This window comes from Capsicum annuum, chromosome 8, assembly GCF_002878395.1.
Source record: "Capsicum annuum cultivar UCD-10X-F1 chromosome 8, UCD10Xv1.1, whole genome shotgun sequence".
In the NCBI taxonomy this organism is placed as follows: Eukaryota; Viridiplantae; Streptophyta; class Magnoliopsida; order Solanales; family Solanaceae; genus Capsicum; species Capsicum annuum.
In genome coordinates this window covers 37,515,256-37,587,344 of record NC_061118.1, presented here as the reverse complement: position 1 = coordinate 37,587,344, position 72,089 = coordinate 37,515,256, and the positions used below count along the sequence as shown (strand labels likewise).

General features: G+C 35.7%; 3 protein-coding genes and 1 non-coding gene across 8 annotated transcripts; 2 read left to right on the top strand and 2 right to left on the bottom strand.

Annotated features, from left to right (window-relative positions):
• The first annotated feature begins 36,565 nt into the window (after positions 1-36,565).
• On the top strand, positions 36,566-40,401 carry LOC107860949 (putative ankyrin repeat protein RF_0381). Of its 3 annotated transcripts, none has more exons than XR_007043478.1 (4): positions 36,566-37,210; positions 38,129-38,418; positions 38,505-38,759; positions 39,723-40,401. XR_007043478.1 is itself a non-coding variant. In XM_047394392.1 (3 exons), exons 1-3 carry the CDS (start codon positions 36,946-36,948, stop codon positions 38,532-38,534), a joined length of 585 nt encoding a protein of 194 aa, XP_047250348.1. In that variant the 5' UTR covers positions 36,566-36,945; the 3' UTR covers positions 38,535-40,401. The 3 variants fall into 3 exon arrangements, 1 of the variants encoding a protein (XP_047250348.1); XR_007043477.1 differs by having other exon boundaries at positions 38,505-38,777; XM_047394392.1 differs by having other exon boundaries at positions 38,505-40,401.
• Positions 40,402-49,431: 9,030 nt separating this feature from the next.
• On the bottom strand, positions 49,432-54,860 carry LOC107845923. 3 transcript variants are annotated; one of them, XM_016690449.2, is made up of 3 exons: positions 54,259-54,860; positions 51,670-53,653; positions 49,432-50,251 (listed from the first exon to the last, which is right to left on the bottom strand). In XM_016690449.2, the coding sequence occupies exons 2-3, from the start codon at positions 52,577-52,579 to the stop codon at positions 50,247-50,249; spliced, it is 915 nt and encodes a 304-aa protein (XP_016545935.1). In that variant the 5' UTR covers positions 52,580-53,653; positions 54,259-54,860; the 3' UTR covers positions 49,432-50,246. The 3 variants fall into 3 exon arrangements, with proteins under 3 accessions (XP_016545935.1, XP_016545931.1, XP_016545925.1); XM_016690445.2 differs by having other exon boundaries at positions 51,681-53,653; XM_016690439.2 differs by having other exon boundaries at positions 49,432-53,653.
• Positions 54,861-58,163: 3,303 nt separating this feature from the next.
• LOC107860930 lies at positions 58,164-59,018 on the bottom strand. The gene has a single exon (XM_016706369.2). It carries the CDS (start codon positions 59,016-59,018, stop codon positions 58,164-58,166), a length of 855 nt encoding a protein of 284 aa, XP_016561855.2.
• An 845-nt stretch (positions 59,019-59,863) lies between these two features.
• On the top strand, positions 59,864-59,970 carry LOC124886807. The gene has a single exon (XR_007044215.1). It is a non-coding gene; the product is annotated as a small nucleolar RNA R71 (small nucleolar RNA).
• The last annotated feature ends 12,119 nt before the right edge of the window (positions 59,971-72,089 follow it).

Here is a 72,089-nt window from a genome sequence, read left to right as displayed (position 1 = left end):
CAATTAAGATGACAGCGCTCCCAACAGAGTTTTCTCCATACCCAGAGTCGAACCCTTGACCTCTGGTTAAGGGTGGAGTAGCCTCATCCATTGCATTATAACTCATGTTGATTTTTTTTATATGAAATTTAATTGAAAGAACAAGTGGACCAAAAACTCAATGCCTAAAACAAATCTTTTTATGCATAGACAAATCTTTGAATAAAATTCTAATATCTAAACTAAATTTTTAAATATAATTATAACTAAGCTAGCCAATAGTTCATTAAAAAACATCTAACTGAAGTTAACTTTAATTTAACTAATATTAATTAAACACTCAAAAGGGTAGAATGAATATTTTGGATATAATTATAGCTTGCATGAGCTGATATTAAAAAAAAGACGAAATTAAACAAATTAAATAATTTTCTTATATTTAAGAATAGTCATTTGATTATTTTTTCAAATAGTTATACATCATTATTTTTTAAAAATATTTAGCACTTTAATCTTTTAATAATTTTTTGTTTATAATTCCTCCACATCCTAATTAACTACAAAAACCAATTTTCAACTTTGTTAGGAATATTAAATTTCAATAACTTTCAGTTTACACTAGGAAAGTTTCAACTGATTGTCTTGTCCTTTTAGGTTTTTACTAGGTTTTATTTTTTTAATATATATATATATATATATATATATACAACTTTCTTACAAAATATTAACAAAATGACATTCATATTTTTTTGCAACATTTAACTTAGTAACTTAAGATTGATGAATAAAGAATTAACTATAGAAAATCAATGGAGGAAAAAAAAACAAAGAGTCAAAACACTCAGGTTTTTACAAATACAAAATTTTAAAGTTATATGCTCAATTGATTCTTTTTTTTTTTTACCATTTAAAAATAGAAAGAGATAGAAAGAATTATGATTGACATGAGTAAAACATCAATATCTTTATTCGAAACTTTCAAAGTTTAGAAATATTTATTTTTTTTCATTCTTTTTATACATGCAATTTTTTTGAACGTTGAATACACGTGCAACACACGTATACTAAACTAGTATTTTATCTAAAAAAGCAAAAATGACTTATATTCAACAGTTTCTTAAATTAGCAAAAGTTAGGGTGATCTTTTTATCAACAAATATTTTTGTTACGCGAGACTATTAGTAAAAGGGAGAAAAGCAAATAAAGTAAATTTATTTTGATTACTTTTTCAAGACTATAAGTTCATTTGTTCAAACAGTGAAAATAATTTTTGACTCCACTTATAACAAAATCTTAAAAATAATCTTTGACTTTATTTATAACGGAAGTTTAGTGCATTGAGTTGTGTTTTATTACTATTTTGACAAATTGCAAGAAGTGTTTAAATCGAGAAAACAATCGTTGTCTTTATTTATAACGGGAGGTTAGTGCATCGAGCTATTTTTTTTACTACTTTAAAAAATTATAAGAAGTGTTCAAATCGAAAAAAACAATCTTTGCCTTTGTTTATAATGAGAACTCAGTGAATTGGGTTGTCTTTTATTACTATTTTGAGAAATTGTAAAAAGTGTTCAAATAGGAAAAATAATTCTTGACTCTATTTATAACGGGAGCTCAGTACACTCAGTTGTCCTTTGTTACTATTTTGGAAAACTGTAAGAAGTGTTCAAATCGGAAAAATAATCTTTGACTTATAACGGAAGCTTAGTGCATCGAGCTTTCTTTTATTGCTATTTTGGAAAGTTGTAAGAAAGTGTTCAACCATGAAAATAATCTTTGATTCCGCTTATAGTGGAAGTTCATTGCATCAGGATGTCCTTTGTTACTATTTTGAGAAATCGTAAGAAGTGTTCAATTAGTAAAAACAATCTTTGACTCACCTTATAACGGGAGCTTCGTGCATCGTGCTGTCGTTTATTACTATTTTGAGAAATTGTAAGAAGTGTTCAACCAGTGAAAACAACCGTTGACTCCGCTTATAATGGAAACTCAGTGTATCGGACTGTCTTTTTTTTATTATTTTGAGAAATTGTAAAATGTGTTTAAATTGGGAAATAATCTTTGACTCAATTAATAATGGGAGTTTAGTGCGGACTGTCCTTTGTTTCTAATTTGAGAATTTCGATTTTGAAAATTGTAAAAAGTCTTAACTAGTGAAAATAATCTTTGACTTTGTTTATAACGAGAATTTAGTGCATTGGGTTGTCATTTATTACTGTTTTGAGATATTGTAAAAAGTCTTCAACTAGTGAAAGCAATCTTTGACTCCGCTTAAAACAGGGCTTAGTGCATCGAGCTGACTTTTGTTACTATTTTGAGAAATTCTAAGAAGTATTTAAATCGTGAAAACAATTTTTGACTTCGATTATAATGAGAGTTTTGTTCACTGGGTTGTCCTTTGTTACTATTATGAGAAATTGTAAGAAGTATTCAACTAGTGAAAATAATTTTTGACTCCACTTATAACGAAAGATTAGTGCATCGAGACCACGAGGTTACGGGGTTAAATCATAAAAATAATTTTTGACTTTATTTATGACGGAAGTTCAGTGCATCAGTCTTTTGTTGCTATTTTGAGAAATTATAAAAAGTGTTCAAATCAAAAAAATAAGTTTTGACTCCATTTATAACGGGAGTGTAACACCCCGTGATATCCTCGATTTAATACCTCACTCCGTAGCATGTTTAAGGGGTTAGTCATCTGAAAAAATTTCCTAAATATCAAAAGGACTTAGTCATATTTTAAGCTCCTACATTTGTTAAATTTGTAAATTGATTTTCCAACCTAAAGGTATGAATTTTTGAGTTGATTCATGTTTGGGGAAGTGAAGGGGATGTCTCGAAGAAGTTTTGGTATTTTCGGGCATCGTTAGAGGGGTGTTTGGATTTTGAAAGCAGTGGTCCGACGCGAAGTCGGCACGCCGCGTCGAGTATCGCGTCGGTGAAGTAGTGAACCAACGCGATGTCGACGCGCCACGTCGATGATAGCGTCGATGAAACAGTGGACCGATGCGTTCTCGACGCATCGCATCGAGTATCGATGCCCAGTTCACAAATTTTCTTTTACTAACCGGCCTTAGGGAGGATATTATGGTCTTTTTCCTTGTCCTATTTCTGCCATAACACGAAATTGAGGAGTGTTTAGGGCAAAACATCATCAAAAACTTCTTCTATCATCTCAAAAGAAAACCCTAGTCCCTCTCCCATAAATAAAAGACCTCCTTCTAAGTCAAGATCTTCAAAAGGAGAGCCAAGACTAAGATTTCACTTTTCGAATCGATTATTATAAGGTATGTGGAACTTCTCTATAAACCTTGGGCATAAGTTTAAATGTTTTATCAAGATTAAAGATCCCCAATTTTGATTTATAATGAAACATATGATATGATTTTTGAAGATTATGCATCATGGGGCTGTTTTGACGGAATTTTATGTTGATTTGAATTACGTTTAATGAAAATTGAATTATAACTATATATATGATTTTGTGTATGTTAGTAAGATTAATTGAGAGCATTAGTATGAATTCCCTATCTTGTTGTGAACTAAAGTTTACATTTTTCATTGTGAATGATTTGAAATGCATGTATTAAGATTGGAAAGTGATCTTTTCAATATCATGGTGTTTGGCATGATTTATATATGATGAGAGAGAGTTTCTTGCTATAACTACATTCTTGTTTTAAAGGAAAAGAATTGCATGCGATTGATTAAATTGGCATGACCACCACATGTTCTGAATCTTGCAAATAAATGATAAATGCTTAAATTTTCTTGAGATTTCAAAGTGATGACCCTATTGTGATGTTATGAAATCTTGGGTGGTCATGTGCATTGATGGATATATTTATTTATATATTTTTATATATTAAATATTAATTATTTTAAATAAATATAAATAAATATATCATATTATTGTATATTTTCTGACAAATTCTACATGAAGAAGAATACAAGAGAATAAATAAATTATTAAGGAAATACGAGAATTCCACGGGTGTAACCACAATTTCAGGCTCACACCCGTCAAGTGAAGGAAATAAGTGAAGGTTTTGATAAGAGTTACAATTGACCATCACAATGACCACTTCAAAAGCTTGCGCACACCCGTCAAGTAAAGGAAACAAGTGAAGGTTTTAAGAAGAAGTTACAATTGACCGTCATGACGACCACTTCAAAGAATGCATTCGTTGGTTCAACATTATAATTTTCTATAAATAGAGGTATTTCTTTGATTATTAAGCATCCAACAGCATAAGCAATATATAAGAATTAGTCTTGTTTACTTTTTCTTTCTTTCTTTTTCTTTTGTAGAGTAATATTATTTTTTTCTTTTCTTTAATTTCTCCATAATAGAGTAATTTCTTTGTGTTGGGAGCGTTGAAGAAACTTGGTATAATATTATAATATAAATCTTATTTTAGTTCTTTCAAGACTTGATTTTATTTAAAAGCTAAATACGTCGTGTTGAAATACTTGTACCAGAAATTAGCATTACTTGATATTTTATATTATAGTTATAGTTATATTAAGTTGTACTTCCCACAAGGAAGAAAACTAAATATACTATAAGCATTTCATAAAATATAAGTAAGAATTTTTTTTAGTCACTTGTTATTTCAAATCTTTGAAATCGCTTCTTTTGATCCTTATCCTCACGGAAGGATTACTTCAAACTATTTCTTAGATTTAAATAATCTCTATCTTATTTGTTTCAATTCGTATCCTCGCGGAGGGATTGACTCAAATAAGATTGTTGACTTGACGGGTATTTATCTTATTTCTTTCAATCTGTATCCTCACGGAGAGATTGTCTCAAGTAAGTTTATTGATTTAAAGATTACTCGCAAGGAGTCTTTATTCCTCATGAACACATAAATCAAGTCTAGAAAGTTATCCTACAATTTTGTAGAAATTACTAAAATAATGATTTTATTATAATAAACATACCAAGTGAATTCAACAACTCCCAACTTGCTCTCCAAGATAATCTTTTAAGCACAATTTCTTTACATACTTTATTTTCAAACTTTAGAAATTACTCTCCTTTCATCAATTTGATTCTCAAATCGTAATCAAGATAATACAAGTTTGTAGCATAGATTTTTCAATCTCTGTAGGACAATATCTTAAACTATACTAGAATTTCATAGAGCAAGAGCAACAAAAATTTTATACAATTTAGACTCGTCATGTATGTTTTAAATATGATGGGCTGTGAATTCGATATGATATGGACTTGCAAGTCAGGGTATGATGATACTCGGTGATAGTATGCCTTTAACAGAATAAATGATGACTGTTTTGAATGCATGATGAATGGTTTTAAAGAACTAAAATTACGCTTAAAGAGAGGTAGATGGTTACCCGAAGAAGGCGTTTGAGTGTAAGGGCTCATCCCCGGAATAATCGAATTTGCCGATTCGGGTGATATGATTGGCTAAAGCCAATGTACACTTATCCTTGAGACACTGGTATACTAGAATAGAATTTTCAAAATCTAATCCTTGCGGCATACTTGGATTGGGGGCTTGGTCGCCGAGTTAAGGGAGAATTCCATATAGCCCGCGGGATCGTAGAAATGTAGGGTGTACCATCTATCACAGGATTAATATAAATAGTGAGTTATGTTTTCAAAAAAGTGACTTGGAGTTCACTAAAGTATGCCCATGTATTTTTACTTACGTATGATGATTATTGACTTTTCGAAATGCTCTCATTTATTTTGTATACAAAACATGTTATTTTGAGTTGTTTCACATACCAGTACAATTGTATTGACCCCCTATATTTCAGGGTCTAAGGCTCAGTCTAGGGATCCTGCTAAGCCATAGATTTGTTTCAGACAGAAGTGAGGTGTGTAGTTGGTGCGCCTTCTTTATTCCAAAAGGCCTATTTCATTTCGGACGTATGTTATTTATTTTGATTTAGGTCCACTAGGTGCCTTGTCCCAGCTACAGACAACCTATCTATTTTCGTATGTAATAGAGATTTTGCAAACTGATATAGATGTTGTCTTGATATTGATGGAATTCTTTCAGTATTGTTAAGCTGAATTCAGAGTTTTACCATGGTTTCGTAATGTCTTTTATTTCCGCATTTTATCTTTGTATATGAATGGTGTATGATTGCAAGTTAGAAGGGCTCTTGGGCCTTCATGGTTCGGGATGCCCGTCATGGCCAGGGCCCGTTTCGGGTTATGACAAACTTGGTATCAGAGTTGCTCTTGTGTCAGCCCTCTCGATGTAGGCCAGAGTTCAAACTAAGTGTAGGCAAATCTCGATAAGGAGGGGCAAACCTCAGTCCTGAGTCTAGGCAAATCTCATTCTGTGGGAAAAACCTTAGCGAAGATGCTGAGTCCATAAGGGGGGTGTATGTAACACCTCAACTTAGAAAGGAGTCCCATATCGGTAAAATACATGAGGGATGCTGGGTATATAAGTAAGCAAGCCCTACTCCTTAGTGACACATTTTAAAGCCGTACGAGCCTGGGCCGAAAGAAGACAATATTACTAGTAGGTTGGGGAGTTACAAGGGTCCCTCTGGCCTTGATGGTTTAGGATGCCCGTCGCAGCTCGGGTCATAACAGAATGATGTAACACCCCAACTTAGAAAGAAGTCCCACATCGGCAAATCACAGGAGGGATGCTGAGTGTACAAGTAAGCAAGCCTAACTCCCTAGTAACGTGTTTTAAAGCGAATAATATCACTAGTAGGTTAGGGAGTTACAGGGGTCCTTCGAGCCTTGATAGTTCGGGATGCCCGTTGCGGCTCGGGTCATGACAAAATGGTATCAGAGTATGGTTCATAGTCCCATGGTGTCTGCAAAATTGCATTAAGTAGAGTCTAATATATGGGTGTGCAGCGCGCCACACTTACAAGCAAGAGGCTACTAGGCATTTAGGAATGTCCCCCCTTTTTTGTGATTTAGTTTGTGCTGTGGAGTCTAAAATGTCCCCTAATCAATGGTCTCTTGTATTTCAGAAAAACTATCATGCCTCCACGTCGCTTCAATAATTAAAACACCCAAACTAAAGATGTTCGTCCCACCCATGGGATGAGGATACATAATAGGGCTCACACTCCTGAATTTGTTGCTGCTTCGGGAGTCCCTCCTGTCCAGACCAGCCCACCCAGGGCACCTAGGGCTCCCCGGTCTGGGACTAACCACACCCAACCTCTCTCTCGAGAGATATCAAATGTTGAGTTCAGACAACCGATGTACATGATTGCACAGTTGATGGCTTCCTAGACCCAATGATCGAAAGATGTTGGTTCTGTGTCTGGTGTATCCAAGACGACACGAGTGGGTCAATTTATAAGGTTAAACCCGCCTAAGTTTACGGGTACAAAAGTGGAGGAGGATCTACAAGAGTTTGTGGACGAGATAGAGAAGATTTTTAGGGTGATGCATGTAGATGAAGTGAAAGGGGTTGAACTAGCGGCTTATTAACTTAAGGAGGTAGCAAATCAGTGGTATAATGAGTGGGAAGATTTGAGAAGTGAAAATGCTGAGCCTTTCGTGTGGGGCGAATTTGTGGAAGCCTTCCTGGACTAATTCTTTCCTTAGGAGTTGAGGGAGTCCAAGGCTGAAGAGTTCATAAATTTGAAACAAGAGAGATGAGCGTTAAGGAGTATACCCTGAAATATAATCAACTATCCCGTTATGCTTTGGAGTTGGCAGGAAACATGAGGGCACGTATGAGAAAGTTTGCATCTGATCTTTTAGATGACTTGGTGTTGGAGTGCAAGGGGGCCATGTTGAATAGAGATATGGACTTCTCCAAATTGTCTCTTCACATATAACAGGTGGAGGAGCAGAAAAAGAAGGTTGCGGAAGCAAGGGAAAAGGACAGACAGGCCAAGAGGGCTAGCCGGTAGATCAGAGCTTCAGTTAGCACGGAGATAGTAATTGGGGTAACAGATGGCCAAAAAAAAAGTTTTGGAGTGATGCTCAGCCTGCAACCAACGCGCCAACACCCAGACCTCTAACTGATCGGCGGTTTCAAAATTTGCAGCCTAGCCATGAATCGAGAATGCAGGACACTCAGTCACAAGAGAGTATGGCTTAGTCTTATAGGTTGTATCCTCTTTGCGGAAACTACGGGAGGAACCATCCAAAAAAGTGTATCTATGGTGAGCACGTATGTTATAATTGTGGTAAATCAGGTAATTTCAAGAAGGAATACCCCACTGCTAGAGAAAATATGGGAGGTATTAGATCCCAAGCAAATTCCTCCACGCTACCACCACCTCTTAAAGGCGCTACTTCAGCTACCGGGGGCGGTCACAACCGGTTATATGCCTTGTCCTATCGCTAGGTGGCAGAGGCCTCACCAAATATAGTCACGGTACATTACAAATCTTCTCCTGTGATGTATATGTATTACTTAATCCCGGATCTACCTTGTCTTATGTGATCCCATATGTGGCAGTCAGTTTTGGGTTTGAACCTGAAGTTATTACATAACATTTCTTTATTTCCATTCATGTAGGTGATTCTGTTGTGGCTAGGAGGGTATACAAAAATTATGTTGTGACTATTTATAGTCGGGATACCGTGGCAGACCTCATAGAGCTTGATATTGTTGATTTTGATTCTATTTTAGGAATGAGCTAGCTCCATTCGTGTTATGCCACGCTAGATTGTAGAACCCGAAGGGTTACCTTCTCTTTTCCAAATGAACCAATAATAGAATAGGAGGGGCATTCTTTAGCACCTAGATGGAAATTCATATCTTATCTCAGAGCCCGTAAGCTTATTCTCAAAGGTTGTTTGTATCATCTTATTCGGGTTAAAAATTCTGATGCCGAAAGTCCTCCTTTTCATTCTTTCCCTGTGGTTAATGAATTTCCAAAAGTTTTTCCTGATAATCTCCTAGGAATACCACCTGATAGGGATATAGATTTTGGTATTGATTTATTGCCAGATACCCATCCCATTTTTATTTTGCCCTACAAAATGGCTCCTGCAGAATTAAAGGAGTTGAAAGAATAGCTGATAGATCTTCTTGACAAAGGCTTTATCCGTCCTAGTGTTTCTCCCTGGGGTGCACTTGTATCTTTGTGCGTAAGAAAGATGGTTCCCTTCGTATATGTATAGATTACCATTAGTAAATTAGGTCACTGTAAAAAATAAGTACCCTCTTCCTAGAATTGATGATCTCTTTGACCAACTTCAGGGTGCTAGGTGTTTTTCAAAGATAGACCTTCGTTCGAGGTATCATCAATTAAAGGTTAGGGAGGCTGATATTCCCGAAACAACTTTCCGAACCCGATATGGCCATTATGAATTTTTAGTCATGTCCTTCGAATTGACTAACGCCCCTGCAGCTTTCATGGACCTATTGAATAGGGTGTTCCGTCAGTGTCTAGATCTATTTGTCATTGTTTTCATTGATGACATTTTGATTTATTCAAAAAGTGAGGAAGATCATGCCAATCACCTCCAAATTATTCTTTAGACCCTCAAAGATTATAGATTATATGCAAAATTTTCCAAGTGTGAATTCTTTCTTGATGCTATTGCTTTCTTAGGGCATATTGTGTCTAGTGAGGGAATTAAGGTTGATCCCCAAAAGATTGAGGCAGTGAGGAAATGGCCCAGACCCACGACTTCAACTGACATTTGGAGCTTCTTCTGTTTGGCGGGGTATTACAAAAGGTTCGTAGAGAGTTTTTCTCTCATAGCTGCTCCACTTACCAGGTTGACACAGAAAAAGGTGAAATTTATGTGGACTGACTCTTGTGAGAATAGTTTCGAGAAGTTGAAAGATAAGTTGACTACTGCACCTTTTTTGACTCTTCCCGAGGGTACAGAGGGGTTTGTGGTGTACTATAATACATCCCGAGTGAGACTTGGGTGTGTACTTATGCAGCATGGTAAGGTGGTAGCTTATGCATCTAGGCAGTTAAAGGTGCACGAGCGAAACTACCCCACCCATGACTTGGATTTAGCGGCTGTGGTGTTTGCACTTAAAATCTGGCGACATTATCTGTACAGGGTACATATTGATATATTCATTGACCATAAAATTTTACAGTATGTCTTTTCACAGAAAGAGTTGAATCTTAGGCAAAGGCATTGGTTAGAACTATTGAAGGATTATGACATGAGCCTGTATTATCATCCGGGCAAGGCGAATGTGGTGGCCGACGCCCTAGTAGATTATCTATTGGCAGTTTTTCTCATGTTGAGGAAGGAAAAGGGAGATGGTGAAGGATATTCACCGGCTAGCCAATCTAGTGGTGCCACTCTTAGATTACGAAGATGGAGGAGTAGTTGTGCATGAAATAGCAAAGTCATACTTATGTGCTGAAGTGAAGAAAAAGAAGGCCAAAGACCCCATCTTGATACAGGTCAAGAAAGATATGAGACAACAGAAAGTGATGGTTTTTGAAATTGGAGGAGATGGGATTTTGAGATACTAGGGCAGATTATATGTGCCAAATAAGGATGGATTGTCGGAAAGAATTCTTGACGAGGCCTATACTTTGAGGTATGTTGTTCACCTAGGATCTACTAAGATCTACCATGATCTTAAAGATATATATTGGTGGAATAATATGAAACGAGATGTGGATGATTTTGTTTCCAAGTGTATGAATTGCCAACAAGTTAAAGTGGTACATTTGAGATCAGATGGTACTTCCCAAGAGATAGCTTTGCCTATGTGGAAGTGGGAGATGATTAATACAGATTTTATTCTGAGTATTTCGAGGTCCTGAAATCAATATGATTCCATTTGGATAATCATAGACCAGCTGACCAAATCATCTCACTTTCTACCTGTGAGTGTGAGGACTAACTATTCAGCTGATGATTACGCCAAGCTATATATTGAGGAAATAGTTTAATTGCATAGGGCACCTGTATCTATTATATTCGATTGAGGTACACAATTTTCTTCGCAGTTACTGCATTCCACCCTCAGACCGACGGACAAGCTGAACGCACCATTCAAACCCCTGAGGACATATTGAGGGCTTGTGTAATTGACTTTAAAGGTATTTGGGTAGATCATTTGCCATTGATAGAGTCCGTCTACAATAATAGTTACCATGCTAGCATTAAGATAGCCCCTTTTGAGGCACTTTATTAGAGAAGATGTAGATCACCAATTGGGTGGCATGAAGTGGGTGAAACACAGTTGTTTGGGTTTAATCTTGTTCATCAAGCAATGGACAAGGTTAAAATCATTAGAGAATGACTTAAAATAGGCCAGAGTTGACATAAGTCCTACACCGATGTTAGAAGAAGGGAGTTGAAATTTGAGGTTGGTGATTGGGTGTTTCTAAAAGTCTCCCCTATGAAGGGAGTCATACAATTTGGGAAGAAGGGTAAACTAAGTACTTGCTATATAAGACCATATCAAATTTAGAGAAAAATAGGTGGGGTCGCCTATGAGTTAGAATTACCTGCAAGTCTGGGTTCCATTCATCCAGTATTCCATGTGTCCATGTTGAAAAAGTACATTAAAGATCATTCCTTAGTGTTGTCTATAGAGGAAATCAATGTGAAAGACTCGTTGTCATATGAAGAAGAACCCGTTGCTATTTTGGACTGTCAAGTCTAGAATATTAGAAGTAAGAAAATAGTTTCGGTTAAGGTGCTTTGGAGAAATCAAAAAATAGAGGAAGCCACTTGGGAATCAGAAGATGATATGTGGATTAGATACCCAACTCTTTTTGAGACTATTGATAACGACTTAAATGGTACGAGTTATATCCTATTTTCTTTATCTTTTCCTTAGTATGCTTAAAGTCGTGCTTGTTCTGTTCTGAGCCATCATTTAGGGACGAATGATCCCAAGGGAGGGATAATGTAACACCCCGTGATATCCTCGATTTAATACCTCACTTTGTAGCATGTTTAAGGGGTTAGTCATCTGAAAAAATTTCCTAAGTATCAAAAGGACTTAGTCATAGTGTAAGCTCCTAAACGCGTTAGATTTTTAAATTGATTTTTCCAACCTAGATGTATGAATTTTTGAGTTGATTCATGTTCGGGAAAGTGAAAGGGATGTTGCGAAGAAGTTTTGGAATTTTCGGCATCGTTAGAGGAGTGTTTGGATTTTGAAAACAGTGGCACGATGTGAAGTCGGCGCACCGCATCGAGTATCGCGTCGGTGAAGTAGTGAACCAATGTGATATCGATGTGCTGCATCAATGATAGCGTTGATAAAATAGTAGACCGGCGCATTCTCGATGCATCGCATCGAGTATCGATGCCCAGTTCGCAAATTTTCTTTTAATAACAGGCCTTGGGGAGGGTATTATGATCTTTTTCCTTGTCCTATTTGTGCCATAACACAAAATTGAGGAGTGTTTAAGGAAAAATATCATCAAATGAGAGCCAAGACTAAGATTTCACTTTTTGAATTTATTATTATAAGGTATGTGGGACTTCTTTAAAAACCTTGGGCATAAGTTTAAATGTTTTGTCAAGATTAAAGATCCCCAATTTTGATTTATAATGAAGTATATGATATGATTTTTTAAGATTATGCATCATGGGACTGTTTTGACAGAATTTTATGTTGATTTGAATTACGTTTCATGAAAATTGAATTATAACTATATATATGATTTTGTGTATGTTAGTAAGATTAATTGAGAGCATGAGTATGAATCCCCTCTCTTGTTGTGAACTAAACTTTACATTTTTGATTGTGAATGAGTTGAAATGCATGTATTAAGATTGGAAAGTGATCTTCCCAATATCATGATGTTTGACATGGTTTATATATGATGAGAGGGAGTTTCTTAGGGGTTTGGGCCACAGGTGAGAAAAGAGTTTTAAAATGAGGTGTAGGTGACACAAGTCTTAGTTATTAGTTGGAGGTGACAATTACTTTATTATGGATTAAGAAAGTTGGGGAAGTTTGAAAATAATCCACAAGTTTTTAAATTTATACTTTGATCCCAATGTATACCTAAATTAACGGGAAACGGAGGGAAAAAAGGCACCTTTCTCTCTCTTCTCATCCATTGTTGTTTTCTCTCTCTTAGCGATTTTTGTTGTTAATTGTTTCTGTTTCTGCTACTTTATTCATCATCTTCTGCTTCATTATCATCATCTTCTACTTCATTATCATCATCTTCTACTTCATTATCATCTTCATCTTCTTCTTGTCGACCATTTGTTGTTGTTGTTGTTGTTGGTACAGCGCTACTGCTGTGATCTGACCAATTTCTTAGGTCAAATTTTGTAACCTACATCACTTCCCACTTTGACATTACTTCATAGGTGACTTTGGTAAGTAAAATTATGATTTTTATTCATATTTGTCATCTTGGTACACTTCTGTTTTTCCAACAATGGATAGAACCCCGATTATGAATCCATCATAAGTGCCCATAATTTAAACAGATCAATCATCTGGTGCATCAGATGAGTAATCTGTTGCATCAGAAGATTTATCTGTTGCATCAAACTGTTTATCTATTGCTTTATCATATTATCTGTTGCATCAAACGTATTATCTGTTGTATCAGGATGTTTATCTGTTGCAATAGACTAATTTTCTGTTGCATCAAAATGTTTATCTGTTGCACTAGACTAATTATCTGTTGCAACGAATGATTAATCTATTTGAAACAACACAAATCAACCCCTGCCACAAACCCAACAGATAACCAATATGTTTTTAACACTTGCTATTGCTACTGGATTCAAAATTATTCCTTACGTCCAATTACCTATCCCAAATTTCCTAATTCGATTTCTCATTTTAGTTGTCTTTTTCATTAATCAAGAAAAGATTAAAAAAAATCCACGTTTTACCCTTTGCATTAATAACTTTTTCTTCAAATTAAAATGGAAACATCATTTAATAGGGGGACTATACGCCGACCAACGTTAAAAGCTTTCTTCTCTTATGAAATTTCAATTGAATAGCAAACAATGATTATTTCAAACACGTCTAATGTCCCACCAATTGATCAGTGGGCTATGGTAAACTAGACATGTCATTAATTATTTTTCCTAATCAATGTGACATCTCAATTTGGGATGGGTAATTTGAGACGGAGGGAGTACGAATTAAAACGTCAGAGCCAAGCAAAATAACAAACTAGTCATCTGTTGGAACAGACTATTTATCTGTTGCATCAACTTCTTATCTGTTGCAACATGAGTAATCTATTTTGAACAACACATCAACCCCTGCCACAAACCTATCAGATAAATCTTGCTATTGCTACTGTATTCTAACTTATTCCTTTTTACATCGAATTGTCGACATGTTTGTTGAGAAGATAATAGACAGAATGAAAATTAAATATGGATTAAAATGTCAAAGATCAAACATAATTTATTTATAAAACAAAAATCAATAAAAATACATATAATAGACTAAAAGAAAAATAATAGTCTAATTATTATTATTATTATTAGCATCATCATTGCCAGACGGCCAATCTTCAATCGAAAGTAGCAAGGCCCTCCTCAGCCTGCATATCTCGTGGAACATTCTTGATCTAACTCCTCCCAGTTCCATTGCAGATCACAAACTTGATTCCGAAGATCATTCACGGCGTCTTGCAGAAAAGCAACGTCCCACACTGGGTCAGCCATAATCTTATCTTCTAGAGTGTATTATGAAAGAGAGATGCAATAAATAAATAGAGTGTATTTGAATGAACGATTGAGTAAGGAGTGACCTATTTATAGAGGATTGGATTTGAATGAGAGGCAAAAAGGCGTGACTATTCACCTCCATACATTAATTACATTTTTGATTAAATTAAGAAAATAAATATTGTGATATAAGTCATGACTTTTCAGATTATTATTATTAATTAGTTCTTTGGAAGAACTGATTTTATTGAGTTGTGGACACAGATTCTATATCTGTTGCATCAGATAACACATCTGTGACAACAGATATATTATCTGTTGCAACAAATATAAAATATATTGCATCAGATAACATATCTGTTGCAACATCTAATCTAACTGTTCACCTCCATTTATTAATTATATTTTTTTATTAATGTGAAAAGTAATGAATTAATTAAATTAAGAAATATTGTGATAAATCATACCTTTTTAGATTATTATTATTAATTAGTTCTTTCCAAGAACCGCTTTTATTGAGTTGTGACTCGATATATGTTGCATCAGATAAATCATCTATGACAACAGATATATCATCTGTTGCAACCATAGTGAACCTGTTGCATCAGATAATTTAATTATTACAACATATAATCTACTTTTTTTTTTAAAATAACTATTATCATATCATTAATCCAAATTTGCTTACTTTTTTATTTTATAAATAAAAACAAATACCTTTTCAAATTCCTTAATAAAATAATAACAATTTTATTATATAATAAATAATTTTAAAAAACAAATTCAAAAATAAAAATGGTGAAAAGTCACTATCAATTATTAAAATTTTGGTTATAAATTATGTTTCTCGTTTATTTCCTTATTATTTATTTACGAAATATTTTTCATATTGAATAATCGGAACGGAAAGTCATGTCTTTTTCTTTTCACCCTCTCAATAATAATAACCCTTTTTATTAATAACCGCCAGATGCAACATATGATCGATCTGTCGTAGCAGATTAACCTCTAACTGTTGATACAAATTGCTGCTCAATCCCTACCATCAACCGTCGACATATTGAGAAAAAGGACTAAACAGAATGATTATTATTAAATACTAAATAAGAATTAAAAATTCAAAGTCGACAAGAAAATGAAATGAATGTTCATAGATTTTTGAATCCCTTGGGTTGATTTGATATACAAAAGGAGGAAAATAATCGCTAAAATAAAAAACATTATCTAATTATTATTACTACTATTATTATTATTGTCAATCAGACATTTTTCATCCGGCAGCCTTGCTCTGAAGTCAGCCAAATCTCTCTGGAGTTCATCAAACTGGCTTTGAAGTTCACACAAAGACTCGATATGAATATTCTTGTATGAATTTGAATCATCCATATTTGTAAGGAGGGACCTATTTATAAATTATTGTATCTCGAAAAGAAAAAAAATTGCTTTAAAATAAATCTAACAGATGGGTAATCTGTTGCAAAATATATTCTTTCTGTTAGATAACTTACAACATACTGACAATCTTTTGCAACATATGTATATATCTGTTTGATTTCTGCAACAGGTTGATCATCAGTCGTAACAAATGTCTCTAATTATTTGACAATATAGACAAATGTGTCATCTGTTGCAACAAGCTAGTCATCTGTTTATTCAATTTAAGCCATAAATGGGCTTGGAAGAATAAGGTGCGTGCAGATGGATCCACTATCATATGTGTGGGAGTTAAGTATGTATTACTGATAAGGTTACCAGAACAACACATACAAAGTACAATATTTTTGTGAATGCTGGTTTTAACTGGTTAGGCATTGATCAATCAAACAAGATCCTGCATTGTACCGTTAAGTTTGATGGGTTTGAAATTGATAAGGCTGAGGACCTCATAAAGATGGTGCAGATACCTTGTTACGAATTACTGACAGTTGGTGCTCGTGTTTATGCGTGTCAAGTTTTGAGAAGGGATCAATATTTGTCGCCACTGCAGATAACCAATAGCGATTGGACTTAACTTTAAGTGTGCATTGGACCCTTAGAGGCCCCTCAAAGCCTCGCACTGCATCAAACAAGAATGGAAAACCAATATAGTTATTGCCCTGGCTAAAATTTATTTGGTTGGGTTGCTCACTCAGGGTGATGATTATATGCCAGAAGGTGCGGTAGGAGAATGCTTTCGAGGGAAAATGGGTGGTTGATGGAAGATTATATCATCTGAGAGCTAATTGAAGAAGAGACATAGGGTAGAAAGTAACTTCTAATGAATCTGGCCGATGGAATTATCTTAACAGATGCGAAATCTGAATCAAGTGCAAATATGAAAGTGTATCCGATAATGTAATTTCATCTGTTGTGTCTCTTAAAGAAAAACAATGCATCTGAACACTTTTCTAGGGAACTGTGTGGTCGGGATTATCACCTAAGTAAAAAATAGGAGAAGACCAACAAAGCAGCCTCATGGGCATCGAGGGTAGAAATAATGTTCAGCAAGTCTAGAAAACTTACGCCAACAACAACTGTAGTTAAAATAAGGAACTAAGCGAAGGAAAAAATTTCTGAATTTTAAATTTCATCTTATGCCTTCTTGTTTGTGTTTCCGATCATGTCCACTGCTGTTGACCTGATCGGAACCACAAACGAGATTGAAAGGAAAATAGAGTATAATTACTTCCTTAGCAATATGGATTACTTGATTGTGTTTTCTTGCCTTAGCATGCTTTCAACATTCCTTGGAGAAGATCAGATTCTTGTTGTAGTATGTGAATCTCGATAATTTTCAAGCTTGCCTTCAGCTTGTTGAATCTGTATTCAAGCTGGTCGTTGCCGTTTTCAAAGTTGGTAAGGAGTTCCTCATCTCTTGTGAGCTCGATCAGGAACACTACCTTCAAAGTTGTAGCATTCTAGAAGCCCTTCAGAACACTTTCTTCAGAAGCCTTAAAGGATACATGGAGGGTCGCTGTGTTTGTTTTAGGTCAAAATGTATTGATGGACGTTGAAAATGTAGTCCCAATAGTTGAACAACACATTTTTATCGAGCGTTGCTCCATGCATCTTGCTCAACCAATTTGATAAATTATTAAGCATGGAGTTACGTAGCATGTGATTTAAACCAGCTCTATTAAGCCTATCAAATGTTACATAACTCTGAGCTCATTACCCTATCAAAATAATATGCTCGAGTTAGTGCACAAATAAAAAAAGCCCAATCTGTCAGCCTTTCTGTTGATCACTCTTCTCTAATATATATGATAAGATATCTGCTATGTAAAAGTCTACACCATTGCCAGACATGCTTTCCTGGGTGCAATTCTTCAGAAGACATCAACAGATATCTTCAGAAGAATTGCTCCCAGGCAAACATGTCAGGCGGCAGTGTAGACTTTTGCATAGCAGATATCTTATCATCCATATTGGAGAGGAGAGATCAGCAGAAAGGTTGAGAGATTGAGCTCATTTGATTTGTGCACTAACTCGGTCATATTTTTTTGATAGAGTAATGAGCTTAGAGTTACGCAATGTTTGATAGGATTAGTAGAGCCAGTTTAGATCACACGATACGTAACTCCATGCTTACTAATTTATCAAATTGGTTAAGTAAGATGCATGGAGCAACGCTCGATAAAAATGTGTTGTTCAACTATTGGAACCACATCTTCAACGTGCATCAACACATTTTGACCTAAAACAAACACAGAGACCCTCCATGTATCCTTTAAGGCTTCTGAAGAAAGTGTTCTGAAGGGCTTCTAGAATACCACAACTTTGAAGGTAGTGTTCCTGATTGAGCTCACAAGAGACGAGGAACTTCTTACCAACTTTGAAGACGGCAACGACCAGCTTGAATACAGAATCAACAAGCTGGAGGCAAGCTTAAAAAATATCAGGATTCACATACTATAGCAAGCATCTGATCTTCTCCAAGGAATGTTGAAAGCATGTCAAGGCAAGAAAATACAATCAATTATAACCATATTGCTAAGGAAGCAATGATACTCTATTTACCTTTCAATCTCGTTTGTGGTTCCGATTAGGTCAACGACAGTGGACCTGATCGAAAACATAAACAAGAAAGCATGGAATGAATTTAAAATTCAAAAATTTGCCGCCTTTGCTTAGATTCCTTATTTTAACTGCAGTTGCTGTTGACATAAGTTTTCTAGACTTGTTGTACATCATTTCAACCCTCGATGCCCGTGAGGCTTCTTTGTTGGTCTTCTCCTATTTTCTATCTAGGTGATAATCCCGACCACGTAGCTCCCTAGCAAAGTGTTCAGATGCATTGTTTTTCTTTAAGAGACACAACAGATGAAATTACATTACCGGATACACTTTTATATTTGCACTTGATTCAGATCTCGCATCTATTAAGATAATTAAACCGGCCAGATTCATTAGAAGTTGTATCTACCCTATGTCTCTTCTTTAATTAGCTCTTAGATGATATATTCTTCCATCAACCACCCATTTTTCTTTGAAAACATTCTCCTACTGCACATTCTGGCATATAATCATCACCCCGAGCGAGCAACCCAGCCATATAAATTTTGGCCAGGGCAATAACTATACTGGTTTTCCGTTCTTGTTAGATGCAGTGCTAAGATTCGAAGGCCCTTTAAGGGTCCAATGCACCCTAAAAGTTAGTCCAATCGCTATTGAATCTCTTTACAATGACACAAAAACTAGATCCCTTTACAATGCTTAACAAATAAACATGAGCAACAACCGACATTAAATCTTAACAGGCTATCAGAACCATATTTATGGTCCCTCAGCCTTATCAGTTGGGACCTACCAAACTTAACTATAAAATTGCAGACATCTTGTTTGAACGATCTATGACTAATCAGTAAAAAACATCATTCACAAAATCAGTGCACTCTGTGTATGTTTCCACGATAACATTATCAGTAATACATATGTCCCACTTATGAGAGGAAAGATATGGATGGGTTTAGATTCAAAAAGATCTTTATGAGAAGAGAAGAGAAAAGAGATAAAAAAGGTTGTGACCCTAAAGAGGAGAGAGAAATAGATGAGAGTTGAATAAAATAAACTGCAGTTGAAGCAAGAGATGAGATAATTTTTATAGATGTATTGTGTACGTAGACGTGGTGGTTTTCAATATTCATTAATTAATATTCATTAATTTCATTAATAATTTGAGGGGCACGAGGAAGACTAAGACTACTGACATTGAAAAGACAAGACAAGACTGCTCAATGAACTCACTTTTGAGATATCCGAGAAATATTTTTTACCGCCTTTTGTAGTAAGTACTACTACTTAATATTATCTACTCGAAACAGAAGCTTCTTGCTTTAAAATTAAAAGAGAAAAAAAGATTTTCAAACAGATATGTCATCTATTGCAACATATATAAATATTTATTTAGAAATTTGAACAACTCAGTCATCTGTTATAACAGATATAAATATCTATTTAAAAATCCCAACAGCTCAGTCATCTGTGATAACAGATGAAAGTGTTTATTTGCTAATTAATAAAATCAGATATGTCATTTGTTACAACAGATATAAATATCTGTTTGAAAATTTCTAACAGCTTAGTCATATGTCACAATAGATGCAAATATCTATTTGATAATTAAATTAGATACATCATCTGTTGCAACATATATGTACCTGTTTGAAAATTTTTAAAAGCTTAGTCATTTGTTGCAACAGGTTTCATTGCAATTGATTTAGGTAGAACTAGGAATGGTAGGGTCAACTACAAATTCAATTGAGTCTTTGCAATTACATGGCATTGGTGTTGCGTTCATCCCGACCCGAGTTGTCGATTGATCACTCTGAGTTGAAATGAGTTCTCATCAACTTAATGTTAGGATAGTGATAGTACCTAAGTTGATTTAGGTGGAACTAGGGATGAACCAATGAGCTCGCAGGGCCAACTACAAATCCAATCAAGTCTTTACAATTACATGGCATTGGTATTGCGTTCATTCCGACTCGAGTCATCGATCGATCACTCTGAGTTGAAATGAGTTCTCATCATTGAAATGAGTTCTCATCAACTCAATATTAGGATAATGATAGTACCTAAGTTGATTTAGGTGGAACTATGGATGAGTGAATGAGCTCGCAGGGTTAACTACAAATCCAATCGAGTCTTTGCAATTGCATGGCGCTGGTATTGCATTCATCCCGACCCGAGTCGTCGATCAATCACTCTGAGTTAACATGAGTTCTCATCAACTCAATGTTAAGATAGTGATAGTACCTAAGTTGATTTAGGTGGAACTAGGGATGAATGAATGAGCTCGCAGGGTCAACTACAAAACCAATCAAGTCTTTGCAATGGCATGGCGTTGGTATTGCGTTCATCCCGACCCGAGTCATCGATTGATCACTCTGAGTTGAAATGAGTTCTCATCAACTCAATGTTTTAAAAACTATATCTTTTAAAATTTTTAAAATTAATTAAGATCAATTCGAACTAAATTAGCAATTTCAAAACTTGTCATTTTTTTCCAAAATTACAAATCAACCCATACAAATCATTTATTTGGCGAAAACTTTTCATTTCAAATCTTAAGTTCTCGCTTTTATCTCTCTCTCTCTCTCTCTCTCTCTCTCGGGGTGTCCTCTTCCTCTCAACAATACAAACAACAACTAAACATATTGCTCAACCCTTCAAAACATATCGACTTTCTTCCTATTTACGACTACATATAGTTTTTTTTTACTTCATTTCCGCTTGTATCCGTTGTTTTCTCTATCTTTACATGTAACAGAGTTCGAGAAGAGTTCTACATTTGTTCTTTATTCTAAAAAATAGAGCTTTTTAGTTAATGATAAAAAAGAAGACTTTTAGTTGTATTATCTTCGAGAATGGGTTACCAATTTTGAGTTTTGATGCTAAAAAAGTAGGACGCACCCGAAAAAACCCTAGTTTTTCTCTCAGTGTTTTGTTGACAATCGTGGTATTGTTGGATGGTGTTTGTGGTATTGATGGTGGCTGTTGTTGGTATTTATGTTTTTTGGCGGTGGTGTCGGTGGTCTTGGTGTTGGTATTGGTATTGGTATTAGTGGCATTGGTGGTGGTCTTGGTGGCATTGGTTGTGGTGGTGGCGGTCCATCTGTTGCAACGGGTAGAAGATCTGTTGGGAGATATTAAATAGATCTTCAAACAGATTCCCAATCTGTTCCAACTGATGGGTTATCCGTTGGAGTATTTTCTTGTAATGTGGCATAGAATAATTTATTAAAATTTCTCCACCTGTTGCAACAGTTGAAATATCTATGGGGAGATATTAAATAGGTCTTCAAACAGATTCAGGTTCCCCATCCATTCCAACTGATGGGTTGTCCGTTGGAGTATTTTTTTTTTGGTTATGTGGTAATAATTTATTGAAATTTGTCTCACCTTTTTAAAAAAAATTATGCAGACATCAAATGCAATGTATTTTTTATTTTTCTTTTGCTTGTAGTTAAAAGATGTCTCCCAAAAGAAAAGAAACTGAAAGTGGAGAAAGTGGATCAACTTCCGATCACCAAACAAAAATGGCTAGAGTACAAATAGATTCGGAGGAACTTCCAGAATAATCTCAGTCAGGGCAAAATGAAGCCGAGGAAAGTGATAACTCCTCCTCACTAATGGGGCGTGAAATAATATCGAAATTCCGGCATGATTCTATCAAAACCATTTGTATTGACAAGTTTTGAGTTGCGATGCCGATGAATAACCCTAATGCAGTATTTGGTGATCTTATACTTAAATTTCAGTTGGGGAAACCTTTTGACTAACTTAGGAGTATTATGAAGAAGGAAAACATAGATGGATTTTTTAAGAAGAGCTACTTTGCACACTTTCTTGAGCTGTCTGGGCCCTGCCCTCTCCGTTTTCCAATGATCATGGTATATGGCCTTCTCAAGTGCAGGATCATGTATGCGAGGGATGATGAAGGTCCAAACGAGGGCGAAAATAAGATGAATGAAGTCTGGATCAACTACTGAGGCATGCCGGTTTGTTTTGGATTGAAAGAGTTTGCCATTGTGATGGGCTTGAGATGCGATTGTTCAGAAGAACTTGCCATCAAGAAAACACCCCACAAAGGGTCCAACAAATACAAGGTAAAAAAAGATGGGTTGTTGGGAATTGTTGGACCTAGCTACAAAGTGAAGGATTTGATAGTGGATCTCATGAATAAAGACATACCAAAGAACTATAGGGAGAAATTGTGCTTAGTTTGGTTTGTCCATTTCGTTTTATTGGCAAGAGACGTCAAGAAAGTCATAGAACATGATATTTTGGCGTTTGCTGATGATTTTGAAAAATTCAACGATTATCCCTGGGGCTACGACAGCTACTACTTGACTGTCAAATATTTACTGAAAGAGATAAAGTCAAAGACGACCACATTATACGGCTTTTCTTGGGCTTTCATGGTAAAATTGATCACTATTTTTACTCATTCATTAATTTATATTGAATATATTTATGACTTTTTTTTTTGCTTGCTTCCTGTTTATAATTTTTAGGCTTGGGCATGTGAAGCCATTCCTCTCCTTCGAAAGCATTTCACGGATTACCCGGATAAGGTTTCTCATCCAAGGATCCTTAGGTGGTTGGATGCGGTAGAGAGCAGCAAAAAAAATATTAACAAGGCTGATCTCTTTAACCCTCTAGATGATGCAGTACGTCTTCTTTCAACTAAAATAATTTGCCTCAAAGAAAGATATTGAAATAGATATTCCATCTGTTTGCAATAGATTACCCGTCAACTGCAACTGGTGCAACAGATGGGTAATCTATTGCAACAGATTATCCATATTTCACAACAGATTATCCATGTGTTGCTCTTTTCTCTGAACCCTACTCAACAGATTACCCATCTATTGTAAATTATGCAACAGATGGGTATTCTGATGCAACATATTATCAATCTGTTTCAACATACAGATCAGCTGTTGTGGTAGCTAGATCGTCTATTGCATAAGTTGGCGGTGTTAACATAACCCAAGCCCCATGTAACCCAACTGACTGCAAATTATTATTATATAATTTAAATTCCTCCTGTCGTTTTTTTATAGGTTGTGCATCCTTGGATCGTGCCTACCATTGATAAGCCAGGGATGACTTCTTTTCTAATTTTGGGTCTTGTTGATACAAAAGAAGACCCAACGGTAGAGTTAATAAAGAAGGAATTGGATGGAGCAACATCCATAAGAAGGGCAGTTAGGCAAGGTCAGTCTAATGTTGAAGCTCTTTACGACCAAACTCAAACTGCAACAGATCCGGGTGTTTTCTCTGGGGGTGTTACTGGTAGAGTTGTTTGTGATGGTGGCAGCCATCCTGCTACTGCCTCTGCTGCTAGTCGTGCTTATGAGCATGTTGGTGCTCAGCAAAAAATAAATATGTTTGAAAACACCCCTTGTACAGGTCCTCTCTCTCACCCCTACACCAATCCCTCCCACCCTTATAATGGTCCCTCTCATCCCTCCTCACCCTCATGTTCTCATTGCAAATGCAAAGTGTACAAGGACAGAGAGGATAAACTCATTGACAAGCTAAAGGCTATTGCTGAAGATGTCGAGGAGTTGAAATCTAGGAGGGGTGTCATACCATCCAATGAAGTGAGAGAGCCATGCACTCCTACAGTGGAGGTTAGGAGGAAGGAAAAAAAATTAGACAAATTCTCTCTGTTCTGAAATTAGCAAAAATTGCAACTCTTCCCGTTACAATAGTTGTTGAAGTTCAGGGGCCTCCGAAGAAGCTAGACATATTCGCGGTGCTTGGCAAGGAGAAGAAGAAGGAACTGGAAGAATTCATCAAGATAAAGGTTCAAAAAGAATACACCATGTATTCATTTGCCACGAAAGACTTCTCGAATATGACAAATATGTGCATATGGTACGAGGACAAGGTAAGTTTACTTTTGCTAACCTACCCTTCCAATATACTCCATGAAGAAGAATCTACGCAACAGATGTGTAATCTGTTGTGAAAACTTGGTATTCTATTGCAACATAATATACATTTGTTGTATAAGTTGCGTTGGCTGGGTAATCTGTGAACTGATTCAGAGAACCCTCTACATAGGATTCTTTCGAATGTGTTTTTACTCTTTACAATTACTAAACTATTTAAAAATTGTCTTCTTATACCACAGTATGTTGATGAAATTCTCTGCGTCATGAGGGACAGACAATTAGCGTACCCGGATGCTTATGATGCTGCCGATAGGATAATGGATCTCAACTTCTATAATAATTTCAAGGATAAGTACGTTAAACTCTGTAAGATAGCTGATTTTGGTGGCCTGGGATTTGATCAGTTAGTTTTTACATTCTAATGGGATGAAGAAGCGATTAAATATGTTAGAGGGAAGAGGCCATATCCACATGGCAAGAGCTGGACCAAGGCAAAGAGAATCCTTGCAATCATAAACGTGGATGTCACCTATTTTCTCACTACTGAGATACTACTATACGAGGGAAAGATTAAGGTTTTTAACTGCAACTTACCTGTGTTCAGCGAGAAGATGTTTTTAACCCACATGCAGCCACTCTTGAAAATGTTGCCCATGTTGTTGACGCAGAGTAAGCTGATGGATCATTTGTCAGCTGAAGTCTTGGCGAAGGAATCATGGATTTTTGAAGGTCGAAATAAGAACATCCATCTCCCAAAAAATATAACCAGTGCAGCGTGCGGGCCGTACTCACTTTCATACATCGAGTGTTTACTGACCGACACACAAATGACCAGTGTGTGCGACACCGTTGTGGGAAAGATGCAATGGGTCTGGGCATATAGGGTACTAACTAAATGGTTGAAGCCCTTGTATAAAAAAGAACATGTAAAAAGACAGATACAAATACGATAACAAATTTTCATTTCAAGCCAATTCACTATACATATAGGGGCAATAATTTTTATGTCTGGCAAAGTTGAATTTTTATAATGCAGCAGATTTTATATCTGTCGTAATAGATATAGTAACTGTTGTGATAGATTGATTATCTGTTGGAATAGGTTGGTCATCTGTTGTGTTATGCAGATGTTCTCCGTCTGTCTGTCGTAACAGATTTACGATCTGTTGCTACATATAACTTATCTGTTATAACTGATCGGTAATATGTTGGAGCAAATAAAAAAAGTAGAAAGACCTGTTACATAATTTTCCGCAGATGACCTACGTGTTTCTTCTCATGTTGCAACATATGTCTAAATCTGTCTAATCAAATATGTCGTCTGTTGCAGCAGATGTATTATCTGTTGTGATATTTGAATCTAGTACTCCAGTTTAATTAACATGTTCAAAACTCAGAATTAATTATATTCATAGATCGAATAAAATAAATCGAAGCCTTCGGAAATTACATGAAATAACTCAACAAATAAATGAAATGTAAAAAAATCATTATGGGTACAAACGATCTACTCTACAAATAAATCAACATGTTAAACCAAGGAGGATAGACTATTACATTGACGGACTCAAGCTATAAAGATCTAATCAATATGGACAAGTTGTTCTTCATCCAATGCTATGGAATTCGGCTTTGGTCGTCATGGATCTTTAACGTCGGTTGCGTACGGCTTCTGAGCTTTGGCTTATTCATATTTTCATAAAAGAGCAGCATATCTTTTGCGGAGTAATCCGGCATCAAGTCCATCATTTGGTACTTGTAATCCATCGCTCAAATACTCGGCATAGGAGACAACAAAAGGACCGTAATCCTTGTGTTATAAAAATAGATAATTCATATCTTACAGTTCATGCAAGCGTTGTGAAAATTGTGAAATGAAACTAAATCATGACACTTGAACTTACAGGCTACCAATGATTTGTTGAGCAATTCCATTAACATATTGTACATCAAATGGATTAGCCATTTTATCCCAGTATGCTTCAATCGTCGACCAATCAGTACAAACCTTTTGATCCAAAAAGCCACTCATATCAAGGTAAGCAGGTAATATTTTAGCCAGTTTTTGTATCTCAGACGACGGCCCAAAATGTCTCTTTCGTGACATCGAGTCATAAAATTTGATGCGCCTCTCTTTTAGAATCACGACAGCCAACACCTAATGGAATTCATCACCATAATTGATTGGGATGTACACTTCGTTAACCAGATGCCAAGGTAAGCCAGCCGAAATGTTAAAACCTTTGATGATGTTGATTAAGCATTTCTCATTTTGAAAAACTTTCGGCTGCTGTTGACAATACCTATCATAAGTATTATTGATGTAAACTTTGTACAAATAATTGCCTGTTATGTATCTGTATTGTTCTTGTGTTTGCAACTTGACTTTCTTTCAGAGGTAGTAAAAAATGACATCGATGTAATTAATATGCAGATGTGACAAAAAAATCAATACGCATATGTAATTAAATAAAGTATTAATTAATAGTAATATGTATATATTTAAACCTCATCATTCCAGCAAGTTTGGGGCTATGACATCAGATAGAACCAATTCTTCATTTCGGGATGTGCAACAACAAAGTCGAATATATCAAAACCAAGACTCAATTCATTCACTTTGTAGCGCTCATCAATTTGTTTTTCTACATGATGATTTATATGTGTTAATGTCAGGTTCTTACAACAAGAATTGTATAAACCAATATTCATAAAATTGATTTATGTACCTGCCGGCATGATGCTTTAACAGCCCATCGGTAATCCATTCTGAATAGTCGTTGATCAACTGTGTTAGTTTTTTTGGAGCCTTGTCCGAGATGTTGAACCTTTATTCTTCCATTCTCCCAAACTGACAGGCTCCACTTTTTCTTTATCTTTGGAAGCAGTTGATGGATTATCAACTGTTATATTATGCTCTTCGGCAGTAGCTGTGACATCCACCTGAAAAGCCAGAATTGTCAATGCTAAGTAGAGATATATAACAGATTTTTCATCTGTTGCAATAGATGAGTCTTATGTTGCATCAGATGGATTATCTATTGGGACAAATTCGAACAGGTAAATCATAGCAGTACGATAATTTCGAACAGATGACCCATCTATTGCAACATATAACTCATCTGTTGAAATAGATAACGAATCTGATGCAATAGGTTAGACAATAGTTGTAATAGATGTATATATCTGTTTGATAATTTTCAGCAGATGTATCATCTGTTGAAACAGATATATGCCTGTTTGTTTTTTGGAACAGATAATGTATATTCACCTTCTTCAGCTCATGTTGCTCTTCTGTAGCCCTTGCACACTGAAAATCGGTGCAAGACCAAGACAGAGGCATTGTAATCTTGCTTTTTTTGATGATTGATGATGCCTTGGAAGTGTCTTTCCTTCTCCTCTTAGCCGCCTTGATCTCTAGTGGAGTGTCTGAATATGAAATCCTCTTTGATGGAATGACACCCCTCTTAGATGTCATTTTCTTTACAGAATTAGTTAGTGTATTAATAGCATTAATCACTCCATTGTGTTTCGCCTTGCAGTCTTGACATTTGCATAAAGAATATTCGCTAGATGCGACAAAATCTAGAGAAAAATCTGTACAACCATTATGATCATAATCATCATGGCTTGTTGTTTCAAAAACTGTAAGAGGAGCATCATTAGACCCACCCTCCAAAATTATTTTTCTTATGATGGTTGTTGCTCCAAACAATTCTATTTTTATTCCATCAACGACCTTAGGATCCGATAAAGTTTGCACGCACCGTAAAGTAAGAAAAAATGGCATCTTCAACTCTCGGTTGGTCGAACAAGCCATGGATGGATAATCTAAAATAAATTGGTACATATATTAAGAATGATGATGAAATCATTTAATCATTAATTAAAATAAAAACTTAATTAGAATTGAACTTACTGCTTCCTTGGGGGGATTGAAAAGATCAAGAAATTTTGCATTTTTATTGGTTTTGGCCGACAACCATCTCAGAATTCTTGGACAAGAAACTTCTTCCTGGTAGTTCACTTGTTGTCTCAAATAAGGAATGGCTTCAAATTCCCAAGCCTATAACATAACGCCAATAAATCAAAAGCATTATTGAATAAAAAAATGATGAATCGTATCATGATAAAGGAAATATTTACCATGAAGGCCCATGGAAAACCATATAAGTTGACTGTTTTTGGCGTTAACGGAGTCAACAAATATTCGACAGTTATTTTGAAGCTTTCATAACCCCAAGGATAGCTGTTAAATGCCTCAAGATCCTCAGAGAGATTTATTAAACCGAGGCTTATGTTGTTGTTAACGTCTCTCTCCCAAAGAACATTATGTACAAAACCAAACCAAGCACAATGATTACTTGTGCTTCTTTGAAAGTCTTTTACCTTTCAACGCTTCAATCAGATTTTTATTTTTGAAGCTTGGACCAACAATGGACACCAGATCTTCACAATCACTCAACTTGATTTTTCCCTTTTTGGGTATGCGGGGTGTTTTTTTTTGGGTCAGAGTAGGTATAACTTGAGAAGGAGAAGGGGATAACATTTTAGTCTGGTAACTATGGCAAACTCCTCCCAACTAAAACAAATAGGCATGCCACAGTAATTTATCCACACCTCATCCATCTTATCTTTGTTTTCATACATAAACCTGTGCGTGAGAAGATCATATACCATTTTCATCTGGAAACGAGCATTGTTGTCCTACGATAAATCAAGATATTGCCCAAAGCAGCTTTCCCTGAAATATGAATCCAATTTTTGTTCTTGAAGTATTTTTCTGAAGGCATCAAAAAATTTTCCCATGACTGACTTAACCACGAGATCACCCATTAAATCTGTGGCACCATCGCACTACATTCTCACAGGATAACGATCAATACTGAAGGTTTTGACCAACTCTTCGATGGAAAGGGCTATTAGCATTTGGATCATCTCTTTTGAAAGATTGCCCCTCCCCGTGTTCATTATCTTCTGCTTCTGATTGAGATAACGCTTGTAAAGCAAGCTCATAGAGTGGTGGATATAGCTGAGCTGCTGCACTTGTTTCTTTACTTGGACTTAATTCAATTTCTTTTATTTTGGGAGCCATGTTATCTTAAATTAATAGGAACATAACATAGATTATAATTGATTAATGCATAACAGTAATATAACAGTTCCAACAGACAACTAATCTATTGCACCAGATATGTTATCTGTTGCAACATATAACCGACCTGTTGTAACGGATGAGTAATCCGTGGGAACCATAAAAACAACACTATTTGTTGTACTTGGTATTTTATCTGATGCAACACATAACTGACCCGTTGCAACGGATGAGTAATCCATTCGAAACCATAAAAACAGATCACTAATCTATTGCATCAGGTATTTTATCTATTGCAACATATAACCGACCTGTTGCAATGGATGAGTAAACCGTTGGAAAGAATTAAAATAGATCACTAATATGTTGCACCAGGTATGTTATCTGTTGCAATAGATAACCGACCTGTTGCAACGGATGAGTAAACCATTGAAAAGAATAAAAATAGTCCTAATCTGTTGCAAAATGAAGAGTAAACCGTTGGAAAGAATAAAAATAGATCACTAATCAGTTATCTATTGGATCAATATTGTTTAGATTTCTTCCAAACAGAAGAGTCGTCTGTCCCAATAGATGAATGATCTGTTAGATTGTTCACCTGTTGCATCAAATAGTTGCATCAGATTTTTCATCTGTTGCATCAGATTTTCATTTGTTGTATCATATGTTTCATCTATTACATCAGATGTTTCAACTGTTGCAATACCATTTATACCAAGACAAACAACAAATCAACCTATCAACACCAACACACACACACACACACTAAGAACATCAACTATGACAAAAAATCACCAACAAATTGAATCAACAGTACGACAACAAAAAGAAGAAATGCAGAAATACCAGAAATTAGGATTTTATTCAGTTCACATTTCAATACCAGAAGAGTAGTTGGCTCAAATTTCTCTATTTTTTCATAATTTTTTACCTCTGAAAAAGGAAATGAAAGGATGAAAAACTTGAAGTTGTTGTCGCCGGAGAAGTATTTACGTCGATTGATGGTTGAAAGTTGAAAAAAAACTCACCCGACTATTTGTTGTCGGAGGTTGCAGGGAGAAATTTTGTAGAACTGTTGGTTGGGAGAAAGTTGAGAGAAGTTGGAGAGAGAGAAGAGAGTGGTTGATTTGGATTGAAGAGGGGTGTGGGTTGGGTTGATTTGTATTTTTGAAAAGATTAGAAAATTTTAAAAATATTAATCAAGTCCACAATTAACTTAATCAAGTATTCTAATGATGTTTAACCTTATCTATTGGTCAATGTCATCAATCCTTCATTCAAGACTTAAAAGACACCTTTCCTTCAATTTTCTCGAGTTTCTTGCTATAACTACATTCTTGTTTTAAAGAAAAAGAATTGCACGTGATTGATTAAATTGGCATGACCACCACATGTTCTGAATCTTGCAAATAAATGATAAATGCTTAAGTTTTCTTGAGATTTCAAAGTGATGACCCTATTGTGATGTTATGAAATTTTGGGTGGTAATATGCATGTTTTGAATATGATAGGATGTGAATTCGATATGATATGGACTTTCAAGTCAGGGTATGACGATACTCGGTAATAGTATGCCCTTAACATAATAAATGTTATGTACAATTGTATTGATCCCCTATATTTCAGGGTCTAAGGCTCAGTATAGGGGTCCTGCTAAGCCGTAGATTTGTTTTAGATAGAAGTGAAGTGTGCAGTTGGTGCGCCTTCTTTATTCCGGAAGGCCTATTTCATTTCGGACATATTTTATTTATTTTGATTTAGGTCCACTGGAGGTCTTGTCCCAGTTTCAGACAACTTATCTATTTTTGTATGTAATAGAAATTTCGTAGACTGATATAGATATTGTCTAGATATTGATGAAATTCCTTCAGTATTGTTACGTTGAATTTAGAGTTTTACCATGGTTCCGTAATGTTGTTTATTTCTGCATTTTATCTTTGTATATGAATGGTGTATGATTGCAAGTTATAAGGGCTCTCGGGCCTTCATGGTTCGGGATGCCCATCACGACTAGGGCCCATTTTGGGTCGTGACAGGGAGTTTAATACACCAGACTGTTCTTGAACACTAGTGAAAATAATCTATGACTTCATTTATAACAAGAATTTAGTGCATCGGGCTGTCATTTATTACTGTTGTGAGAAATTGTAAAAAGTCTTCAACTAGTGAAAGCAATCTTTGACTACGCTTATAACAGGAGCTTAGTGCATCGACCTGACTTTTGTTACTATTTTAAGAAATTGTAAATAATGTTCAAATCATGAAAACAATCTTTCACCTCGATTATAATGAGAGTTTAGTGCACAGATTGTCCTTTGTTACTGTTATGAGATATTGTAAGAAGTGTTCAACTAGTGACGATAATCTTTGACTTTGCTTTTTACGAAAGCTTAGTACACCGAGTTATCTTTTATTACTATTTTGAGAAATTATAAGAAATGTTCCAATCAAAAAATAATCTTTGACTCTACTAGTAAGGGGAGTTCAGTGCATCGAATTGTCCTTTGTTACTATTTTGAGAAATTATAAGAAGTGTTTAAATTGAAATTATTTGATTCCGTTTATAACGGGAGTTCAGTGCATCGAATTGTCTTTTGTTATTATTTTGAGACATTGAAAGAAGTGTCAAATCGTGAAACTAATCTTTGACTCTTCTTATAACGGAAGTTTAGTGCACCGGATTGTCCTTTGTTACCATTTTGAGAAATTGTAAAAAGTGTTCGAATTATCAAAATAATCTTTGACTCTACTTATTACAAAAACTTAGTGCACCATACTATTTTTTTTACTATTTCAAAAAATGATAATAAATGTGTAGATATAACTAAATTTAAACTAAATAAAAGAGTTAACACAAGCTAGATTGAACTTGTCTTAATCACTATTTGACCGCAGATTTTAGATGACATAATAAAAATTTATCTTTATTTGGTCATAAAATTTAGTCAGACTTTTAAATATTTAGAAGTTTTCATTATTTTGTTCAGATCATTTTTTTGAATTTTGAAACTCGCTCACATAATGTCAAATTTTCTCAGTAAAATATATGTCCAAACACAATAATAGTAACATGCTTAGTATATTCATACAAAGTCAGATTCGTAAAAGTAGAGTGTACGCAGTTCGTACCACTATCACACTAATGTCTTCGTCTGCAGCAAGATTAATTCAAAGATTCTAGCTTGGAGAATCCAAAGAGTGGCTTAGTTGTCAATGAAGTTGGTCGAACACTATAAGTCTCAGGTTCAATTTTCACCGAAAACTAAACACTAGGGTGATTTCTGTTAGAGTGGGTAAAAAATTCCACATTGGTTGGGGAATAGACTGGTAGTTTGTTTATATGGACTTGGGTAATTCTTACCTCTTGAGCTAGCTTTTGAGGTTAAGTTAGACCTAAATTCCATCCTTGACATGGTATCAGAGCTACGTCCATCTCCGTTTTGGGTTTTCGGTCTACGCGCCAGTGCCAGTTGGGCCTGGGCATGAGGGGTGTGTTAGAGTGGGTAAAAAGTTTCACATTGGTTGGGGAATAGACTGGTAGTTTGCTTATATGGACTTGAGTAATCCTCACCTCTTGAGTTAGGTTAGACCCAAGGTCCATTCTTGACATGGTATTAGAGCCAAGTCTATCCCCATTTTGGGCTCCCAGTCCACGCGCCAGTGCCAGTTGGGTTTGGGCGTGAGGGGGGTGTTAGAGTGGGTAAAAAGTTTCATATTGATTGGGGAATGGACTGGTAGTTTGCTTGTATGGACTTGGGTAATCCTCATCTCTTAAGCTAACTTTTGATGTTGAGTTAGGCCCAAGGTCCTTTCTTGACAATTTCTTCCCATCTATTCTAGCCTTGATGGACAGAGTTACTTGGTACATCTTGCGAGTTGGAGGTGATAATGTGGAATTAATTCTACATTTATTCATTTAGTATAATGCAAAGATGAATAACTTCTACGTTGTTACAAAGGAGATGAATACATTATCTATTCTAAACATCCGTTCTAATAGAATTATGTAACATGTAAATTAATGGTTCTTTAATATCATTAAATATCACTCTTGCAACTCCACTTTCAAATACTATATAAAGGGTGTCTTTGGAGAAGATAAAAACACACCACAAAAGAAAGAAACCCTCTTCCTCTTTTCCTCCTCCTCTTTTATTGTTTTGGGCAACCTCCAAACTTCCAGCCACGAGTGCACGTGTTTGTAAGTAGCAGTGGAACCTTGGGGAGCGACTGGCTAGAAGGATTTGCATCGGAGTCGAGCCGAAATCGCTTTCAAGTCAATGGCTTGCCACGACACAGTGTTTATGACAACTCTTTTACTATTACTAATTTCAGTTCCATAACAATATTGTGGTACTTTTCCCAACAGATAATGCTCCTGCAAGAATTATCTATGAGGTTATAGGTGGCAATGAGACTCCGAGAACGGATGTCGTTACTTAGGATTAACTTTATTCCATGTTTGGTGTGAGATATTACTTAATTCCGGGACTATTTTATCCTAATATTTGTACTAAAATGATGGAATTCTGATCCCATGTGGAGGGTGGGATAAAATAATCCCATCGGATGGATATCCCTACTTATCCCGTCTGGTGGACCAACCGTATGGTGGACCAAATGACCCCTAACAGACAAAGCCTTCATCAAGAATTAAATTCATTGGATATTATGTAAAGATATTCTAATATAAAGACTCAACAAACAATTCATTAAGAAATATACTTCTACAAGTTCATGAATCAGTATGAAATGCATGTTAAGAGATTTTTAATACAAATTCTTATTGAAGACTTCATTAAGATATACACACACAAACTTAGAAGTTCTAATTTTGGATAGTTTCCTAAAGAATGATAGAAGAATTCGCTGTGAGCGGTTCACATATGCGTTCTTCTCGTGCAATCTGTCTGCGATAGGAGGGATAATGGTGGTGGGTTGGAGAAGAAAGAATAGTCGAAAATATTATGAAGGCAGCTCAAATACTCTTCACAATGTAAGTTCAGGCCAAAATGCATTTAGAACAAATCTAGCAAAGACTGGGGGCGAGGAAGAAACCACGAGTGAGTGAGAGATATGAGTGTTACTGCTAAGTATTCTTGCTATCTAAATTCAATGAAGCAGCAGCAACAATAGAGCAGAGGCCCTTCCACCCGAGTCTGGAGGTGAAATGGTGTTATCACCATGGATACACTAATTTCACCCTCGATATTGAATCCATGGCGATTGCAAATATGATTGTTAGACAAGTCTCGAGCAACCTGAAACTGAAACAGATTTATCGACAATATGCTGAAAATCAAGAATGAGTCAAACTTTTTGATGTGAAGCACTGCTGCAAAGAGTGCAACCAAGTAGCCGATAGCTTGGCAAAACTAGCCTATTCTACTAACCATAATCAAGTCATACAACCTCCTATAATATAGTAAATTGAATTAATAAGGCATACTTGAATCATATTGGGTTTTTTTTTTTTTTATTGAAGAATCATATTAAGTTAGGGAAAAGTGAAAAAGTTTGGCTTCATTCATGCTATTGCTATCAACAGTGTTTTTTCAAAAACAGTTTTGCCACGTGTCATCTTACTGGAGGTCCACATCATTAATTAAAACAAAGAGAAAAACCTCAAATATGCCATCGAACTATCAAAAATGACTCATTTATGTCATTCGTTAAGAAATTAGGTCGTTTATGCCATCGCTGTTACAAAACATGTTCATACATGCCAGTACTTGTTAATCGCGTTTTTTCAAAAAACTACTTTACCATGTGTCATCTTACTAGAGGTCCACATTATTAATTAAAATAAATCAATACGAATTGATTTATTTTCTCTTGCGTTTTGTTCATAATATTTAGTGCCTTGAATCTTTGAGAAGATCACCCGTCATAGCATTGAATGAAAAATCCCTGAGGTATAAACATTAATCTACCAAAATGTATGCCAGAATGATTTACTAGCCGTTTTGAGGTTTGTAAGGCTTGACAAAAGAATATTTAGGCCTCACTTGTTGTTACAGCTATTGGAGCTTGGCCTAAGAATATCTCAGAATATATTCAGCTGTTTAGTCAACTTAGTTGGGACAATCACATAATTTTAATTAGTGACGTGAACGTATAGTAAGACGACGCGTGACAAAGTTGTTTTTTAAAAAACCACAGTTAACAAGTAATGGAATAGATGAACCTGTTTTGAAACGACAATGGCATAAACGAGATAAACTTTTAACGGATGACATAAATGAGATATTTTTGATAGTTCGATGGCATATTTAAACTTTTTTTCGTTATTTTAATTAATGATGTGGGTCTTTAGTAAGATGACATGTGGCAAAGCTGTTTTTGAAAAACCACCGTTAACTTATTTTGTAACGACGATAGCATAAATGAACCAAATTTTTGACGCATGATATAAATAAGTAATTTCTAATAGTTGGATGACATATGTATGCTTTACCCTTAATTAAATTGTTATAGCATGTTAGTGAAGTATATATTCAAAGTTACCAATCAATGCTTTTTGCTTTTGCTTTTCTTCTTTTCCTTTTTAAGCTTTCTTTTGGGAAAAGGAATAATGAACTCAGCGAAGACTTCATTAGGATATTTATATATTGACAAAGACTTTTGGGCCTATATATGATATTTTAAGATTAATTCAATATTGGAGATTTTAAAAATTTAGATGTTCACGAACTATATTAAAAATACTGTAAGCTGGAATCTTTTTTATATTAATACATGCAACAATAATAAGATATCGGATGTAATCCCACAAGTAAGATATGGGGAGCGTAGAATGTACGCAGATCTTATCCTTACCACGCAGAGATAGAGAGACTGTTTCGATAGAGCCTCGGCATAAACAAACATTGGTCAAAATCCATGCAATTTGAAGGTTGAGAAGCGAATATAACAAGTAAAAGTGAACGGAGGGAATATGTTATTCTAAAACAAAGATTCAGCAAAGACTTAAGACAAGTCTTAATTTCTATATATATAATAAATTCACTCTGAGCTAGAAAGCAAAAACTCACAGGATCATAATCTCCTAAATCAAAAAAAGTAATGGATCCAATCCTGTACAATGCCTGAGATGGAAGGCAATACAGGAGATGGCGATCTTTTACTTGCTGATTATCTAAATAGGGATGAAGAAAATGGGTACCAGGTCACTCCAAAGGGTAACACAGTCCTCCACGTCGCAGCTCTCAATGGCCAATCAGGTTTTGTGCGACAAGTTATCGACATTACTCCTGCATTGTTGTGCTGTAAGAACAAGAAAAATGAAACTGCACTTCACTTAGCAGCTAATAAAGGGCACAAAAACGTGTGGTGAAGGTGTACTACTGCGTGGCGTAGACGTAGCTGGACAAGCTGTAGGGATCAATAAGGAGACACTCATGAGGATGAAAGATGACGGTGGTGATACAGCCCTGCACAAGGCCGTGAGGACTGGATGTGTAGACACTGTCAGACTCTTGGTGAAACAAGATCCTGATTTCGAGTTTCCAGCAAACAACGCTGGGGAGACACCACTCTATCTGGCCGCGGAGTCTGGTCTTGTTAACTGTTTGTCAGTAATCTTAAAATACTGCAACAGACCAACATACAGCTGTCCATGTGGTCGAACGAATTTGCATGCGGCAATAATCCAGAAAAACATGGGTAATAATTTTTGGTTTTAAAGTTGAGTTTAAGTATCTAGATTTCTTATACAATCAGGTTTAGTTGAATAATAACATCTGATCACGATTAAATTGATTAAGTAGTATAAATTTGGAACTGACAGTGCATATAGCTTGAATCCTCTACTTGTGAATCAAATTATATCATGTCACCAATCACTGCTTATTATATAGAACCGAGTTTATACCGACACTGTCAAGAATTTTCACTATAAGGGCACTTTTACCTATCGTAGCAGATAAACTTGTCTTGTTTCAAGACTACAAATTCAATTTGTAAAAGTGTTACCTACAGATATCTTTGAGTGACTTGGTGGTGTAGATACATTTTGGGTATTATATAAGTTAGATTCTATAGAACTACCAACAATTACCTTTTAATTGACTTGATTATTTTGTAAATGTTTTTTTCATTGTTACTTAATTTCTATATATAATTTGATTGAATTTCTTCGGTAAGAGTATGCAAACATTTAAATTACTTCAGCAAGAATGAGAGTCTATACCTTGATTGAATTTATGTGAGAGGGCTCCGACTTGGAGCTTGTTTAGATGGACTTATAGCTTTTGTCTTATAAGCCGAAAGCCATAAGTCTGGGATTCTAACTTAGGGCTTTTGGCATAATTTTATTTTTTTAGCTGAAATACAAGTGCTTAAGGGCACTTTTTTATTCTTCCCAAACACTATAAAAGTAGTTAAAAGCTAAGCCAATCCAAGCAGGCTCTTATTGCTTTCAAATGCATGAATTCGAAGTGATCAATAGATCGCGAATTTGAGCTATGGAATCAGCCACTGATGTTTGTGTTGTGATAGGCTTCCAACATTACACCTGCAGGATGTTTCACATACTGGACTGCTTTCTTTTTTAGTTTTTTTATATTTGACATATGTATCCAGGTTCTGCGTCATCACTGTGGGAATGGAATAAAGCATTATGCGAGGAAACTGACATATCGGATTGGAATCTACTGCATTATGCTGTTAAACTAGGATTGAGAGTAGTAGTTCGTAAAATGCTGGGGTGGAAGACATCGTTAGCATACACTCCCGCAGGCAATGGAAATGAATGGGAAACATCAATTCATATTGCAGCCAGTGAAGGTTATGTAAACATGATACGTGAGCTATCATTTCACTGTCCTGATAGCTTGGAAATGCTTAACAGCCGTGGCCAAAATGCTCTTCATGTATGTTGCCATATTGAATTATAAAATAAGAGTAGTCAAATTTTTATTGAACTCCAAAGAATCTCATAACCTTATTGACGAGCCAGATAACGATGGCAGCACTCCTCTCCATTTGATTGCTGCCTCTGACGGCCGGATAATTGTGCCTGTTCAATTAAGAAGACATGCCAGTGCAAAGATGATGTTACTTTGCTAGTGTTTGGCCGGAGATTTTGAAAATTCATCTTCAAATATCTTTGTTTGGACATGATATTTGCCATGTTCAAAGATCACAACTTCAAAAACTCGAATTTTCAAGTTTCAACTTCAAAATCTATGGTCAATTCAGCTACAATCTATTGGTAATTCAGCAATTACATGTAATTATTCTCACCCATATGCAAATAAATACATTAAGATTGGTATATATTATGTTGGTTATGAATCTTCAAATTTATTTAATAGTACCTATTACGTAGAGGATGTATAGCTACTGAAGTTACATGTTCTTTTACTATATACAAACTCACCACATGATGAAAATAGGCGAAACTGATACGGCTGTACCAAGTTGTCCAACAAGTTCACGACCATTCACACGTAGCCAAGCTCGGGAGTTACTAAAACTCCAAGCTATGTTCATGCAAATGGCCGCGTGTGAGTTGGTACTTGAGCCATCCAATGGTTTAAATGTTTTTAAGTCTGAAGAGAGCCTTGACGTATAACAAACTTACACTCCAAGGCCGTCCCTTGGCAAGGGTAGGATGGTCATTGTTCTCTCATTTTGTGGTGTAATATAAATAGATAGTATTAGGGTTATTTGGAGTAGTTCATTCATGATATTTTGAGACAACAAATACTTGTAATATTTTTTGAACTTCTCTCTTCCATTGGAGAAGCTCAAATCCGAATCTCACAAGTAGAGTGATACTTGTGTTGTATCTTGGATAGAAACTAGGATCTTGAGGTTATAGAGTTCCTCTTGGTCCAAGTAAGAACTTGGTGTTAACATCCTTTAATCTTTGGGTCCTTTTCATGTTATTAGGGTTCTTAGATTCTTGGATGTTGTATGTCAAGTTATTTATCTTCTTTTGTAATCTTGAGACATTGTTGTTTGTATCTTGAAGTAGTGAAGCCGGGTGGGGCCAATTTCGATTCACTATACTTGTTGCAATCTTGTACTCTTAAAAATCTGGTTTTTGTTCAAATCTTGAAGTCTAGTGAAGCTGTGTGTGGCCTATTTCGATTCACTAGCATTGTTGTTAACATCTCTTGTTGTTCTTGTTGTGGTTTGCTTCTTGTGTTTGAACTTGATCTTGTATCAGAAACGGATGTTCAAGTGGAGTCTTCACCATTGTCGATTAGGACGGCGTGATTTTGAGATAAAATGGAAGAAAATGCAGAAGCCAGAAGATGATACAGAGTCGAGGGAGAACATAGCAAAGAGAGATAAGAAAGGCAAGCTGAAAGATATTATGGAGGCAACTCAAATACATCTAGTAGTTGCCACACTACTAGTTACTGTTACCTTCGCAGCAGGTTTCACCTTACCGGGAGATTTTGAAAGCGATCTCAATAGCTCTAATAAAGGGATGGCGATTCTAATAAGGGTAAACAGCGTTCCGTGCATTTGTTGTCTCAGATACCATTGCCTTTACATGCTCTGCTTGTGCTGTATTCAGCTACTTCTACATTGCGATAAGTGCAGTAACTACAAAAAGATTAAGACTTATAGCTATCCGCTTTACTACAGCAGTCCTTTTGCAGCGTTGCGCAATGTCAGCAGTTGTAATTGCATTTATAACTGGTATGTATGCTACTTTAGCACATTCAGTTGGTCTCGCTGTTAGTGTCTGTGTCATCGGTTGCATCACTTTCCCTGTGTTCTGTCTTCTGTGAAATGTTAGGCGTCTGGTTATGACGTACTAGATTCAATCTCATGTATGATTATTCAATATATTTTTGTGAACGTTATTTGATGTAAATATATGGCATTTGATATTCTTTTTTCACTGTTATTATCGACTAGTGAATCAGCTCAAGGCTGCGCCAGTGACGACCTATTATATGATAAGTGTTACTTCGAAGAGGCGGACAAAGCCTATTTTAGAACAGACTACCAGAAATATTTCTGTTTGGAGTTGGTATAGCACGAACTACCACGTTGCACTTCACTGTTCACTTTTTAAAATAATATACAAATATTTTTTGATTAAAATTTACATATACTCGATATTTATATCAAATCTTAATACTTTACAATTTTGTAGACCATGTTTATATTTGGTGCTAGTTTAATCCATAACTAGGGTACTTGGCCGCGCTTCGCGTAGCTAATAATATTATTCTGCAACATACAATTTTTTTAATTAAAATATAGTGGTTTACAATTCTCTTGAAATTAATTTTGATTATATCATAGAAAAGATATTTATCATATCATTAGTTTATAATATATAATACTTGAGAAATTAATTTATGATTGACTACTTAAAATTCCACCATATCAATGAGGATTTGTTTCTCCATATCTTTTTCCTTTGCTTTCGTTTTTTTCTTTTTCTTTTGTTACGACATGACATATGATTACTTCATATACTATGACTATATAATTAATTGCCAAAAAAATATTTTTCTTTTAACTAGTCTCCTCCTAAATTAATGTAAAATCCCCAAAATTCAAAATTTTTCTTTTTAAAAAAAGAAAACTCTAATACTATTCTCCTAATAATTGAAAGTGCTTTTAATGAAAAATGAAATAGATGAAAGGAGTTTAAAAGGTTGCAACATAACCATCATATTTAATTCTATGTGATATAAGAAAATTAAGTGAGTGATTTTTGATTTTTTACAAAAAAGTAAATGAGAAAAGTTTTCCTGAAAAAAAACAGTGATTTTTTTTAAAGGACAAACATGCCACATCATCATGTTTATAACTCTATTTTTTTTTTATATATATATATATATATATATGTATATATGTATATATATATATATGTATATATATATATGTATGTATATATGATTATAATACGTAAAAATATAAAAGAATGAAGAAAATAAACGGAAAAAAAAAACATGCCATGAGGCCCTCTGAAAGTTTAACAATCCTCCAAAAAATTAAAATAAATTTTACAAAAATTTAAATAACAATTATATTAGTAAAATAATTCTCGGCGTACCTCTTCATTTCAAACAACTTCATCTCCACCATCCTTTTTATAAGATGATGATAATATACATTAAAATCAAGGATATAAAAGCAAATCTAAATAACAAGGAAAAAAGAAAATAAAGGAGAAGAGAAAAAACATACCATGAGACCCTCCCAAAAAATAGAAAATTATATATAGTATGAAAATAGAATATGAATTGGCAAAAATAAATTGCCCACTTAATTATCCTTGATTAAGCATCAAGGAAAAACCGTTTCAGGATTAATATAGTTAGATTTATTAAATACTAATTATATATTTGCGCTTCGCAAGATTATAATATTATATATTTTTCTTTATAAATATAAAGATTAAAAAAAATGAAAAAAGAAAATGCGAACATTAGTATGTGTTTTTTAGGTTCGGATCTCTCTCTCAAAACATTAGTTTGATATAAAAATAGATAAAATTAAAATTTCAAAAAAATTATAACTACATAAACGAAATAAAAAATTTAAGAAAAATAATCAAAATAGCTTGTGGATTAACAATCGAAAAGGAAAATGTAATGGGACACTATAAATTTTCTAGCTAATGAAAAAGTGTCAAATAATTAGATGAAAAAAGAGAATTAAGGGAATAAAGAAGAATACATTAGGCAAACCAAAAAAAAAGACAAAATAAATTATATTCACTAAACAGTGATCGTAAAGTGTGTTCTTGTGATAATTAATATGCATATTCTTGTGATAATTAAGCGCATTGTGGCTTTCCTTCTTAGTATGAGAATCAAACTAACAGGATAGTTTGTCTGTGTTCGGACATAAATTCTTTTGTTTTTGGAAAGAAAATTTATGTATCACATATCAAGTAAAAACTATAAAAATGCTAATATTAATCACAATGATTAAAAACTAAAAATATTTAGAAAATCCCTAAAAAAACATGATTAAGAAAATTCTATTTAACTCTTCGAATAGTAACTAAAACACATAAATTTAAACTCAAAAAGTTACTGAAATCAAAAATCCTAAATCAACAGTAGTAACCTGTGACAGAAGTAAGACAAAATCAATCTTTACATTAAAAAATATCTCTAATGCAGTATGGATTCTTTCATCTTTGCAGCTTTTCTCCAATCATGGTAAGGACTTATATATATCTATATCTATAATTTATAATCTATAATATATTAAAAGTGATTTGAATTTTTTGTCCTTTATTAAAAAACTCCGAAATAGATAAAATTGTCTTTTTAGTTATTTCCTTCAGTTACTAATTAATTATTGAAAAAATAAATAATTCAAAAATATATGGTAAATTGTTATTAGTAGGTTTTCTTTTTTCCTTGTGTACATGAAAAAGGAATCTTAAAATATATGGTAAGAAAAAATTAAGAAAATTAAGACAAAATTAAAAAAATTATCTTTAACAAGTGAAAATCACAAGACGTCTCTTTCTTTAACATTATAAAGCTTAGCTTGGTGCCATTAATGTAGAAATGGGAAAAAAAAAATTTTCATACGTACGTCAAAATGTACGTCAAAATATAAATGAGAACGAACTGACACTGAAAATTACAACAGGAGGGATATAATTATATTCTCCATGTTCATTTTATTTAGCCTCTTTATTAAAAATTTTCTTTATTCTTTTAAACTATGTATCAAGTCAAAACCAGACAAATAAATTAAAACAGAGGAAGTATGATCTTTTAAAATTGTCTGAAAAATCTTTATTTTGTCATTCAGGATACTAGAGTTAGACTAAACAATCAGCAATGTTCTGGGTATAACTTATAAGTGGCGATGAACTTCAATAGGTATTTAACATGCCTTTTTTAATTCACCACTATATACACAATGATGTTATTATTTATTATTTAAGCATATGAAAAATTATCTAACATAATTGTGATGTCTGATTGGAAGTCTTTTTTTTTTTTTCCATAATCATGATATTTTTAGTGTTCATTGTGACATGTGATGAGAAGTATTTTTTCGGATAATGATAATATAATTGGTAGTATTTTCATTTAACTTATTTCATTGTAACATTTGAATATTTGTGCATTTCTACTATATGATTCGGAGCAACATATATTAAAGAAAGAAAATATCCACGAGCTTCAAATTCTAGATCTGCCATGATCACCTAGAAATTCGAGGATGCTTAATTTAATCTTTGTTTCACTAATTTAATCTTAAGTGCTCAATAAATTTGTGATTTTTTTTTATTGATAATAATGCATGAAGGAGTAATGAAGTAAAAAGTATTTTCCTTATAAATTTGGGTGAACTCAAGATAATACAGGACATATACATCCTACAAAAAAATCACATTAGCATTAGTTTAGTTTAATATCAGTTAACACAATATACATGCCTCTGCAGATGAATATTACTAATAAGTTATGCATACATTAGATATCTAAAGGAGGAGAATTTTTATATTTATTATACACGTGAACATGCTTGATTGTCACACACACAAAAAAAAATTGTGTTAAAAAATTCAAATTAATAAATTATTCTTTATATTGTTTTAGTTTAAGTATGAAGAAATGTCTAATTTATTATTTTGAGAGAAAATTGTGACGGTAGATTTATAATTTTTTTGTTTGTAAGGAAGATGGCTAGGGCTCAAATTCTTAAAGTAAATGTCGGAGAGCTTGAGCGTATGCTTCTCTATGTTTTTTGGTATAATTTTTCTATATTCGTACTTTATTCCTTTCTCATGTAAATTATAAAAAATATTAGAATAATTAGATTCAGACCCGTCGATATTTTAATGTATGAAATCTTTTTTTATATATTGAACTTTGTTTTAACATTATTCTTAAGTTAAAATTTTAATGTGTAGAGCAAGGAAAGAAAGAATATCAAATTATATTGTTCACTCTAATCATTATAATATATTCATGTACGGTCCAATGCTTTGAATTCGAATTATTCAAATTTTAATGTGGATTTCGAACACTAAATTTCTTACACTTATAATATTTAGATTAATATTATTGTCATGACATACATGTGCAACGCACATACACTAAACTAGTACCTGAAAAATGTCTAGGCAGTGGATTAGTGAATTGGAATCGACTAAGATGAATCAATGCATTGCCTATAAAAAAAGGGTTGAATGATTACTGTTAGATTTTAATTTTCATTCAATTGTCATTAAGGTCACATGTACGTAGTCATGCATTAGATTTTAATTTTAACTTAATAAGTAAGATAGAATAATTTTTTTTTTCATTTTAAAATTAGAGAAAAAACTCAAAAACAACAACCAAAAAGATAAATAAGATTCTAGGATTTTGAGGCATGCCACATCAGCATGCCTCAAATCCTCCTTTATATATATATATATATAAATATATATATATATATATATTATATGAGTTAAGGTTGAAGTCACACAAAATTATTGATAATTGATTAATATTTATTGTGTATCTATTTCATTACAGCTCTCCTTCATGCAAATATTTTTGCTCAGGTCCTCTAAAATATATCAATTTTTTTAAATTTATAAAATTCAAACTTTAAATCTCTAATTCAATATAAAGTGTTTAAATAATAAATAATTCTTTTTCATGTATTTGTCCTTTTTAGTGCAAGGTATGCTATGGTTGATTTAGTTTTCTTCATAAAAATTATACTTAGATTTATTATGAGTAATCCTTTTTATCTTGTTTTAATAGGAGTTTAAGTCAAAAAAATTGAAAAACAGAATCATCTGATTTACTTCGTTCTCAATAGTTATGAGATGATCATCTTAGTTAGGGTGATTTTTTTATCAACAAATGTTTTTGTTACGCTTTAATCTTTGAAGAATAAGAACCAACTATATATATTATATAGGAAAAATTATATAAAAGTGTCCAACAATATTATATTACAAAGTAAAACTCACTATACATTATATTATCAAAAACAATCTGATTGAATAGGCTCAAGATATTACTTTACAATATGTAGCTCAATACTCACTTAATGCACAAGTCGTAAAATATTTCATAGTTGTTCATTATTACTACAATTAATGAACATCTAAGGAAACAAAGGACTATAAAATTTTTAGACCAAGCATATAATAAATTTACATTACAATTTCATAGTTGTAGCAAGACATTTTTTGGATGTTCAACCATTAGTGAAACTTCAAACTTCAAAATGAAAATTGAATTTTCGTAAATAAGCTTTGTTTCGAGTGGTATGATTGCAAAAGATCTGTCTGTATTGAGGAGCTCAAATTTGAGGTTTTGGATGATCTGGTGTAGTTTTGAAGTGTTTTTGGATGAATTTGGTGCTTGAATTTGTGGAAGAAGACGAAGTTTATATTTTTTTTTGTATATATTTGCGTATTGTATTGCATATTATTATATATACAATACACTCTTTTTATTTCGATGATTTTCTTGTTCCTCTTCATATTATACACACTTATACAATGTAGATATTATTTAAACATTATATATACATATATGTATATTTGAATAATAATGTATATATTGAATAATTCCGTATATAACATTATGCAATATAATAAAAAGTTTGTATTGCATATACAACATAATACAATACAATATACATATGTATACAATGTTATACAAAAAAGTTACTTTTCATTTCGTGGCCAAATCTTGATTTTAGGCTATAAAATACAATGCATCTTTTTGACCACGAAATTGTAATATATATTTGCTATGTGTATTTTTTTGTAATTGTCCCTGTTATATATAGTATTTACATCATAGGATTAAGTATTGTATATGTCATTAGTCTAATTCTACCTTTTTAAGAAACATTGGTAAATTTTTATTTGAAATAAAGTAAATAAATTTGATCTTCATATTATAGATAATTCAAATAGAAAAACAAAAGTGAATAAGTTATTTTATATATTTAAGCCTATTATATAACAAGTGAAAAAAATCTCTTGTTTAGTTTGCTACTAGAAAAAAACATCAAAACGAAGTTAAAAATTGACCATGAATGAACATAAATTAGAATGTACAGGAACCTATATACAACGGATAAGGAAAATAGTTTTAGAATAAAGTTTGAAATTGAATTTATTTCATGTTTGATATAAGGTATTACCTAATACTGGGTTTATTTTATTCCACCATTTTTACTAAAATGGTGAGATTACTAGCTATCACATATGAAGGCAGAGGCGGACCCAGAATTTGGAGGTCATGGGTGCACGGAAGGTTCGAACCAACACATTGACATCCAAAGCTTTAAAGTTTTGTCTGAAAATTAAAACACCTAGCTATATATGACTTATTTGGTACTTTTCTATATCTTATATCAGATTCTCTACATTTTTTATATAATTATACCTAATATGCGTCAAATTTAATGGGTGTCAGAGCATAAAAAATTTGACTATAGATAAGCCCCTGTATGAAGGGTCAGATAAAATAATCCTGCGACATATCCCTACTTATCTTATGACTTGTTTAGTGTACCAAACCATCCCAATAGGTTGGGATGCACTAGAAAAATGTCAAAATGACTTAAAAAATCGACTATGAATGAACATAAATGAGAACAAGGAAAATAATTTCAAATTAAAGTTTGAAATTAACTTTATTCCATGTTTGGTAGGAGGTATTAACTAATATTGAGATTATTTTACTCCACCATTTCTACTAAAACAAAGAGATTACTAGCTATCACATATAGGCGGTGAGATAAAATAATTTCGAAGGATATCCCTAATCATCCTATGTACCAAATCATCTCAACAGGTTGGAAGGCGCTCATCAAAAAGTCGTTACCGTCAACTAGATTTAAAGTATTTTGAAGACCTTATAAGATTAATAATAATTAAAAAGGTCCAGAGTGTACTAAAGTTGAACTCGTGACATTATAAAATTAATAATATGGTCGAGAATGTCCATCAGACTTATTTGTCTAGTAGACGTCTCTAGTGATGAATGTATGTACAAAAAAAGGGAGTCACACGAACTCGTGGTTATTTGTATACTATGTTATAAATCAAATCGAAGAGCCCGATTAAAAAAACTAGTCTAATAGTTGAGAGAACCTATTTAGCCAATAAATTCATTAGCATTTTTCTATTTATCCAATGTGAGACAATTGGTATATAACAATCGCCTCCGCTTGAAAATCAATGAACTATTTGGACACGACTGGACATAGTTGATCACGACTGGCAACTTTCTTGGGTCCAGACCACCACTCCTGACACACATGCCATCACTTTGAGTCGTGGCCCAATGCATGAACCCAGTTGGTCACTGTTGATACTCCTCTTGGATCCAGGACATCACTCCTGACACACAGTCCGCCACTCTGAGTCACAGCCTCATGCATGAAATCAATGACCTCGTTAATCACGATTGAGGCCAGTTGGCCACTGCTGATACCGCTTTTGGATCCAAGCCACTACTCTTGTAGTGCATCTATCAATGTTTTCCACTTTTGAATACTTTATTTTCAGCACTCTCAAATTATTAATTAGAACATTTTCAAGTTCTTGATGTAATTATTTAAACAAAGAGCTTGTTAATAAGTCACAGTTAGAAACCCTTGAGAAAAAAGAAAAATAATTTTTTTCTTAGGCCGTTCGATTGATTGGATAATGATAATAACGTCTCGATAAAATCTGGTTAAGGATATTAATTATTTTAGATTATTTTACCCCATTATTTGTCGATAAATAATGAAATTAGTTATCCCATATAAAAAAGTTGAAATTGCCTATTAATTTTATAAGATTTTTTAAGTCATGAAATATCATTGTCTGTCTCATTTCGTATATCAAACCGACTCTCATGACATTATTTTATAATACATTCATAGGACAGTTCTTTAATTATTTCATATTTTTCAGAACATGTACTATATAGCCCACGGTTTCGGGGGTTGGCCCAGGTTCCGGGCTTGCTGTGGGTCGATAATCGGCCGGGTCATGACAGGGAGGCTAGGGAGCGGCCTAGTGTTGTCCATTTATGTGGGCGGGGCTATTTGGATGGTAAAACAGGCGAACCGGTGCAAACAAGACATTTTTGGGCCAAATCAATGTGTTATAGCCCATGGTTCTGGGATGGGTCCGAGGTCTAGGCGTGTTGTGGGCCGAAAATAGATCGGATGCCTATCCTTTGATTCTCTCGAACTTAAAGAACGTGTTGTTTATTCAACTATTTCCATATGTAGGCAGATTTGGTTAAGGCATTTGCCCTTAATCTAAAGGTTAGAAGCTTTAGAGTGCACGTAAATCCTTCCTTTTCCCAACATACACTTTCCTCTCGGACAAGTGATGTTCATGGGATAGACTTGTTACACTCAAGAGAGGTCGTTACAGTTCTCCACAAGCACCTTCCTCTCGGACAAGTGATTGGTTCATCGAAGTAACCTAACAATGCCTTCCTCTCAGACAGGTGATGTTCTAGTGCTGACCCTTCTAGTGTGCATACAAGGGCTTACCTTTCAAGTCGCGAACAAGAAGAATCGTTACATTGCTCGACAAGCACCTTCCTCTCGGACAAGTGATTGCTTCATCAAAGTAACCCAACAACACTTTCCCTTTGGACATGTGGTGTTATAGTGCTGATTCTTCTAGCTACAAACAAGAGAATTCGTTACATTCTCGACAAGCACCTTCCTTTCGGACAAGTGATTGCTTCATTGAAGTAACCCAACAACACTTTCCTCTCGGATAAGTGATGTTATAGTGCTGACTTCGTCTAGTCTGCAAGTAAGAAAAGTCATTAAAAGCGAAGAAAGGTTTATACAACATCAAGTGTCCATGAAACTCAAATTGATTCACAACCCAAAACTAGTTACTTACATCAAGGCTTCCATAACTCTAGTTATGGAAGCTTAGCCACACATTTCCATAGAAGAAATAGAAGATATCATTGTATTACTCATAAATAATGCAATGTTACTTACAACAATTACAAGAATAAGTTCTTGGGTCCTCAATAGAGATGAAGTGATTGGATCCACAAGCTAGTGCTTAGTTTCCCAATATGAACTTAGTTACCAATGAGTTTTACAATCTAGAAAACTTGATGGAAAATGAAAGATGAAAGCTAGATCTGTCTAGATCTGGAAATGTAGATCTCAGATCTATCCCCTAAAAAGAATAGTCAAAGAGTAGGTGAGAATGTAGAATAACTAAGCTAAGATGGAGACTAAGAAAAATTGAAGGTGTCTAAGCATGGATAGTGCCAACTAAACCCTAGCACTTAGTATTTATAGCATTTCTAAAAGTCAGGGTTCCAAAATTCAAACATAACTTCGCCGCGTCAAACCCGATGGTAAAAGTCGACGGTACGTCGCAGGTCCGATGGTGCCGTCGCATATACTGTCGCTGGGTTTCCAGTGATGTTGAGTGTTGCTTCTGTTTGACGGTCGAGGTCGATGATCTGTTGAAGGTCCGACAGCCTGTTGGAGCATACCATTGCTTGTTTCTAGTGTTTGGCATTTCCATCTTCAAGTTGACAGTGTAAATTGACGGTCCATCGAATGTCCGACGTCCTGTCGGATCGTACCGTCGCTTGGATTCCAGTAAGGTGTCCTTCTGGATTTGGTCGACGATCCTGTTTGACGGTCCGTTGCAATACCGACGTTCCGTTGCCTGTGCCATTGTAGGTCATTTTTCCTTTGTTTTGCCCAGCTTTTCCAAGTTATCACTTCCACTTCGCTTTTATTCTGAAAACACTAAAATACAATGTTAAATACACACTAGTTGCTTGAAAACATTCAATTATCTTAAGGAAAATGCCTAAAATGTTCCGTCGAATACCGGAACATCAACACCCTCAACTTAAGACAGTTGTTTGTCCTCAAGCAACTCAGCACCTATATTGCAAATAAGGACAACACAATGACAGGCCCTTTACTACCGAACTAGTTCTCCCACAATCATTTACTCATCACCCAAATCATCTGATTAGACATGTCAGAGTCTATAGTTGGCATTGTTTAAACTTCAATTTCTCTATTAAAACATGAATACAACAATCTAAAGAGATTAGTTGGAGTAATCATGACTCATGTTGCCCTCACAGTAAGAGATCCACCACTCAAAAGTATTTTGTGGATATAAGTCAAAACTCTCTCACTCATCAAAGAAGTTACTAACATAGCATATGTACCCATAAGCTTGCCTTTATCTATGTATGCCCCCCATATAGCTGAGTTTTAAGATCAAGCAGGTCTTATATCGGCTTATAACAAAGCTTCAGGTAAGGTGAGGACACTCTTTTTTTGGGTGGAATGACTCATTACTAAACTCTCCTTTCCTTAACATATTTACAGCTCCAATTTGTTAGTTTATTAATTTTGTTTACAACCTTTATTACCCAGTCTCTTTCAAATCACAACCTTTATACAAGCATCAGCCACCCTCAACTTATGTTGAGGCAGTCATTTAAGGTACACAATATCTTTGAACAACTCAAGGAAAAATGCTTTTATTTTACATTCTGATCCAACTTTCCTGGGTACTTGTATCTTGACACTAGCCACCCACAACTTAGGTGTCTTACCTAAGTTAAAGTGCATAATGCTCAATGTTGAGCCAGGGCCAGAGTTAGGTACTAATACTCTAAGGAGAGTTGTTGACAACTATTTGGATTTGAAATTTTTTTACTAAAGGCTCAAAAGGGGTGCAAGTGATAAAAACTCTTTAGTGGGGTAGTTTATTTTGGCTAAGTGGACTAAAAGAACAATGTGGCCTGCTATCACTTCCTATCCAATCAACTATAAAAAGACATCAATTAAACTAGGCAAGTTCTAGGTATTCTACTATGCAAGAACTAATACAAATTCTCGCACACACAATAGCAACTAAGTGCCAATGTTATTTGCTATCTGTATTTGTAATAGGATGCCACACAACAACTTCATGACAACACTTTTATTTCATTAAACATTACTAGCAACATAAGTTTAAAGAAATAAAATTGCAATTTTTTAAAGTTAATCCTAAAAACAAAAGTAACACTGTCACTTATTTAAACTTAAAATGATAACAGAATCCTAGCATGCACAAGTGCATCCCACCCTCACAGAAAAACATGCTTTATCCTCAATGCATAAAGTGTAAGTACAAGGTTGGGATATACTTGTGGTGCACCTCTTACTCATCTGAGGCATCTGTGAGATGTGGTGAGGCTCCTGCATCCTCACCCTATGGCACGTTTGAGGTATCACATCTCGAGTTGGTTTTGAAATTTTCTCCCTAGCTGGGGAAGTACTGGTAGATACTCCTGCGGCTTCATCCTTATGTCTTTTCTGCTCCCTTGCTTCTGATTTCCTAGATTTCTTGGTCGCTCGCTTTACCTCAAATGCTTCCAACTCTTTCGGTGATATGGCTTCTATCCGGCATTTTCTTTCCTCTTGTTTGGCTAATTTATTTACTGCCCTCTCTGTGGTTTCATTTGTCTCTGCAGCTTGCTTGCCTTGGTCCTTGATTGGATTTCCAAAAAGATCAACAAGACCCTCGTTATTGTCGCTGGGAATCTGAACAGGATCAACGGAGGGCTGCTGTGGTATCTGAATTAACCCGTCTATATCTGTCCACATCTTTCTAACTTCCTTAATTACATTTGCAAAATCGAGGATAGACTTCTCCGCTAACCTCTTATTGACACGCTCCTCCATGTTATCCATTCGGAGCTGAATATTTCTATATGGGCGTAATGCATCTTCGATGATCCGCTCAATAAAAGGTTTGAAGTTTTTTCCCCAAATAGCTATTTGTTTTTCAACCTTATTAACTCGACGCACCATCTTTGCAAAGTTGTCAGGGTTCATCTTGTACTCTGAAGGTAGGGGCCGGACAGATGTAGAGTCTGGGATCCTGCCCATCGGCATGGAGGCTGATCCTGAAGAGGTGGTAGGCGGTGCATAAACAGTTAAAGGCATAGGCATACCTGCAGAAAATGCTGATGTGTCAAGCAGCACCGGGGCAGACTGAGTCTGTTGAGCCCGAAGCTTGTTTTTCCTCAAATCGAACCTCGACTCATCTTTCATCTTTTCTATGTCTTATTTATGTAGCGTCGGGACCTCATTATCAATTCTGCTTATTAGCGGAACATTTGCCTTTTTGAATAGTTTGGTGATGAGGCAGGGAAATGGTAATGCCGCGTGAGTCTTGTGGATATGGAAGAATAGCTGGTCAGCGATGATGTGAACAAAATCCACTGTGAAGCCCTCAATCAAGGCAGCATTAAGTACAACTCTGGTGCTTTCCAATCAATCATCACCACCCGTAGGCATGAGCCTAAGTCTCACAAATGCCCACCAGAATTTGGATCAAAAGCTCAGGGACTTCTTTGATATGTGATCATGAGAGTTATGTAGCCATGAAGGAGCCCCTCCATCTATCAAAATCCTTGCTATCCAGGGCCTTTGTTCACCCTTGTGAATAGCCGGTGCTCTAAATCAGGAATCGCCCCTGGGATTTGATAGTCAGGCCCAAACAAGAATCTATTCAGTGTCCTTTCAGAAATATCAATATCAACGTCGCGTCTAGAACTATATCTAACTTGTTTTGGTCAGCTAGTGAACGACCTTTTGGGAAAGCCTTCTTCAACAACGCCAAATAGTTGGCAAAGAATTCCCTAACCAAGTTCAGTTGGTGGGCACCAAGTGGCCTACTCATCCAATCTAGCTGGTAGTCTTGGAATCGTCGCTCCAGTTCTGGGTATTCATGGAGGGTTGTTGTAATTATCTGGTGTTCTTTAAAAATTTCCCTTTTGATTTGCGTCCTGTCCGTTGGTTCAAAATGCTTGTAGAACTCATCACGATATCCTGGCACTTGCCATCTTATCGCTTCCCGTAACTGCGCATCCTTGCGCCGAATCAAGTTTGGATCCTTCTATTAAGGAACATCCTCCTGAACGGGGCTAGATGCTTCCACTCCTGCTTTGACTGGATCTGGAATAGGGGTAATATTGTGACTGCTCTCAATGACCTCTTCGGATGAAGAGGATGAAGACACTCTCGGATGACGACTTTGTCTAGTTATTCTGGCCGGTGGATTAGAGGTTTGGCCTGATTGTTGGCCTTTGCCTCTTCCTTGTGGTCGTTTTGGAGCCATGGTACCTAACATACAACAATTATCAAAGTACAAAAGAGAAATCAAAAGAAAGAAAAATATTTGAACAGCGACGGTGAGGTGCGACGATCCGTCGCACATGCGACGGTGCATCGACCTTGACCATTGGAGCCCTTTCAATGACCAAGATCCTGAGTCAGGTACGATGGTGGGTTGTGATATTCCATCGAATAAGCGATGGTTCATCGGTCCCTATCGTCGAATAATTCCAGTGAAGGTGTGGCCTGCTCAGGTGCGACGGTGACAAGTGATGGTCCGTCGCAAGACCGATGTACCGTCGATGCGTACCGTCGCAGGTCATTTTTCAATCTTAGCCTCTTTTAGGCATTTCATCAAACACTTTGTGTGTTTCTTATTTAAAGGTGATTTTGCACAGTATTTTTCGTTCTCATTCATCACCTTAGTACAACATTCTTAGTCCATGGGTTACTCAGACTTCCCCCAGGATAATGCGTACTCGATTTCTGCTCAAATCAAACCCAGATATTGTTGACAAGAAGCAAAGGAAATATTCATGCAATTTTGTATCTTTTACTTATTCGATTTGTTTATTATGATAAATGAACTAAAGATGTAAGTGCAAGAATCATACCTGGAGTGTACAGGATTTGAAGTATTGCTTCAAACCCTAAGCAAGGAATTTTACCCACCTTCTGACTATTTGCTATAATGAGAATGAAGTGTTTGCTTGTGTAATGAGAGAAGGAAAGGGAGTTTAAATAGAGAGATGAAAGGTTTTTAAAGAAAATAAAAGGGTGCAGGCTATTTGAAAAGGTGGGAGTTATAAGTAACCATTCCACTTTATCAATGTAAAACCATTTGGATAATTTTGATATTTAAAATCGGCTATTTAAAGCGATCCGATTCAATCCGCGAGACTTAGGGTTAAGTGCGACGGTGTATGCGATGGTCTGTTGAATGTGCGACGGTTTGTCGGTTCTACCGTCTATACTTTCCAGTGAACTCATCTGGAACTTGTCATTGAGGTGAACTTCAACGGTAAGCCGGATGTACGATGGTCCGTCGGTGTCTGCCGTCGCATATCTTCCAGAATCTCTATTTCTGAACTAGGTTCAATGATGGCCCTCGACATCCCATCGCATATGCGACGGTTCGTCGGAGTCCTCTATCGATTACCCTGAATCTCTTTAGTGTCTGCTTTTAGCACCTAGGTACCTGCACACTTACATAAACTCTTCAGTTTTGCATAAAACAACTACTTATTCTTTAAAGGAATGAAACAAAACAACAAAAACATGGGTTGCCTCACTAGTGCCTGATTTATTATCGCGGCATGACTTAGTTGCCTCGATTACTCAGATTTCCTCGAGATCAATGTCAATCACAATATTTATTGCATCTTGTGGACTGATATATAACTTCACCCGCTGCCTGTTAACTTTGAACGTACTGCCATTTTCATGTTCGATCTCCACTATGCCAGATGCATAAACTTGGTAAACTTTAAATGGACCAAACCATTTGGACATTTCCCTGGAAATAGCTTCAGCCTGGAATTGAAAAGGAGTACCAAATCACCTTTTTGGAAGGTACGATGCGTGATTCGCTGATCATGGTACTTCTTCGACTTTTCTTTGTAGAGGTCCGCCTGCTCATAGGCATTGAGATGAAATTCATCCATCTCATTAAGCTGTCCCATCCTCAATTTCGCAGCTTCATTCTATTCCAAGTTCAACTTCTTCAAAGCCCACAAAGCTTTATGCTCTAATTCCACCGGCAAGTGACACGCCTTACCATAAACCATTTGGTAGGGGGACATGCCGATGGGGTTTTTGAATATTGTTCGATATGCCCAAAGGGCATCATCCAGCTTACGCGACCAATCTTGCTGACTAGCATTTACGATTTTGGCCAATATGGATTTAATTTCTCTGTTGGACACCTCTACTTGTCCGCTAGTTTGTGGATGGTATGGAGTGGGTGGCCACCTTATGTTGTTTAACTCCATATTTAGCCAATGTGGCTCAGAATAGTCTGTTGCAGAAGTGAGATCCCCCATCACTTATGATTGTGCGTGGAACCCTAAATCTAGAAAAAAGGTGCTTTTTTAGAAATGCAACGACTCTTCTCCCTTCATTATCGACTAGTGCAATGGCTTCAACCCATTTTGATACGTAGTCCACTATAACCAAAATATAATTCATATTGTAAGAGCTTACAAATGGTCCCATGAAGTCTATTCCCTAAACATTGAACAGCTCTACCTCCATTATCCTATTCATCGGTATCTCATGTTGTTTGGAAATCGAGCCTTGTCGCTGACATTGGTCGCATCTTCGGACAAACTCATAACCATCATTGAATAGGTTGGGCCAATGGTAACCGCTTTGTAATACTTTTTGGGACGTTCGATATCCTGCGTGGTGTCCTCTAACAGGAGAAGAATGACATGCTTCTAGGATATTCACCATCTCTACCTCTGGGACACACCTCCTTATAATATTATCAGCACACTTTCAAAACACGTATGGTTCATCCCAAAAGTAGTATACCATATCACGCAGAAATTTCTTCTTTAGTTGGAAGGAGAGATTTTCCAGAATCACTTTGCTTACCACATAGTTAGCGAAGTTTGCATACCAGGGTATCTTTTCAAGTGTAGCTGCCAAGATCTCTTCATCCAAAAATGCATCATCAATCTCGAATTCACCTGCTACTTTATGTTTCCCTTCAAGCCTTGATAGATGGTCTGCCACTTGATTTTCACATCCTTTACGGTCTCTTACATCAAAATCAAAATCTTGCAGTAGCAGAACCCACCGAATCAGTCTTATCTTTGCATCCTTTTTGGCCATTAGATATCTCAAAGCAGCATGGTCAGTGTGTACGACTATCTTAGTTCCTAGTAGATATGCTCAAAACTTTTCAAAGGCGTATACCACTGCAAGGAGTTTTTGTTCTGTGATGGTGTAGTGTTTTTGTGCCCCATTCAGTGCTTTGCTCGCATAATAAATTGGATGAAAAATCTTCTCACGCTTTTGGACTAGGACAACACCTAGCGCCACTCCACTGGCGTCGCACATAATTTCAAAGGGCATTGACCAATCAGGTGCGACGATCACGGGGGCAGCGACAAGCTTCTCCTTAAGGCATTTAAATGCCTTCCTGCACTCTTCATAAAATACAAACTTAGCTTCCTTCTCTAGAAGTTTGCACAGTGGACTTGCGATTTTGGAGAAGTCTTTAATAAATGGGCGGTAGAATCCAGCATGCCCCAAGAAACTACGAACTCATTTCACAGAGATATGAGGGGGTAATTTCTCAATCACTTCTACCTTTGCCTTGTCGACTTTAATTCCATTTGATGAAATTCTGTGCCTTAGAACAATGCCCTCCTTCACCATGAAGTGACATTTTTCCTAATTGAGTACGAGGTTAAATTCTTCACATCGTTATAAGGATTTATGAGGTTCCCCAAACACAGCTCAAATGAATCTCCAACCACCGAGAAATCATCCATGAACACTTCCAAAGTGTCTTCAACCATGTCTGAAAATATGGATGTCATACATCTCTGGAAAGTGGCTGGTGCATTACATAACTCAAAAGGCATTCGCTTGAATGCAAAAGTGCCATACGGGCATGTGAACGTCGTCTTCTCGTGGTATTCATGAGCAATATAGATTTTTTTATAGACAGAATAACAATCTAAGAAGTAATACCATCCCGTTTCCGCTAAATGATCTAGTTAGTATTTGATCCATAAAGGGCATTGGGAAATGATCTTTTAATGTCCACGAGTTCAGATTTCCATAGTTCATATAAATTCTCCACCCGATGACTGGTCTGAGTGTAATTAACTTATTCTTTTCATTGACGACCACTATCAGGCCCTCCTTTTTGGGCACATACTGTACGGGGCTCACCCACTTGCTGTCTGAAATAGGATAGACTACCTATGCATCAAGCCATTTGATAATCTCCCTTTTCAATACTTCTTCCATTGGTGGATTTAGTCTCCATTGATGTTCGATGGTCAGCTTGCAATTTTCCTCAAGATGTATCTTATGCATGCAAATGCCCGGAGGAATGCCAATAATATCGACAATAGTCCAGCCTATTGCTTTCTTGTACTTCTGAAGCACCAAAACAAGTGCTTCCACCTGTTGATCATCCAAGTCAGCTGCAATAATGATAGGTAATATGTTTTCATTGCCTAGAAACACATACTTTAAATGGCTTGGCAGCTCTTTCAATTCCAACACCGGTGGCTCTTCAATGGATGGCTTAGCCGGCGGTGTTGGTCGATTCTTCAGATCTAAATTTAGTTTTTTGGGTGCACATAAATACGAACCCATTCCATTCAATGCACAAATGGTCTCTTCATAATCCTCAATACCCTCACTGTTGAAATTTATTATAACCACTGCTAGAGGTTCAACAACATCCTTCTTATAGTATTGAGACCTCTCTATCATCTTCATATTACACATCCTCAATAGATAGCACACTCGTTTCTTTGGGTTGTTTCATGGACTAACAGACATCAAACTTGACAACCTCATCAGTTAATTTGAATAACAGTTGGTTAGCTCGCAGATTGATGAGCACGCTGCCCATGGCAAGGAAAGGTCGACCTAAGATTATGGTCACCTCAAAGTCTACTTCATAGTCTAAGATGACAAAATCTAAAGGGAATATAAAATTCTCCACTTTGACAAGCACGTCATACAGTATTCCCACAGGTCGCTTTATTGATGTATCGGCCATCACTAATCTCATGTTTATGGGCGTAGGATTGCCCAAACCCAGCTTCTTATAGATTACTAGTGGCATCAAATTGATGTTTTCTCCCGGATCACATAACGCCTTAGCAAACTCAAAGGACCCGATTGTGCATGGAATAGTGAATGCTTTGGGGTCTGCTTTCTTTTGTACCAAAGACCTTGTGGAAATAGCTCCACAGTGATGGAGATTATCTTTTAACTCATGGATGACTGCTCGCTTTTTAGTGACTAGGTCTTTCATAAATTTAGCGTACCCGAGCATCTGCTCCAATGCTTCAACCAATGGAAAATTTATTGTCAACTGTTTAAGCATTGCCATGAATTTACCAAACTTTATGTCATCGGCCTTCTTCTTCAACCTATAGGGAAAAAGAGGTGGTGCTCTAGGAATAGGAGTAAGAACTACTTCCTTTTCCTTCTGCTTTCCTTCCTCTAACTCATCAATCGGTTGACTGTTAGGGGGAGTTTCATTATCTTCCAGCTTTTCAGGTTCTGCTGGAAAACTTTCTTTATTTTTGCTACCTTTATCGGCTACTTCATTAACAACATTTTTGCTCACAGAAGGACCTGGTAGTGTCTTACCACTCCTGGTGGTAATTGCCATATAAGCACCGTTATTTTGAGGATTTTGTATTGTATTGCTCGGAAGTGTGCCACTATTTCACTGGTTCACTGAGACAGATAATTGGTTCATTTGTTGCTCTAATTGTTTTATTGAAGCTGTACGTGAACCAATCATTTGATTTGCAGAAGATATATCTCGCCTCATTTCATTCATTGTGATCGCTTGTGCTTCTTGGATTTTCATTATTTTGCCCGTCTGTGCCTCTTGATTCTTCATTAATTGGGCAAACATTTCCTCCATGGACATCTTCCCTGAACTAGTTGTAGCAGCTTTACGATTTGTAGGAGGAACGTACAAACCGCTCCTGTTCCCCCTATTCTTCCAATTGTCTTGGTCGTGCTCCCTATAGCCTGATTTCTCGTAGTAATTTTGCCCTTGATTTCCTTGGCTACTTTTGTAGAAGTTTTGACCTTGGTTTCCTTGGCCACTGCCTCGGAAACACCCTGGTTATACACATAATTTGCTTCTTCTTTGCCTTCAGATTCATCTCGCCCATGAGCACCCACTTCTTTTACTCGCTCCATTTTACCAGATAGTAAATGCTTGGTTAGCAGATCCATCTGAGTTTTCAAGTGAGTCATGTCTTGCTCACGTTCTTCTTCTCTTCGCCTTTGTTCAACTATCATGTCCATAAACATAGTAGAGCTTGCTACCTCGGACTCCCTAGTATGCCACGCTCTACTTTGCTTTGTCATACGATCAAGCATTTCAACTGCCTCTGGATAAGTAAGATCCATGAATGCTCCACTTGCTGCATTATCCATAACTTGCTTCGTCATCGACTTTAAGGCTCGATATAATATCTCTATTAGGTGGACATTGGTCAATGATGATTAGGGCACTGCCTGAGCTTCTTCTTGAACCTCTCCTAAGTTTCATAGAGAGCTTCAGTAGTAAGCTGTCTAAAGTTGCTGATTTCATCCCTCAGCTGTGCTCACTTCAATGGCGGGAAGAATCTCTCAAGAAATACATCTTTCAATTGATTCCGATGTGTAATGAAACCTAGAGTTAACCCGTTCAACCATAGAGTTGCTTCTCCAGGCCGAGATAATAGAAATAGCCGCAACCGAATAGCATTTTGACCAACTCCAAGGTTTTTAAATGATCTGTATGTTGTGATAAAATTTATCAAATACATATTCGGGTCATCGCCTGCCAGGCCACCAAATAACCCATTGAGATGTAGTAACTGAATCATGGTGCTTATGGTGTTGAACTTTGCCCTTGGTACTAATGGCGGAGGAATGATAGCTCCTGTTGCACCTACTCCATCCAGATCATCATCATCATCATTATCAATATCCAATTGCACTGCTTGACGTTCTGGCCTTGCCCATCCACAACAATTTCTATTGGCATGCCTGTTTGTCGGGCCAAGCATAGCATCGACGCGTCGCTGATTCATCGGATTCAACAACTCATCATCGCCTAGATCCTCATTTTCTAGGTTTATTCTACGATCTGCATTGTCCACATTTTGCTGACGTAATTCCGCATTAGCCAAAGCGCCAATCTGTTAACTTTTTGTTGGTTTGCCATTCTACCTATCAGTTGAGGTTCAGGATTAAATGGTAATAATGGTTCTCCCGAACTTCTGGTTTGTGGCATCAACCACAATACCTGTAACTAACAAAAACAACAAACAACATAAAATTCAAAAATTTAACTAGTCAGTCAATTAACACAAATAAACTTAATCGACAACCATATTCCCCAGCAATGGCGCTAAAATTTGATACGCCCAAATTACACCTCTCTTACGAGAATGTAAGCGGTCGCTGTCAAATATAGAACCCAACTAGGTTGGGGTCGAATCCCACAGAGAATAAGATGTTAATATAAGCTACTTGTGATACAATCGGCTAATAGCTAATAGTTTCCACTAAATGGAGGGTTTGGATAGTTTGATGTATGATCTAATTTACTATAAAATAACTCAAACTGAAAATTCTATTTTCAAGTAGTAAGTCAAGATGTTAAACAAATCAGAGTTATGGTTACCAAGATGTGTGAACTGCTATGGCTGTGAATCTCGTTAGAGTCCTATTTGTTAACGTAAGTTGTAAGGGTAGTTGAATCCTATTATTTACCCATTCAGCTCTCGATCTCAGTGGGTAGACTATTCTTTGATTCTCTCAAACTTAACGAACGTGTTGTTTATTCAGTTGTTTTCTCATGTAGGCAGATCCGGTTAAGGCATTTGCCCTTAATCTAAAGGTTGGAAGCTTTAGAGTGCATGTAAATCCTTCCTTTTCCCAACATACACTTTTCTCTCGGACAAGTGATGTTCGTGGGCTATCCCTGTTACACTCAAGAAAGGTCGTTACAGTTCTCCACAAGCACCTTCCTCTCGAACAAGTGATTGGTTCATCGAAGTAACCTAACAACACCTTCCTCTTGGATAGGTGATGTTCTATTGCTGACCTTTCTAGTGCGCATACAAGGGATTACCTTTCAAGTCACGAACAAGAAGAATCGTTACATTGCTCGACAAGCACCTTCCTCTCGGACAAGTGATTGCTTCATCGAAGTAACCCAACAACACTTTCCCTTTGGACATGTGGTTTTATAGTATTGATTGTTCTATTTATAAATAAGAGAAATTGTTACATTGCTCGACAAGTACCTTCCTTCCTGACAAATGATTGCTTCATTGAAGTAACCCAACAACACCTTCCTCTCGAACAAGTGATGTTATAGTGCTGACTTTGTCTAGTCTGCAACTAAGAAAAGTCATTAAAACCGAAGAAAGGCTTATACAACATCAAGTGTTCATGGAACTCAAATTGATTCACAACCCAAAACTAGTTACTTACATCAAGGCTTCCATAACTCTAGTTATGGAAGCTTAGCCACACATTTCCATTGAAAAAATAGAAGATATCATTGTATTACTCATAAATAATGCAATGTTACTTACAACAATTACAAGAATAAGTTCTTGGGTCCTCAATAGAGATGAAGTGATTGGATCCACAAGCTAGTGCTTAGTTTTCCAATATGAACTAAGTTACCAATGAGTTTTACAATCTAGAAAACTTGATGGAAAATGAAAGATGAAAGCTAGATCTGTCTAGATCTAGAAATGTAGATCTCAGATCTATCCCCTAAAAAGAATAGTCAAAGAGTAGGTGAGAATGTAGAAAAACTAAGCTAAGATGGAGACTAAGAAAAATTAAAGGTGTCTAAGCATGGATAGTGCCAACTGAACCCTAGCACTTAGTATTTATAGTATTCCCAAAAGTCAGGGTTCCAAAATTCAAACATAACTTCGCTGCATCAAAACCAACGGTGAAAGTCCGGTACGTCGCAGGTCCGACGGTGTTGTCACATATACCGTCGCTGGGTTTCCAGTGATGTTGAGTGTTGCTTATGTTCGACAGTTGAGGTAGATGGTCCGTTAAAGGTTCGACGGACTATCGAAGCATACCGTCACTTGTTTCTAGTGTTTGGTATTTCCATCTTCAAGTTGACGGTGCAAGTTGATGGTCCATCGAATGTTTGACATCCTGTCGGATCGTACCATCATTTGGATTCCAGTAAGGTATCCTTCTAGATTTGGCTGACGATTCGTCGCAATACCGATGTTCCATCACTTGTGCCATCGCAGGTCATTTTTCCTTTGTTTTGCCCAGCTTTTCCAAGTTATCACTTCCACTTAGCTTTTATTCTGAAAACACTAAAATACAATGTTAAATACAAACTAGTTGCTTAAAAACATTCAATTATCTTAAGAAAAAGGCCTAAAATATTCCATCTAATATCGAAACATCAGTGGGCCTGGGGTAGGGTGTGATTTTGACAAAAAATTGATCAGGTGTGGGCCTTTTTTAAAAACAAGGAGGTTTGGGTGGTCAAACGAGAGAAATGGCCCGAACATACTATTTTTAAGCCAATTCAATGTGCTAAAACCCACGATTTTCAGGGTGGGCATAGGGACCGGATGTGATTTTGACTGAAAATAGATCGGGCTGCCCTAGAAAGGCTGAGAGCAACCTAGTGAGGCCTTATTTGAGAAACGGGGTGGTTTGGGTGGTTAAACAGGCAAAACAGCGTGAACGGTCTATTTTCAGGCCAAATCGATATGCTATAGCCTACGATTTTCAGGTTGGACGCAGGGTCAAAGAGTGATTTTTGTCAAAAATCGATCGAGCTGCCCCAGGAAGGCTGGGGAGCAGCCTAGTATTGATCTTATTTTAGAATGGGGCAGTTTGCATGGTAAAACGAGCGAAACAACACAAATGAAGAATTTTTGGGCCAAATCAGTGTGTTGTAGCCCATGGTTTTTTTGGTGGTCCCAATGGACGGGCGTGATTTTGGCCAAAAATTCTAGGATGCCTCAAGGAGGCTGGGTAGCGCCCTAGTGTGGGCTTTTTTTGAGAACGGGGTGGTTTGGGTGGTCAAATGGGCCAAACCGCGTCAATGGGCCATTTTTAGGCTAAATTGTGGTGCTATAACCCATGGTTTTTGGGGTGGGCCTGTGGCTGAGTGTGATTTTTACTGAAAATTAACCGGGCTACTCCAGAAAGGATGGGGAGCACCATAGTATGGGCCTTTTTTTTTAGAACGGGGCGATTTGGGTGGTTAAACGGGTGAAATGACGTGAACAGACTATTTTCGGGACAAATCTGTGTGCTATAGCCCCCGATTTTGGGGTGGGCTCAGGGGTCGTGCTTGATTTTAGCCGGAAATTGACTGGGCTACCCCAGGTAGGCTGGGGAGCACCCTAGTGTGTGCCTTTTTTAAAAACAGGGCCATTTTTGTGGTCAAACGGGTGAAACGAGGTAAATGGGACATTTTTAAGCCAAATCGGTGTGCTATAGCCCATAATTTTTGGGGTGGGCCCGAAAGACGGATGTGATTTTGACTGAAAATCGAACGGACTGCCCTAGGGGCTGATGAAAGGCCTAGTGTAGGCCTTTGTTTGAGAACGGAGTAGTTTGGGTGGTCAAATGGGTGAAACGATGTGAATGGGCTATTTTCAGGATAAATCTGTATGCTATAGCCCACAATTTTGGGGTGGGCTCAGGGGTTGTACTTAATTTTGATTGAAAATCGAATAGGCTGCCCTAGGGAGGCTTGGGAAGCACTCTACCAAGGGCCTATTTTGAGAACGGAGAGATTTGTGTAGTCAAATAGGGAAAATGACATGAATGGACCATTTTGGAGCCAAATCGGTGTTCTTGTTTTTGGGGTGGGCCAGGAAGCCGGATGTAATTTTGGCTGAAAATCGGGTGCGCTGCCCCAGAGGGGATGATAAAACGCCTAGTGTAGGCCTTTTTTGAGAACGGGGCAGTTTGGGTGGTAAAATGGGCAAAACAATGTGAAAGGGTCATTTTCAGACCAAATCGGTGTGCTATAGCCTACAGTTTTCAGGGTGGTCCCAAGTATCGGGCTTGATTTTTGTTGAAAATCGACTGGGATGACGCTGGGAGGCTAGGGAGCGTCCTAGTTATGTTTTTTGAGAATGGGGCGATTTGAGTATTCAAACGGGAGAAGCGACATAAACAAACCATTTTTGGGCCAGATCGGTGTGCTAGCCCACGATTTCTCGGGTGGACCCGAGGGCCAAGCGTGATTTTTGCCAAAAATTGATCGGGATGCCCCTTGAGGCTGGGGAGCGGCCTAGTGTTAGATTTTTTTTGACAAAATAGGTAGTTTGGGTGGCCAAACGGCGCTAACAGGCTATGTTCAAGCCAAATTGATGTGTTATTGCCACAGTTTGTAAGGTGGGCCTGTAGGCCGATGTGATTTTAGCCAAATATCGACTGTGCTACCCAAGGAGGCTAGGGAGCGGCCTAGCCTCCTTGGGTGGAACTTTTTTGAGAACGGGGCAGTTTGAGTTGTCAAACGGGCAAAACGACACGAACGAATCATTTTTGGGCCAAATTGGTGTGCTATATGTTGAACCCTGTTTCAAACCGACTGAAACAGCACACGTCGTATGGTGGCATTTAATGACTCTTTGGTTTTGAAATCATTCTTTTTAGAGTCGCCACCTAACTTTTTAGGGAAATTAGGAAAAACCATTTTTATTGTAAAACTCTGTTTTGATTTTTTGAAAATATTTAGAGATTCTGAGTAAGAGTTTTGGTTATTCGAGGGAAAGGTGTTAGGCACCCCTCAGAGTCTATCCAAAGATAGTCCTTACACTTAGTTTGGAAAAATGTTAGGAAAAACCTTTATTTCGTTATTTGCTTAAAACATTGATAAGAAACTTAGAAGAAAATTTGAGGTATAATAGACATGACACTATCATGTACATGTAATTATTATAAAAAATATGTATATATTTTAAGTATGAAAAGGATGATTACATAATTTTTGTACACTAGAAAATTTAAGGTCATATAGTTCCATAAGGGATTTTGAAAAGATATATGAATTTAAATATTTAATTTTAATTATTTATGAAATAAATAAAGTATTTTATAACATGAATTTTATTTACGAAAGATACTTTCAAGAGTGTGAAAATAGGTCATTATATGGAACTTATGCAAAAATAATAACGACAATGATAATAATAATAATAATAATAATAATAATAATAATAATAATAATAATAATAGTAACAACAATAATGATAATAATGATAATTAATAATAATAATAATAGTAACAACAATAATGATAATAATGATAATTAATAATAATAATAATAATAATAATAATAATAATAATAATAATAATAATAATAATGGTAGTAATAATACTAATATTGATGACGTTTTTTTAAAAAAAGATGATAACTATGGTGCAAGTAATAAAGTAGTAATATTGACAATTAATATAAATAATAATCATGTAGAAAATAATTTTAGTATTGAAAATAATATACCTTGTACATAGTAGCAGATGAATATTTATACCTTGCATTTCTTTTCGTGGTGGTTTGAAAAATTCTAATAACATTTGTAAAATAACATAACATGTTAGCATTAATCTAACATATTGAAAATGGTGATTAAAATCGAAAATTGGCAATTTACTCTCTTACTATCTTAATTCTGAAAATTTATCTTTTATCCTAAAAATAATGATGAAAATTACTATGTTCATTTATTATCTAGCCTTCTAAAAGCAAGGCGACTTAACTAGACAATTGGCTGGATTTAAGATTCACTAATCTTTTAAAAATCACTTCTATGGATTAGTTAGGCGTTACTCGCAATGACAATAATGTCTCATTTTTTAAAAATAAAGATTGGCACATAATAAAGAAATTTTAAAACAATGAATCAGTAAAGTTATCACAGCAAAGCAATAATGAACATAAAGTTAGCTACGAAACAATAATAATAATAATAACAATATAATACGAATAATTTAACGGAGGACAAATAAAGGGGAAATTAGACTCCGTTTCGGGGTTTGAGTTTCAAGAATGTGTTCCCGAAGCTCTACGACCCTAATAGCGATTGACCCGCTGCTTGAGTTAAAATGAGTTCCATTGCGGAACCTCAACCCCTGAGGTTCACATGTAAGAAAAGAAAAGATAAGGATTAGAAACGTACTAAGTATAGAAATAGATTAATGATAATGAATTAATATTCTAATATTGCACATAGATCGTGACCTGGTGTTTACCTAAGTCATGCCTTTTGAATAATTACAAGGAGAGTTGGATCAAAATAGTGTCAAATAAGGGAAAATTCCAATAAATGGGTTTGTCAGATTTTTCATGACCAAAATGGTGAAAACGCATGGACATAGAGCACCTTTAGTGTGTAATTTTCATATAAAAAAATAGATGGGCATTAAATATATTTACACTGAAGGTACTTTACTTTCATGAGTCTTCAGTGAATCTTTTACATTTAAAGAAAAGGCTCATTGGTAGTCATGAGCCTTCTGTGAATTTTACATTTTTAAAGAAAGACTCATTTCCTTTAATGCACCTTCAACATAAATTTTATTATCTCAAAATCTGAAAAGATTGTCATCGTCTGAATTGATGGGACAAGAGAAGACCATTTTTTCACACACTAAAGACTCATCTTTACAATGCACCTTCAGTCAAATTACAAAAACACCTTTGAGAGTTTTCTCCAAGAAATAATTCTTTATTTTCACTTCCTCTCAACTTTACAAAATCTCTATCTTTACCTGAGGTCCCCCTTCTTCATCTCAATAAAATATATTTACACTGAAGGTGCTCTACTCCCACGAGTCTTCAGTAAATTTTTTACATTTTAAAGAAAGGCTCATTAATCGTCATGAGCCTTCTATGAAATTTACTGTTCAAGAATCTGAAAAAGGTTGTCATTTTCTGAATTGATGGGACAATAGGGGATAACTTTTTCATACCCTAAAGACTTATGTACAGCAATACACTTTCCAGCAAATTAAAAATACACTCTTATGCAGAGTGTCTTCAAAATTATTTGTTGTTCCTGTATATATACGTACATCCTCTTCATTGTCATGTATATTACTAAATTCACAAAAATTATTGTACTTTATAGTTGATGTATCCTTCAATCTGAATTGGAGTAAAAAAAGGTTAGTAATTTTTTCTTAGTATATTGCTCTCCCTATTGAGTAAATAATTTATTAATAACTAAAGTTATTTTTACAAGTTTAAAAATTTGACTGAGCGTCGTGTTAGAGTTGCATTGTATTGGGGCGGCGATGTCATATATGAATAGTTGTGGTGCTCGTACAGTTGTTAAATTTTTACTAAATGTTGAGTATGATTGGCTAGTTAGAAACTTGCTTATTAGAATGAAAACTAATCCAAAAGAGATCGGATAAGGCTTGTTATTTCGCGTAGATGGTCATTTTCAACTGTGCAGGGTAATGCTCGTTATTGTGAAATTCTCATAATTGATAATGAGTCTTTGCAAGAGTTTATGGTGGCACCTGATACAGTGCATTATATGATGAATCTTGATTTGTTGGAGATGTACATTAAAACAGAAGCATTAGATGTTGTTGAACCTACACATAATTTGAATTCTCTCTCTTTAAATTTTGCTACACCCTCTTTGAATCTTAATGACCCCCTTTCAGATTTTTATGAATCATCTACAAATATGATTAGTAATTTCTCAGAATTTTAAAATTTTACGAGCTTCTTATCACAGAGTATAACATCACAAGTTGATATTCCATCCGATAATTATGGTTATGAATGTACTGATTTTGGTGTAAATTTTGATGTCGATAATTATAGTCATTATGATTTTAAAGATGGTGCAGAAACTAGTAATTTACCTCAGGTTTCAGAGATTTCAAGAGTTTCTGAAATACAAGCTAGGATAGAAGTTGATGCCTATGCTGATACTCATGCGGATGACAATTCTGAAAGTGATGCTCTGAATAATGCATATCAGTCACATGAAATGAGTGAATCTGATAATGATAATGACGATGATCAACAATCAGTCATTGAGGTGCCACAAAATATACTATTTCATAGGGAGAACATTCCATTTCTGAATGATCTTTAAGATTGTCTAGAGGTATATGCTTCTACCCATGAATCAGAGGGTGTGGGATGTAAAATTTGATTAAATGATAAAGAGTTGGATCTTTAAGTCTGGACAGTTGTTTTCTAGTAAGGAAAGATTAAAGACTACTGTAAAAATATGGAGTTTGTAGGGAATAGAGAGTTCACTGTATGGGAATTCAAAAAAAATTATTGGACTATTAAGTGTAGGAAGTGGGAATCTGGATGTGATTGGATGCTCGGAGGTCGAAAAACACCAATAAATTTATGGACTATCAAAAAATATTATGGCAGACATACTTGTCCAATGGGTGTAATCCAAGCTAGTCATTTTAACTTGGATTCTAAATTGATTGCTTCTTTGTTTCTACATTTTCTTAGGAATAACCCTCAATTCAAGGTGAAAGATGTCCAGACTACTGTTGAGGTTGAATTAAAACATACACCTTCCTATAAAAGGCATGGCTTGACCAAAAACTTGCTTTCAAATTCATATATGGTGACTTTGATCACTCATTCGCACAACTTTCAATGTATATGAATGCACTTCAACATTTTAATTCAGGAATGGTAGGGGAATGGATGAATGTCGATGAATCAACATCAGAGGTAAATGTTTTTAAATATGTACTCTGGGCATTTAAACCTTGTATCAAAGATTATAAAAGATGTAGACCAGCCATCTCTATTAACGGCACTCACATTTATGGAAAATATGATTTGCAGATGTTGATTGTTGTGACTGCTGATGCAAATAGGCAAATATTTTTACTTGCTTTTGCAATTGTTAACAAGAAAACCAAAGAAGCATGGTCATGATTTTTGTCGTGTCTTGAAATTCATGTAGTAGCTGATCGTAGAGGTGTTACGTACATATCTGATAGTGCTCCTGGAATACTTAGAAGTTTTAATGATTTGGTTGAGTTATATGAGCCGAATGCATATCATCGCTTTTGTCTTATGCATGTAAAGAGTAACTTTCTTTCTAACTTCCCTAACAAGCAGTTTGAGGGATTAATGTGGTAGACTACTATTCAATATCAAGAATGCAAATTCAAAGCTGTCATGCAATGTTTGAAAGATGTTGAGCCAGGTGTGTACAATTTCTTAATGAAAATTTCATTAGAAAAGTGGACAGTTCATCATAATGGTGGTAAAATATAGGGCATTTTAACAACCAATCTTTCTGAATCTTTTAATGGATTTTTAAAGAAATCTTTAGGTCTTTCAATTACTACAATAATTTAGCTTACATACGGTCAAATTGTGGAAAGATTTGTGTCTAGAAAGCAGTATGCACAAGAGCTCATTAATGAAAAAGAACTATGGCCACCTGTGGTTGCAAAGAAAACTTTGAAGCATGAACTAAAGTCTAAAAATCATCAGATGACAACTTATAACAGAGAAACAGGGGTATTTGAGGTTGAAACATATCGTCGTCAAGGTTGTGGTGGCAGAAAACATATCATTAAATTTAGTAGGAATACGTGTGAATGTCAAAAGTAGCAAGCATATCACATGCCATGTTCACATGTGTTGAAGGTTACTGAGCAGATGAATAGGGTTGCACATGATTTGGTCAGTGAATATTATAGCATAGTGAAGTATTTTGAGACATATCAAGTGTCATTTCAACCACTTGGAGTGAAGCAAATTGGCCGGAAGCGCCCTTTAAAATGATTTACAATGAGACATTTATACGAAAGAAAGGAGCTAGAAAAACTTCACGTGTTCCAAATAATATGGACGTTGGACATTCAAGATACTCAAAATTTTGTGGAATCTGCAGAATAACAGGGCATGACAGGCATAACTGTCCGAACCAAGAACGTGCAAATAATAATCTCAAACAATAGCTTAAGTATATTTGTATTTGTAATGTCATATTATGTGCTTTCTGTTATTCGCTTGGCTTAATTTTATCAGTTATTCTTATGAATGAGCACTCTACAATTTGAATTCATGGTATCAATGTTATCAGGAACTGTTAGAGTTGTGACCCGAATTTTGTTGATTCGGCCCAGAAAGTTTCGCGGTGCGATCCATGTTTATGATTTTTAATGAGTTCTTTGGTGGTAGATTCATGCTGATTAGTCTTGGTAGAACATCATCTTCCACATGGTATCCTTCATGTGCCATCTGCAAACACATTGGTGCACAGCAAAATAAGGACAGGTTGCTGGAGCAATATTGATCCTTAGCGCTTTAGATTTTACGCAATAAACTTACTAGTGAAATAAACTGTGCTGCAAGTAATTTTGCGAAGTGCTGTCCACAAGAAAATTTCAGACATAAGAAACAGAACTAAGTAAATTTCTTCCACTGGCATCCCAATTTAAAATGGTTGAAACAAATGTGAAAATAAGATGAATCTTATAGAAGCTAACATGGGCCCTCTGTAACAACCCGCATTTCGGGCTAGAATATAAACCGTCATTACTACGCGTAATAGTTTTAAAAGCCAATAAATCCTATACAAATTTAGTGTGTTAATCAATTATGTAGTGTGAGAATCTATTTGAACATGAATTGATATCATAGAGGTCCCTTAACTCAAAGACGAGTTAAAAGCTTTCCTATCGATTGAGTTTTAGTGAGCGTCTAAACTTGGGTCAACTTCCATCGACCATAACTTTTTGTATATATCGTATTAGGGGACCTACTATATATCGAATGAAAGGTCTTTGAGTCCTCTTTCCAACGCCATCAGTTTCTCCTCAATCCGATATCGGGATAAAAAGTTATACCCATTTTACAGAGACAACTCGCCAAATGAGACAACTTGCCCAATGAGTTATGCCCGTTTTAATTTACCTCAAGCTAAAATACTTGCAATATCCAACTTACTGTATATTTTGCTTTCTTTTTACTGTAAATTTTAGTATGGCAATAATGCTGAAACAATGAAAGATTTTATTAGCTCCTGCACAACTAAATGGGACTACACGTGCTTTTTGGATGTAAATACTAGTGCGCCATCTTAGTGCTGGTTTGATCAAAATATCCAACTGCTAGCCTTGAATAGGTTCAAGCCAATTTAAGAGTTTGAATGAGTATTGCACACATCTACAATATTAAGATTGGCATCCAGGAGTTATGGACTACTTATCAATCTTCCACTTCACTTTTATGGGTTTTCGTGTGGCGTCTAAATTAAAAATTCAGCTCAGAATAGCTGGCTTCAGAATCTCGTCCTACTTATTTGTATGCATGTATTATATAAAATTCAATGGACAAAAATATCTGCATGACACAACATTCTGATCTTATGATGAATGTAGAGGGCTATATAACGTGGGTTACCCTGCAAAAGAGGAAAGTTACTTGATAAACAAAATAATTTTGACGCATTTACCCGAAATTATCTAAAACATTATGTGTCAGATAATAGAAAAATCAATGAGTACCGCAACCTCTAGGATGGATATCTGCTCGAGGTCTAAGCATGTGGGGATGTGCTGGTTCGCCGCCGTCTATTTCATCTGGCCTAGTCCTCCTAATAGCCGGAGCATTCTGGAATCTACCTCTGCCTGGTGGCCTACCACGTGGTCTACCACCTCTTCTACCACCAACACCCAACATATTCTCGCCATTATC

Coding starts and splice junctions, on each gene's coding strand:
- LOC107860949 (XM_047394392.1), top strand. CDS start 36,946: ATGAGGATGAAAGATGACGGTGGTGATACAGCCCTGCACAAGGCCGTG. Junction 37,211..38,128: donor AATAATCCAGAAAAACATGG/GTAATAATTTTT, acceptor ATATGTATCCAG/GTTCTGCGTCATCACTGTGG. Junction 38,419..38,504: donor GTGGCCAAAATGCTCTTCAT/GTATGTTGCCAT, acceptor TTGACGAGCCAG/ATAACGATGGCAGCACTCCT.
- LOC107845923 (XM_016690439.2), bottom strand. CDS start 52,579: ATGAAAGATGAGTCGAGGTTCGATTTGAGGAAAAACAAGCTTCGGGCT.
- LOC107860930 (XM_016706369.2), bottom strand. CDS start 59,018: ATGGCAATTACCACCAGGAGTGGTAAGACACTACCAGGTCCTTCTGTG.